Source organism: Panthera leo, chromosome D2 (assembly GCF_018350215.1).
Source record: "Panthera leo isolate Ple1 chromosome D2, P.leo_Ple1_pat1.1, whole genome shotgun sequence".
Taxonomy (NCBI): Eukaryota; Metazoa; Chordata; class Mammalia; order Carnivora; family Felidae; genus Panthera; species Panthera leo.
The window spans coordinates 74,238,313-74,310,401 of record NC_056689.1 but is presented as its reverse complement, the minus strand read 5'-3'; the positions used below and the strand labels follow the sequence as shown (position 1 = coordinate 74,310,401).

The following is a 72,089-nucleotide window of genomic DNA, read 5'->3' as shown; positions in this document are numbered from 1 at the left end:
TCAGGAACGTGTGTGGAGAAATATATTTAAGGAAAGGTGAACGGTGGAGTTTAACAGCATTTGGTAAGGTCTTATTTCTTAAACTAAGAGGACATCGCACAAATGTTTGCCACATTATTTTACAGTTTTTCTTGATATATGAAAAATTTCAAAATAAATTTGAAATAAAAATTATATCGCATTTTATTTATTTATTTATTCATTCATTCATTTATTTATTTCTTATTTGAGAGAGAGAGAGAGAGAGGGAGAGAGAGGGAGCGTGCACCTGAGTGGGAGAGGGGCAGAAGGAGAGAGAGAGAGGGAATCTTAAGCAGGCTCCATGTTCAGTGTGGGGCCCAACGCAGGGCTCGATCCCACGACCCCAGGATCATGACCTGAGCCAAAATCAAGAATTGGACGCTCAACCATCTAAGCCACCCCGGCACCCCGCAATTATATTACATTTTAAAAAGAATGCAAATCTTATCTTTCTCTTTGAAAGCTGAAAACTCTGGTGTCCTAATTATAAGTGGGTATGAGAATGTTTCTTATTTTACGCCTTAATTGTTATTTAGTTTGGAATAACTATTTTTAAAGTTTATTCATTTATTTTTGAGACACAGAGAGAAAGCAGGGGAGGGGCAGAGAGAGAAGGAAAGAGAGAATTCCAAGCAGGCTCCATGCTGTTAGCGCAGAGCCCGATGTGGGGCTTGATCTCATGAGCCGTGAGATCATGACCTGAGCTAAAATCAATAGTCAGACGCTTAACTGACTGAGCCACCGGGGCACCCCTAGTTTGGAATAGGTTTACTCTCCTGTGACTTCGAGTATCTTTTGTGACTTTGCTGATATTTGATATCTGAAGGTCTATGTTTCACACAGTTTGAGTCTCCATGTTATTATCCTTCTGTAGGAATCATCTTTTCTTGAATTTTTATTTTCTATCAGGTTCCAAAGATATTCCAAATATCTTTCTATCAGGTTCCAAAACTAATTTTGTAGGTTTATCTTTGATTTCTTTGTTGCACTTTCTAGCCTTGTCCATCTCATAAGAATTGTCAGCTCATTTACAACAAATTTGAACCATTTCAATTTTGTTTGGTCATTAAAAAAATCTGTGGCGGACATTAGGTTTACTTCTAAGACAGGGATTCTTAACTAAGATCCATGAAATATCTGAAATCAGATGCAAAATTAATGTTTGGGATTTTCTTTTTTCACCTGGGGAGAAAATCCATAGTTTTGTCAAATTTCTTAAAATGATCTATGACTGAAAAATATTTGATTCTAAGAACTACTCTGTTCTTTTTACACTGAAGAAAATTTGCCTCAAGTCATTTTTCTGTTAATTTCTACTCTCTCAAATTTTCGTTATTTATATTTAAAAATTTTCCTTATTGATAAGAATCTTGTTTTATTTTGCAGTTATCCTAACAAAGTATCACAGATCAATTTCCTTCATTTAGATTTTGATTAACATCCATATATTTTTGTTCTGCTGAGAAAAACAAGTAAGGGCTAAATTTTTTTTTAATGTTTATTTATTTTTGAGAGACAGAGAGAGAAAGAGAGAGACAGAGCACAAGAGACAGAGGGGCAGAGAGAGGAGGAGACACAGAATCCAAAGCAGGCTCCAGGCTCGAAGCCATCAGCACGGAACCCGATGCAGGGCTGAAACTCACAGACCGCGAGATCATGACCTGAGCTGAAGTCAGACGCTCAACTGACTGAGCCACCCAGGTGCCCCTCACATGCAAAAATCTTAATTCCTGACCATTGTCCTGCTCATTCTGTGAGTCAGGCTGGGATTTCAGGAGCTTGATAAGATACCAAATGTTCTTCATTCCTGTCACACAAAATATCATTAAAGGAACTATAGAAATATTTGTTTGAAAGGGAGAGGTTATTTCTAGGTGGCAGAATTTTGGAAGATGTGTTGGAGAAACTGACATTTGCCCTGAGACTGTAAATAGGTGAGATAGGAGAAAAAAATACTTTAGGATTAAAAAACAAACAAACAAACAAACAAACAAACAAACCAGAAAGGCAGCATAGCAAAGGCAAGGTGCCAGTGAAGTGTGCAAGTATGTTAATCCTTTCAAGGAACCAATTTTTGCTCTTTATTTTTTCCTTTTTTCTAATTAATTTGGGCTTATTTCACTCTTATCTATTAAAAAAATTTTTTTAATGTTTATCTATTTTTGAGAGAGAGAGACAGAGTACAAGCAGGGAGGAGCAGACAGAGAGGGAGACAGAGAATCTGAATCAGGCTCCAGGCTCTGAGCTGTCAGCACAGAGCCCGATGTGGGGCTCGAACCCACAAATCATGAGATCATGATCTGAGCTGAAGTCAGACGCTTAACTGGGCCACCCAGGCACCCCACTTAGCTCTTATTTTTATAGGCCAAAGTGTAGATCATTAATCTTATTTCATTCTTCTTTTCTAATAAAAGCATTTTAAGCTACAAATTTCCTTGTAAGCAATGCTTTAGCTACAACGCACAAATTTTGATATATTTTCACCATCATTTACTTTAAAATATTTTCTAATTCTTCTTATGTTTTCTTTTTTAATCTATGAGTTACATAGAATGTGTTGTTTAATTTTAAAATATCAGAAGGAAAGGATCTAGATGTATTTTTGATATTGAGTTCTAATTTAATTTCATTGTGGTTGGAGCACATACACTTCAATTTTTAAATATGTATTTGGACTTGTATGATCCGCATATGGTCAGCTTTGCTGAATTTTCTATATGTACTTGAAAAATTGTGTATTCTGCTGACATTGGGGATAGCATTCTATAACCATCAACTAGGTCCAGGTGGTTGGTAACGTTATTTAAATCACCTATATCTTCATTAATTTTTTTAGTCTAGCTTTTAAAAATCAATTATTGAGAAAAGAGAGTTAAAATTTCTAACAGTGATTGTGGATTTGTCTATTTTCCCCTTTAACTTGTTAATTTTTTAAAAAATGTATTTTGAAATTCTATTCTAAGACACACATATATTGACTATTTTTGTCTTCCTGATTTAATATATATGTAATCTATATTTGAATATATACACTCATATGTAATATATATGAAATCTAAAACCACATTTTAGAATATACCCATCTCCCCATGGCATTTGTCATGTATCTTACACATCTACATATACCAAATTTCCTCAGTGTTTTTCTATCTCATTGTGTCTTCCACATCTTCTAATTATATGTACATTAGATCATATTGTTCCATATGTTCTTGAGGCTCTGCTCATTTTTTTCCCAATATATTTTTTTCTAAATGTCCTCTACATAGGATTATTTCTATTGATCTTTCTTTGAGCTCTCTGAGTCTTCAGCCATCTCCATTTTTGCCAAGCTGATACAATGAAATTTATTTCAGATATTGTATCATTTGGCTTTTGAAGGTCCATTTGGTTCTTTATTATAGTTTGCCATTGAGATTTCATATTTGTTCATTCTTTACAAGTATATTTCCCTTTACATTCATAAGTACAGCTATAGTAGCTGATTTAAAATCCTTCTCTGCTCATTCCAGCCACCAACTTATCTCATTGCCAGTCTCCACTGATTGCCTTTTGTCTCACATTTTCTTTTTTCCTTCATGTGCTTAGTATTTTGGATGACATCCAAGAATGTGTGAATGATACGTTGTAGAGCTTCTGGAGTCTGTTGTGTTCCTCCAAAGAGTACTGATTTTTTTAAAAGGAGTCAGCTATCTTAGCTGAGCTCCCACTCTAAACTACCTCCCTTGTAGTTAGCAGCAACAGAAATCTCTACCTAGTTCCTTTAGCCTTAGTGGGGCTGCTTGCGTGCATGGTTGGGGTACCAGCAATGATTTGTGCAGAGTTTATACACAGAGCTCATTGCTTCCCCTCTTTGGCTCTATTCTTTGCATGGTGCTCCCTCACTTTCCAGTTACTATAATCACCTTGACTCTCTATGTCCTGGCTCTTCCTGCCCGTAAGACTACATGTTTTCTTTCCAAGTTTTAGTCACTCCTATTTGGCATGATTGAATGTTTCTTTCTGGTAAAAACCAGTACCAGTGGGAAACTTGCCCATTGTTGCTGCCTTCTTCCAAATGCAGACTCCACTCCTGTGTTTGCCTGCTTGGCTGCTCTCTAGTGCCTTTGGACAGCTGCTTTTTATATTTTGTCCAGATTTATAGCTGTTATGTGCAGGAGGATTACCAGAAGCCAGAAACCTGTTCCATTTCTTTGAGTTTGCTTGTATCTCATGGGTCATTTTTTCTTCTTTATTATTTATCACTTTCCCCCACCTGGGCCCCAGGGTAGCTCTTCAGGTGCCCAAAGTATCAGAGTCTTTTCTGAAATAGTTCCAACAGGCCTCATCTTTCTAGTTCCAGAGGCTCAAAGCAAATCCAGGGGGCCATAAGGGATAAGGATAAGCTATCAATGACCTTGTCTTAGACCACACTTTAGCATTTTCTTTAGAGCAGCATAATCTGTAGACCTGAAGCTGCTTATTGAACTCTGCAAATATTTACTGAGTGTCTATAAGGTGCCAGGCTCTGCTTTTGGCCTTTTGGATACATCGATAAACAAAACAGCCAAAGAATCCCTACCCTTGGGGGAGTAACATTACGAACAGGGACACAGACCATAGACATAGACATAATAAATAAGCAGGATGGTACGTTAGAAGGTGGTAATTGGCCACCCTAGTTCTCTCCCCCAAAGCAGTTTTGTCTTTTGGGAATCACAATCATTTCAACATCTTCATTTCCCTCGACTTTACCGCCTTTTTGAGTTGTTTTCCCAGAACTAAGAATCAGGCGGTGATCCCCGAGCACTCCTTTAGTCCCTGTAGTGACTCCATTTCACCACTGGGTGGGAAAAAAGGAAAGGAGCTCGAGAGTGATTGAGAAGGCACGGAAGGCAAAGGGAAGGCTGTTTGTTCAGGTGTTGCTAAATTCACCCTAATCTCACTCTCCATGTGACTGCCCTTTTGCCTTTAGTGCGAAGGTCACACAATCAGGTAGAGCAGTTTCATCACAACGTGGTTGTTTGGTGCCTAGAAACTGAGAAAGATTTTTTTTTTTTTTTGGCACAGGATTTTACATGTGTGTGTGTTTATGAATATATATTTTATTTTCATGAATACCGATTTTTTCATTTTTTTGCCCTATATTATATATGTGTGTGTATATGTGCATGCATATTCTCCTTGCATTAGTACCTATATATGTATCTTTTTCATATTTATTATGTGTTTAAATATGTGTTTCATATTTATTATATGTGTATTTATTATATATATATTATATATATAATACATATATTATATATGTATATATTATATATATAATATTATATATATTATATATGTGTATATTATATATGTATTTATTATATATATTATATGTGTATTTATTATATATATGTAGTATATATCTTATATAGAATATATAATGGTATTTGTAATATACAGTATATGTATTACATTATATTATGCTGTGAGCCTTCAATAAGCCAGTTAAAAAAATTTTTTTTTACTACGTTTCTTTATTTTTGAGAGGCAGAGAGAGACAGAGCATGAGCAGGGGAGGGGCAGAGAGAGAGAGAGGGAGACACAGAATCCGAAGCAGGCTCCAGGCTCTGAGCTGTCAGCCCAGAGCCCGACGCGGGGCTCGAACCCACAAACCGTGAGATCGTGACCTGAGCCGAAGTCGGACACTCAACCGACTGAGCCACCCAGGCACCCCAAGCCAGTTTTTAAATCTTTTTGAGGTATGGTGCTCTGTGGATGGTGATTTTGCCCATATATTCACCATCATCCTCATCATTGCTCATATTCAACTATCTTACCATGTTATAGGTTCTGTGCTAATACTTTGGGGTACGTAATACTCACAATAACCCTATGAAGTAGACACTACCATTCCTCCCATTTTCTAGATGAGGAAACTGAGGTGTAGAGAGGTTAACTTCCGTAAGTCGGAACTAGGATTTTTGTCAGTTTTGACTGACAAAGCCGTTATTTTTAACCAGAAGCAGCAAACGCTTTCTGAAAAGGGCCACATAGTAAATATTTTAGGCTCTGTGGGCCATATAATCTTGCAACTGCTCAACTCCGCTCTTGTTGTGTGAAAGCAGTTAGAGACGACGTACAAACAAATGGGTACCGCTCTCTTCTGATTAAACTTGGTGAAAGTAGCTGGTGGGCAGGATTTGGCCTCTGGGCCAGAGCTCACCTGTCCTTAATCTTAACCACCAGGCTCCACTGCCTTTCTGACGGCAAAGATTCGGTCGAAAAGTGAAGTTCTTCCTTTTTCCTGCATCACAACAGTATTCGTCAAAGGCATGTCACCTGACTCCTCTGGGCCTCAATTCCCTAGTTCCTTGTAGAAAAGCAAACTTTGGCAGACGGTGCAGCCCTGAAACCTATCATTCTGGGTTTTCAAGAATGGAGCTCAGCTACGAGGGGTGGATAGAGCCACCTGCAGCCGATGGGTGGATAAGTCAGCAATTCTGATGTTTAGGGCGCTCTGAAAGTTACTTTGCAGCAGGGGCAATGCTGGGCACTTGTCACAGCTTATTTCACGCACATTTCCTCTGTGCGGGTGCGTTGGTACTCTGGGGGTGGAGGAGAACTGCTGGATGCCAATACCCACATGGGGACAGGCGAGGGCCTTTCACGACAATACCTGATCTGGGAACCTGGCACGTCCAGAAACAAGATATCGTTAGTATGTCCAGCAATGATGAAGTCAGCTACTAAAGTAATCAGCCCTTTTCTCTGATGTATAGGCCAGAGTGTCAATTTATTAACTTATGTGGGAGTGCACACCCAACGGGGGAGGAAAGTTGGTTCGACAAGCATTTCTTGAACACCCAACATATGCTAAGGCCTGGGGAACAGAGAAAGGAAAGACAACATGGCCTTCGCCTAAAGGAACTTTCTGACTCGTCCCTGCATGCCTCTGAAGGATATGAGGAGTGCTGGCTAGAGATGGGTCAGGGGCCATCCGAGAGTGGATTGCACCCCAATAGGGACCTACCCTTGAGGAGCATTCATCTAGAGTCTACCTGTAGGATGGAAAGAAGGGCACTTAAACTGGCTACCCAGGCGACTGTCAGCCCTTGCTTGGCCCCAGCTCCTTTGGAGACCTTGGACAATAATAAGCACTCATATATACTGAACACTTACAATGCACCTGGTACTGTGAGCTAAGTACCTTTCACCCATGACCTCACAAACTGAATCTGAATTCCCAAGCGTGATGGTGTAGGCTTCCCATGATGCAGCCCCGACATAAGGTTCTGTTTTCTCTACTCTACACGCACCCTAATCTGAAGTCATAACGCATTTACTTTATATTGCTTTTATTTCCAGCTTTTACCTCACACAATCTTTTCCACCTGGATTGCCTTTTCCAACTGAGTCTGCCATGACGTTGGCCATCCTTCTGAGCCCAGCTTGCATTTTAACCCTTCCTTGAAAATTTTCCTTGGTGGGGACCCCTCTTATGAACACCAATGAAACTTTGTACCTCACTCAGTAACATTTAAATGATTACAAAAATAAGACATTGCTCATTGTAAACAACTTAAACAATAATGGCAAAATTTTTGCGAGCATGTTACAAATCCTCGTCTGATTTTAAGTTCCTTAGGGACAAGGACTATGTTTTAGTTATCTTTATATACCCTGACAATCTTTTGGAATGCCTACCGACCCCAGGCTTGATTCGTAATAAGAACTAAGTAAATATTTATTTGAATGATGACTCCTATGCTTCGGACTTTTATAGCTACACCGAGAGATGATTTTCCAAACTTAGGTGAGATTTATGGTCAATGGTGTTATTAACATGTCTTTACCCCTCATATTATAATACTTCTTCTTTAAAAATTTACTAATAAAATCGTTTTATCACTAGATTAATGAAATGCCTTGCTTTCTTGGAGCATGGGCCAAATCCATCTCTGATCATCTGTTATTGCTAGAAATTCTATTGCCTCTATCTTCAGACCACTTCAGAGATGAATTATTTAATTCAGGTTGTTCACCTTTCAAAAGTTCCTCAGGTATCTGCGAGGATTTGTGAGTGAAAATATTCTTGGGTTATAGGTCTTCGCTTCATTGAAAATTGACTGCACATTTTTATCATTAAATCATGAGCATCACAGATGACTTTCACATTTATGCTGAAGGCATGTTTCTCATTAGGCTAAAGCTTTTCAGTCTGTACAATTAATGGTTCATAGCACACTAGGGAACATTTATTAATTTTCATTTTACTTGATTTTTGAAGGTTATGGGGGTTAAGGGTCCTAACTTGGAGTTACTGAAATTTTAAAAGGCATAAATAGGTAAATATTACGGTTCCTAGAAAAGTGAGACTTTTTTTCTTTTAAGTATGTGATTAATATGACTAATAAAAATGTCATCAACCTTCCCTGCTAGGGTCACGCAGTTAGAAAGACATTTCGTATATATGCCCGTGGTTTGCTTTCCGTGTCGAAAAGGATATTTTAAGGGAAGGCTTAAGATAAGAAAATTGTTTTTAAAAGTAGATTCTTGATGCTTTGTTGGTCTTCTACAGTAATTCTAAATGAAATATAGCACCTCCCTATGCATTTACTAAAGATTTTTCTTGACTTCATTTGGTGGCTTATGTCAGTATCTGAGATGCCAGGATTCTTTCTCTCCTGTCAGGCGACTTGACATGGCTACTCTTCTTGTGGAAGGCTGCAGTTCTGTAAAGCAGCTCTCCTTCCTCCACTTCTGTGGATACATTACTTATTTTATATTTCAACTTAGTTTCATTCATAAGCCACTGTCCTGAGCAGTTATTTCCTCTTACTTATAGTTCGTGGTGTTGGTTATATGCAGTAAAATATTTAATTCTGGCATATGTCAAACAGTAGGTTTTAAACACTTCTAGTGAGATTTGATTTACACACCACACAGTCTGCCCATTTAAAATGCACCACCCGGGGGTTTTTAGTCAATTCACAGACTTGTGCAACCGTTACCACGGTCTAATTTTAAAACATTTTCATTACCCCCCAAAGAAATCCTGTGTTCACTGGCAGTCACTCCTTGTTTTCTCCACCCCATGTGAGCTCTAGGCAACCATTAATCTATTTTTTGTCTCCATAGATTATGTGGTGTTTTTTTAAATAATTAAAAAAAAATTTAATGTTTATTTTTGAGAGAGAGGGAGACAGAGTGGGAATGGGGGAGGGGCAGAGAGAGAGGGAGACACAGAACCCGAAGCAGGTTCCAGGCTGTGAGCTGTCAGCACAGAGCCCAACATGGGGCTTGAGCTCACGAACCATGAGATCATGACCTGAGCTGAAGTCAGACGCTTATCCAACTGAGCAACCCAGGCACCCCTGTGGTATTTTTTTTTTAAACAACTTCTAATTATCTAAAAATTTTGGTGATTTTTAAGACATTATTAAAGCCAATGCATTCAATACAATCCTCAGCTAATGGTATTTTTTCTTTATTTTCTTATCAATTTCATCTTTAAAACAAAGCATCTATCTGGTTTGCAATATTTCAGATCGGTTGGTAGTATTGTATTTACCTGTGCTGCCCTTCTTGGTTGGTACTACACAAGCTCTAGATCTATACCTACACCAGTGTAGGAATGCTAAGTTAGAAAAATGGTGAATACTGGGGCGCCTGGGTGGCTCAGTCGGTTACACGTCTGACTTCAGCTCAGGTCATGATCTCATAATTTGTGGGTTCGAGCCCCACGTCGGGCTCTGTGCTGATGGCTCAGAGCCTGGAGCCTGCTTCGGATTCTGTGTCTCCCTCTCTCTCTTTGCTCACACTCTGTCTCTCTCTTTCTCTCTCTCAAGAATAAATAAACATTAAAAAAATAAATGAAAAAAAAAAGAAAAATGACAAATACTTAAATGGTTAGCATGAAGCGCTCAGAGAAGAATATCTCAAACTACTGTATTTTTCTTCCTTTTCATTCTCCAGTTCCTTCTCAGCACACACACACACACACACACACACACACACACACACGGGTAGCCATGGTCACATGTGGTGGAAGATGCTAGTGACTGTATGCAGGGACAGCCACAAGTAGCAATGCACATCAAGTATTGATATATTCTTATGCATGCTATAAAAATACCAAGTGTTCTGTATGTTGATTACATATACATCTGGTTCATTTCTAAATCATAGTGGGAGTCACAGAACATTCTCTAGAGGTTAGAAGTGCTAATGCAGAAAGCAGAAACGCATAAAAGAGTATTCTAGGTCAAAGCCGGTTTCTACTGATTTTATTCATGGCATTATCAGAAAACCTAGAGGTCATTCATCTATTCGCTCATTCTTGCAACACCTATTTATGGATTAAAGACAATGTAAAGGGCAGAGTGCAAGGCCCAAAGTAATAACGAACACCTAAAATTCAGCTTTCTTGGGGAGCGTTGCCCAAACTCAGCACATGAAAGCGTGGGCCGTCTTCTCAGAAGGAGAGAGCTCAGTGAATCGTGCATCTTCTCCTTTTTTCTTGAAAAACCGCAGCCTTACGTTTGTCAGCAAAATTCAACATAATTGGGGTATACCCATCTTTTTAGGTGAATTAGGCCTTAACTGACAGATTGCCCATTTTGTTCTAAAATTCAACAAACTCTTGGAAAATCTCATTCCTATACAATCTTTGGATGTGTCATTTGCCATTTATATCTGACGGCCTGAAGCAAAAAAAAAAAAAAAAAGTTATAAAAAGGTATTAACACGAGTAGATAATAAAGCTGCATTCTATAAATCTATAGCAGCTTACAGTAATCATTAAAGCATGCAAAAGTCTCTCATCTGTACAAAAATATGCAGTGCACAGAATGTCTGCTAAGGTGCATGACAAGTCAGAGTTAAATATATATTAATAAATGAATTAGCTTCATAAATAATAGCCATAATGACATTTTAGGAGACAATAAGTCTGGGGATTGTCAGAAAACGGTTGATGTATGAGTTTCACGTCTCAGTGATTCTTCAAAATGAATAGGCTTTGCGAGATAGTTCAGACCCGCGACCAGCCTATTTCCTTGAATAATTTACTTGTTGTCAATTTGTACAGCCACATTACACATGCAAATTGTGCTGCCTGTGCAAACAGCACTTGGAGATGATAAAAACAAATTTACGAAGGCTATAGAAGAAGGATTTATTTCACTTTCTCACCCAGGTCAAGCAATACATGTATCTGACGATTGTGTGTACCCAATTTTGTTGTAATTATATCAGCAAATTATTCCTTATAATCTTATTATTTTTAGCAGTCTCCTTGTGCTTGGGATAATTAGCTTTCTTCACTCAGTGTAAAAACAATTCAACTTGCCAGCCAGGCAGGGCATAGCTCCATTATCTGTTTTGGGTTTAAATTTATTCCCTATATTCTTGGACACTTTGTGTAAATTAAAAATTTCATAGTCCCTAATACTGTACACGCTGTTCATTCAGTGATGAATTAAGGCCCCTAAACCTCTCCGTTTGCTATTAGATATCTCACCCACTTTATATGTTAATCTGTGCTAATGAATTCCACAACCCCTAGCCACAGCGAGATGACTAAAATTATTACCACTTACAGAGATATGCCTTTTTCATTTAAAGTTCAATTCAAATTGCTCCCATAAACAGTGTGCCACACAAAGATACCTCCTATAAAGGAGAGTTACTTACCTATAAGTAGAGTTCTCTGAAGGTAGTATTATCTTGGGATGCACATTCCTAGGTCACGTGCCCTCAGGTCTCCCGTGTGGGGGGAGAGAATTCATGGCTGATAGGTAAGACTTTCTTTCCTCGGGGCACTTCATTAGCTCTGTGGCCTATATTCCTGAGGGTTCTTTGTGCCACACCCCTTCACACAACCAATCCCTTCTTAGCGGAGCGTGCCCCAAGCCAAGTAGTAGGCCGCTGTAACTCCGGGAGGGAGTCGAAGGACTGGTTACCTACCGTGAACAGTGGCTGATGGTCAGGAAGCACGTTTTCTGTCCTCACGGATGAGACCTGTAAAACAATGTGCCTGGGAAGTGGGAAAACATCTCGTTTTTTTAAGCATATAATATGGAATTTTAAATCTATATTTTCTGTATTTCCGGTTTATATAAACAACATCTTTTTTTTTTTTTTTTTTTTTTTTTTTTTTGCAGAAATAACACATTTTTCATCAGGGAAGAATTAGAGAGTCTAAACCAGAGAGTAAAAATCACACACATGCCCGCCGATAGTCCCACCATCCAGGTACAGCCACAGCTAGTGCCTAGTGTTTGTTTTTCACAGACTTGAGGACTTCCATACCCTCTGGAGGGCAACAAAATCAGTAGTCTCATCCCATTCCTCTTCAACCCATTCCAACAGAGGTTCCGGGACAGGCGCCTGCCCCATTTGCCCTGGTCTCTGACTTAACCCATTTTAAGAATGTTATTTGCTGTCTTCCTGTAAAGTTGAGTCGTTCCCAGAATTTCAGGTTGCCGAACGCCCCGCTCCTTCCAGCCCTTTCTCCTCGACAGGACATTGAAGCAAGTTCTCATCCTGCTTTAGCTCTAAGGCGCTCTTGGTGATTTCCACCTTCCAAAATAACCTTTCCCGAGCAGTACCGCAAGGCCCAAGAGTGGCATCAGGCACAGTCTGAAGGCTGGGGCTTGTGTCAGACTGCACAGTGTGGCACTGCTGTGTGTACTTTGTATACTATGTAGAACTGTGTCCTGATTTGTAGGGCACCAGTAGTGTTCCATTGGTATGGGTGGCACTCCACGTTCATTGCTGCCTCCGCACTTGAGCCTTACAAGGAGGCAGGCAGAGCAGGTGCCTATTTCAGAGGTGAGAATGTCTAAGGTCTAACCGAGACGGTGAAGCAACCGAGATGATGAATCTAAGAAAATAATTAGTGCTCGGGTCCCTGTGACACCTAGAGCAGAGTGGTCCCCCCTTTTTTAAAAAAAATTTTTTGATGTATATATTTTTTGACAGAGAGAGAGACAGAGCATGAGCGGGGGAAGGGCAGAGAGAGAGGGAGACACAGAATCCGAAGCCGGCTCCAGGCTCTGAGCTGTTAGCACAGAGCCCGCCTTGGGGCTCGAACTCACGGACCGTGAGATCACGACCTGAGCCGAAGTTGGACGCTTAACCGGCTGAGCCACCCAGGCGCCCCGAACGTAATGCTTTCTGCGTGTAGTTGTGATCCTTTCATCCTCATCCAAAGGTAGATCTTGGGAAGTCTTTTTGGTTAGAAATTCAGAGCTTCATACGTTATTTTATTTTGAGGTGCCTTAATTATTTATTACCTTGAGAAGGCTATTTACTTAAAGCAAATACAGTGTTTTGCTTCAGGAGAGCGTATAAGAGTCTACTTTTTATAGTATCCTCTGCTTAAAAGTCAAAACCACTCCTTGAGAATGAGATGTTTCAGTCCACAGTTAGGAAAGTACTCACAGATTAACTTAATTCAATATCACACCCGGATGTAGCATGATCCGGACTCAATCCGAACCCTGCCTCACTCTGTTTGCTCTTCTCTTTTTGCCCGGGGTCACTCACAGCATTATACACCCAAGCAGGTAGGATGGCATAATCACCTGTGACATTCAGTGTGGGAGGAGCATCAACCTAGAGGAACAATTTAATGCGTCATTTAAAACTCTGAAATTGTCACGTGAATGATAGGTTGGGCAGCCCGTGGTTAACGTGAGTTAATATTTGGCAGAGCTGGATGTATAGCTCCTAACATCTAATCTCACACGAAGTGTAATATGTTCTTTTGTTAGTAAAAACCAAATGTACTTTAATTCAGCATCGTCTCTGGAACACGGGGTAGGCACCTAATTGTCTCATCTCATTTATGCATCACAAATATGAGTTTGGCTTTAGGGAGACCAAGCCCAGGAAAACGTGAAGGAGGCGAGTTTGGTGTCCTGTGCCTCAACCTTCCCAGGAGTGTCCCCTCACACCCTCCTCCCCTTGGCAATGCCCCTTCCTCCTGGGCGCCCTGTGGTCTGCTAGTCCTCCTTCTCCTGTTAAAGCCCCCTGTCCTGACACCAGCTGGTCCTTCAGTCACAAAACAGTGCTATTAACTAATAAAGCTTCCTGTGTTTTTATTCCCACGATTACCTTCATCTTGAGTGGGCATAAATTCCAGGCAAAAATATTTAGAGGTCAGGTCAATGTTCCCAGTGACTATCAAATACTGTGACTTAGATCCAAGTTCTTGGTTATTAGGGATACTTTACTTGTAGAATTGTTGGATGACCTGTGGAAGATCTGGTTCCTTTTCTGATCCATATGATGACTTATTCTCTCTCTCTCTCTCTCTCTTTCTCTCTCTCTCTTTGGAATAGTTTACTCATATACACAATGAGGGTAACAAAGAAATCTCTCTCGCAGGTTTGCTGTGATGATTCCGTTAGTTACTGTGTGTAAAAAGTAGTTGGAATGGTGCTGGCATTTAGCAAGTATGTTGTTAATTTTTAAGATATTCGTGTTCCCTTCCTCTTTCTCCTCCTCCTCTTCCTGGAGGAAGTAACCATGGCATAGAAGAAAATGCTCTAGGTGGGAAATCAGGTGATCCTGGGCTCGGATCTAGATTCTGCTATGTGGTGGTGGGCACCTAGCCTTTCTGGACTTTAATTTCCTTTAGTAGAAAATAGGGATAATCAAGTATCTCATCTTGTTATACTAAGTGAAAGAATGCATACATTGTGCTTAACAAGGTGTTTTGCATTAATGAATTATTGCTGTTGATGCTAATAAAGGCAAAAGACACACAAATATTTGAAGTCAATAGCACAGTTTTTAAAATATTAAATTACCTCTCACAGTCTCTCTCTTTTTTAAAGTTTATTTATTTATTTTTGAGAGAGAGAGAGAGAGAGAGAGAGAAGGAGGGAGAGAGAATACACATGGGAGAAGGGCAGAGAGGGAGGGAGAGAGAGAATCCCAGCAGGTCCCAGGCTGTCAGCACAGAACCCTACTGAGCCCTATGAGGGGCTTGATCTCACCAACTGTGAGATCATGATCTGAGCCAAAATCAAGAGTCAGATGCCCGATTGACTGAGCCACCCAGGCGCCCTGCCTCTTACAGTCTCTTAACATGATGTCAGCCTGTTTGCCCTTAACAGTTTCTAGGCTTATGGACCATAAATACCAACTCCTTTATGTGAATATTTCTCCACTGTCCAAAACAAACAAACAACAAAAAACCACAAGAGTGTCATTTGGGAAAAGCATTCCAATGAAGGACCAAGGAGGTGCTAGTGAGTAGGATGTTCCCATAAAGAAAACTTTACAATATGGGTAAGGATAAAGTATACGTTAATAAGACTCCAATGACCAAAAAAAGTAGAAACAAAGTATAGAAATTCTGTGTTTTAAGCAAAATTATGGAGAAAGCTCCTTGAGCTTCTTTTTAACTAAAAAATTTGAAAATGTTGAGTCCCATGGTCACTTCTAAGCTTCTGATACGACTTGCTAAAGCCCTGGCCAAGGAAACTCTTGCCACTTTTTCTGGGAGGGAAGTCCTGCCTTTTGTAACTTACCATGCAAGACTTTTCCTGCCTCTCAGGACACATTCTTCAACCAGTCAAAGGGATGCTGCAGCTACTATACTCAAAGGAAAAGCAATTTTAATTTTATACGACAGGTTTTCGCAAAGCTATATATAATTCCAGTACAAGGAGAAGAATACGAAAGTAGCGACAGGATTGGAATAAAACAGTGGAAAGGAATGAAGGGTCCCTCTCTTGAGCATCTAGTGTAAGTGAAAAGAGGGAAAAGTTCTGGAATGAAAATGACCAGTTTAGAACTGCGTGCTTTCATGGAAAAATCTATAAACCCCAAGTCTTCCCACTCCTACTGATTCCCACATACATAAGAATAATATTGGGACTAAAAATAAATAAGTAAGTAAGCAAGTAAATAAGTAAACAAACAAATAAATAAAATCTTGAGGGGAAAATTAGAAAACTCTGAAAATTGTTTTTTCTCTCAGCATCTTTAAAGCTCCATTACCATTTATGATTATATTAAAATATAATATGTCCGCTCATTGCCTTTATATAGGCAAAACAGAACCCATAGCATAAACCAAACTCACATTAACTGTCCTCTACAATCTGGTTCTAGCTGTTTCTATGAAACTCCCTGGGTTTCACTTCTTCCTTTCTTACCTAAAATCTGTGGCCAAATCCTGTATGTTTTTAACCTCTTTTTCTATTTTTCTGGAGTCTATAGCTGAAACAGAAAACACAGGTTTTTTTTTCGTTTGTTTGTTTGTTTTCGCATCTAGTGCTGTTGCAAGTACTTGTCACATAGGTCACTGTGCAGCCTGGTCACCCGCGTCCCTGCGCCAGCCTGCGCAGTTCCATCAACCCGTCTTTAAGGCCCTCCACGGTTTGACCGCCTAACTTTCCCATTTTTTTCTGATGATGAAACTGAGGTTCAGGTTTAGGAAGTTAGGAAGTTGAACATAGTCACGTGTATCCTTGTGACTGCAAAGTCCAAAGTCTTACAGTTAAACCATATTACTCTTTCCTAAGCGTGACCTAAATTTCCCAAATTTCCCTAAAATGAATTTCCCTACCAGATATACCTATTAAGTTCTTTATACCCTCCCAAGGCCAGCCTATAGCCTTCCTTTACCAAGAAACTGTCCTGCAGTCCCTATTTGATTTCGTTGCCTCCTACTTATTGTACTCAAAACACTTTGTTCTAATCTCAAAATAGCACTTACCATTGTCTGCTTCGTATTAAGGTTATTTACATCTGTCCGTCTCCCCACTAGCTTTGGGATTCTTGGATGGCAGGGACCATGTCTTATCTGTCTTATGCAATTATCCTTCCCTTTCATCCTAAAACAGTCAGTATTTCCCACAGTGCTTTGCATCTAACAGATATTAAATCAGTGTTGGATAAATTAAATTAAAACTCCAGTTTAAAATAGAAGAAAGTGGGGCTCTGTGTTTTTGAAAGAAATTTCACCATTTTTTTTCAGTTCCAAAGGCAATTTTCCAAAGGCAAATTGTAAAATAGCAATTATTAACTAAATGTTCCTGTGTGGAATAATTTTTCTCAACAAGAATATATTTTGTATACATTCTGAATGTATTCTGTATAGGTAAGGGAAAATGTATGCTATGTTTACTCATTATTCATCATTTAAATGTTTACGAAGGGCCCACTGTATACCACCTTAGGGCAATGCAGCTGTTGAGGCCGTGCCAAGTAAAAAGTATCAGCCCTTGATCTTAACGAGTATAACCTAAAATGAATAAAGTCTAACAACAGTAAGATTCCACGGAAAAACAAGGATGTTTAAGAACATATGTACCTATCTGAATTAGAAACGCTTCCACTCCCAGTCATAGACAAGCAAGCTCTGTCTGACCAATCTTTCCACTGATAATACCTCTAGACTCTGGAAGAAGCAAGATAACTTCTTGAAGGCCCTAGAGAGTGAATGAAAGCAGCCAGATACTGGAGAGGTTGGTTACTTGGCAGAAAAACATTTCAAGGGATGAGTTTAGCATTGTCTTACTGCTCTGATTCTGAGGAAAGGCCATAGTTAGCACAGTGTAGAAAAGGTAGATATTGGACAGAAATCTGGTCTTACTGGGGAAACGGTTTAGGTCAATCATAGCTGCTAGAAAACAAAAGGGAATCTTGAAAACAAGAGTGATAGAGAGGGTGAGCCTAAATTCTACATTTAAACTATGCCCAAATCTCTGGATGACCCTTGAACTGTTCAGGTGAAGGACAGACTCCAAGCAGCCCAACGCTAAAATAACTGAGCTTATATTTGGGCTTCCCCCTACCATGGGGAGACAGAGCTTGTACTCTGGGCTCATCCAATTAACTGCCTGCTTTAAGAAAACGGTGTTCTTTGGGGGCACAGAATAGGATCTGGAGTTTCTACAACATATCATTCACAATTTCCAGGATGAAATCCAAAATTTCTTATTATATAGAGAAACAGGAAAGCACGAGCCATTTCAAGAGAAAGGAAACTCAGTGGAAACTAATCCTGAGATGACCCATGTTGGAATAAAGAAATAAGAATTTTAAAATAGTTATACTTAAGGGCTGAAAGGAAAATACAGCAAATGAAAACCTGGGGATACATCAGTCAGGAGATACAGACTCTAAAAAAGCTAAATAAAAATTTTGGAACTGTAAAATAAAATACATAAAATAAAAATTTTGCTGCGTGGCTTAACAACAGCATGGATATGACTTAAAAGAACATCAGACAACCTAAAGATACACCATTAAAAATGATATAATCTGAAGAATAGAGGGAAAAAATTATAATAAATGATCAGAGCCTCAGGGTCCTGCAGAACAATAACAAAATGAGGAGTGGAATGAGAGGATGGGTGATAAAAAAGTATTTGAAGAAATAATGGCTAAAAACTCTCCAAATTTGATTAAAGACATGATTTTTCTAGTTCAAGAAGTTCAGCCAGCTCCAAGCAAAATATGCAAAATATAAACTGCACATTTAGAAACATTAATGTCAAACTGTTGAAAACTAAAGATAAAGAGGCAATCTTTCAAGCAGCTGAGAAAAGTGACACATTTCATCCTGGGGAACAATAATTTGATGGACCTCTAACATCTCATCAGAAACAACAGAAACTAAAGCAGCAGAGGCACAGCTTTAAAATGATGAAAGAAAAACTCTAGCAAGAAATATCCTTTAAAAATGAAAGTGGATTCTACTTCCACCCAGATTGTAGCAACTGGAAAGAACATCATTTCTACTCTAAAAAATAAGAAAGTGCTCCGAAGACTAAGTTTTCAGGCAAACAAGTAGCTGGAGGTCGAAGGAATGACAGAGCCATTAGGGAGACATGAAATGGAATCACGGGCTCGCCTGAAAAAAGAACAGAGAAAAGCACAGAAGGAACAAAGAAAATGTGGAACAAAGAGAACATAACTAGAAAGACAGCAGGTTTACATCTGACCATGTGACTATTACATTAAATGTAAACATTCCAATTATGATTAAAAGACAGAGATTGATAGGATAAAGAAGAAAGACCCAAGTATACATTGTCTATAAGAAACACACTTTAAATGTAAATGCATCAGTGTTTTAAGAATAAAATAATGGTAAAAGATGCCATGAGAATACTACTATAAAAAAAACTAGTGGCTATATAAATGTCAAGCAAAGTGGACTTCACGATGAAGAGTTTTGCTGAGAATAAAGATAGCTGTTACATAATGACAAAGAGGTCATAAAGAAGTCTTAAAAACTCAGATATATATGCACCTAAAACTAGCTTCAAATACCAGAAGCAAACTGGTATAAACGAAAGGAAAAATAGACATATCCACAATAACAGTTGGAGATTTCAGCTTTCCTCTTCAATAATTAATTGAACAAGTAGAAAATCAATAAGGAAGTAGAAAACGTAAACAGTATGCACCAACTTGATTTAATTGACACTTATGGGACACTTCACACAACAGAAAAATCCACATTCTTCTCAAGTGTGGGATCAAAATTAAAAAAAAAAATTGTTCTTAATGTTTATTTATTTTTAAGAGAGACAGAGAGTGACATAGAGTGTGAGTGGGGGAGGGACAGAGAGAGAGGGAGACAGAGAATCTGAAGTAGTCTCCGGGCTCTGAACTGTCAGCACAGAGCCTGACGCAGGACTTGAACTCATAAACTGTGAGATCATGACCTGAGCCCGAGTCAGACACTTACCTGACTAACCCACCCAGGCACCCTGCGTGATCAAAATTTTTAAACTGCATTTCTGTTTAATAGAAATGAACAGTTGGGAATTGAAATTGGAAACAGTCCCATGTACAATATAGCAGAAAAACCATGAAATACTTGGGCAAAATCTGTAATATGTACATGACTTACAGGCTGAAAACCACAAAATATTCATGAGAGAAGTTAAAGAAAACCTAAATAAATCAGGAGATAAATTGCTCACAGGTTCAAAGACTCAATAACATTAGGGAGTCCGTTCCCTCCAAACTGATCAATGGATTCAATGCATTCTCAATCAAATCCTCAGCAGTATATACATATATCTTATAGAAGTTAAAAAACTAATTCTAAAATTTGTATGAAAAAGTGAACAACTAGATAGCCCAAACAATTTTGGGGAAAAAAAAGAATATGGTTGGGAGACTTGCATTACCCAGTTTCAAAACTCACTGTAAAGCCACTGTTATTAAGACAGTGTGTTATTAGAGAAAGTATATATGTATAGACCAATGGGACAGAATTGAGTACAGTACATAAATACGATCAATTTGATTTTCAGAAAAAGTGCAGAGGCAATTCAGTGGATGAAATAGTTTCAACAAATTGCCAAAATATAAACCTTGACTTATATTTTGAACCATATGCATAATTAACTTAAACTGGATCACAGATCTAAAGTCTAAAACTGTCAACGTATCTAGAATAGAATAGAGGAAAAATATCTTTGCGACCTTGGGTAAGGCAAATATTTCTTAGACACAGCACAAAAAAAGCACAAGCTTTTTGTTTTTAAAGAAACGTAATTTCTTTATGTAATCAATGAAGTAAACTATATTAAAATTGAAAACTTTTGCTCTTTAAAAGACACTGTTAAGAAAATCAAAAGACAAGTCACAGACATCACTAGTCATTAGGAAAATTAAAATTAATACCGCAATGAGATATCACTATACACCTGTTAGAGTGGCTACATGTTTTTTTTGTCCCTGACAAGAATGTGGAGCAATTGTGACTTCCATACATTGCTGATGGGAATGAACAATGGCATAACCACTTTGGAAAACAATTGGCAGTTTCTTATGTAGTTAAACTTACCGTGCAACCCAGCAATCCCCCTCCTCAGTATGGGCTCAAGAAAAATGAAACCCTTTCTTCACACAGGAACCTACATGAGAGTATTTTTAGCATCTTTTTGTATAATTTATAATTGCTAAATACGGAAAATAATCAAAGAACCCCCAACGGGTGAATGAATAAACTGTTATAGCTCCTAAATGGAATACTACCCAACAATGAAAAGGAACAAACTGGGGGCGCCTAGGTGGCTCAGTCGGTTAAGCTCCTGACTCTTGATTTCAGCTCAGGTCATGATCTCATGGCTTGTGAGCTCGAGCCCTGCATTCGGCTCTGCCCTATCAGTGGGATATTTTCTCTCTCTCTCTCTCTCTCTCTCTCTCTCTCCCCGCCCCTCCCCCACTTGCGCAGACACACACACTCTCTCTCAGAATAAATAAGCAAACATTAAAAGCAAAAAGGAACAAACTGCTGATACATTCAAAATGAATGATCCTCAAATGCGTAATGGTATGTGAAATGGGCCATGCTCAAAGGGCTACATGCTATTTGATTTCACTTACGTGGCTTTGCTCTGGAAAAGGCAAAACTGTGAGGACAGAAAACATCTCAGTGTTTTTCAGGACTGCGAGTGGGAGGATGGTTCACTGCAAAGGGGCATAGAGGAACTTGGGTGAGGGCAATGTTCTGTATATTGACTGTGGCAGATTATATGCATCTTAGGTAATCTTGTATATTGTGCACCGCATGGGTGAATCTTATTGTAGGTAAATGCGACTTCAATGAACCTGACCTGGAAAAAAGAATGAAGGCAAAACAAAGTTATTTTCAGATAAAAGAAAACTAAGAAAATCCAGTGCCAGCAAAACTGTACTACAAGGCATATTGAAGGAAATTCTTTAGAATAAAGGCAAACGAAACCAGATTCAACTCAGGTCCACAGAATGAGATGAAGAGCACTGGAAATAGTAAATATGTGAAGACCATTTTTTTCCCCTCTTTACTCCCTTAAAATACATACATGCTTTAAAGCAAAACACAACACTGTATTTGGGATTTATAATATATATAGATTTAATGCATACGACAACATCAAAGATGGGTCAAGAACAGTATACGGGCCTGTATGGTTTCCAGGTTTCTACATGTTGTAAGAACTGTTAAAATATCAACTTGAAGTAGTCTGTGAAATATTAAAGAGATGCAAATGGTAATCCTCATAGTGATCACTAAAATATAAGACAAAGAGGTAAATGTAAAAAGCCAATATATAAATTAAAATGACATTCTAGAGGGGATGTAGGAAGTGAGCTTGGGGGGAGGGAAGACATTGCTCTAGGGACAGGCAAGGCTGGGAGGGCAGTGTGACAAGGTCTGTGTGGCTGAGTACTAGATGCCCTCGGATCCACTGAGAACATGTCTACAATTCAAGACCACAGAGTGGAATGTGCTTTTTTTAACTCAAATAAAATAGGTAACTTAGCCAAAGTTTAAAAATAGAACGCAACTCAAGACAATTTCCAAGACAGAACCTTGCAAGGGTAAGATTGTAAGGGGCAGATCATTCAGGATGTCCTCAGTTTAGCAAATACACTGTTTCAAGTGTTTACTTCCAAAGAGTTGCAGGAAATTCAGAATCATTTCACCGGAGACAGTATCCTAAATGCCGATTCGATTCCCAGGCCATAGAAGATAATGCCACATTGTGATAAAATAAGACAAAATAATTAAATAATAATACTGAATAAGAAATGACTCTCCCTGACTCTGATTGGTGGAAGCTTTGGAAGACATTCTAAAGACTTCTTCTGGACACATTCAGGTGAGATGCCAAGTTCTTTAATTAGTTATTTCACTTCAAAGTTAACAGCTTTCTGTTTCTTTGCAAGCACATCATCATCTTGTGCTTGGCAGTTGGGATTAGTGTGGTGGGTAGTGGTGTTTTATAGGTCACAAAAAAAGATGAGGGAAAACAAGACACCGAAGGTACTAGGCTAAAACTGGAAAGAGGTTTCTAGGTGGTGTACCTGTATCTGTGAGGAAGAGGTTAGCCGATGTGGAATTTCAATACTCTAAACCGTTCAGAATCAAAGGAGAAGCAGAGAGCACTTTTTATGTTCTTTCTGCACCAAGAGGAAAATGTGTTGGGTCATTCTGGAAGCAGGCCAGGAGTAGACTACCTATCACCAGCACTCTACTGGAAGAGCTTTGTTATTCTTTGGAGTCAATGGAGGATATGTGGCGCTGAAGGTGGAAAGGAGGTGAGGTGGTGTGACAGGCTACTTGTGTGTGTGTATGTGCGGGGGCGGGGGGTGGTATTTGAAAGACAGATTTAACTGACAATGTTTTATGGGAGTTCAGAGTTCATGGCAAAGGAAGCATCCCTGAAGGTTGGGTTGAATTTATAAAACTGGAATGCAAAATATGAATTGATGGAAGCAGGGAGCAAAAATAGGTCAAAGGCACGCAAGCAAGAATGAAAGGAAAAGAATGAATGAATGAGGAAAATATTAGACTTGCTGCTCGATTTGCCTCCATCCTCCATGACCGCTGCCTTTGTCCAGATGCTGACCACTCATGCCATCATGGTCTGCCAGCCATGTGCTTGTCATGTTGGCTCAACTACCTCCATATCCATCTTTCATATTCACAAGACTGTAACGTTCATCTCCCTTGAAAATCTGCATCATCGCTCCCTTGATCAGAATTCTCTAATTCCCTCACTGAGTCCAGGCGGAACTTGTCTATTTGCCTGAGGAAAGGATCCCATAGTCTGACCCAATGTTTTTGCTTACGTTTCAACCTAAACCACAGCATTCTTGCCTCTCTGCGATGGTTCACGTGATGTTCCTGTGTCACCTTCCCCTTTTCTCTTCATTCCATGCATTGACATCTTCTCTTTTGTCATTCATCCATTCTCTCCACAAACATTTGCTGGACACTATATGGCAAGGACTGTGCCTTCACATGGGTTCACAATCTATTGAGGTAGACTGACCTATGACAACGAATTGTTTCTCAACGGAATAAAGCCCTAGTTGTGCTATTTTTCAAGTATTATGAAGGCCTCGGACTATGGAGGCATGAACTGCATAAGTCAGAGAAGGTTTAACTTAGAAGGTAATATTTGATCTAGGTTTTGAAGGATGACAAGAAGGTCAGCAGGTATAAAAGAGAAAGGTATTTGAGGCAAAGGAAATAGCATGTGCCTAATTACACCTCACTTACTTTCCTGTTCTTAGAACTTCTGTAGTTTATACTTACATCATGGACCTCACAATTTCAGTACTTACGGTGTCAAATGATTAATTTTCAAAAAATTTCTTAATGTTTTTATTTATTTTGAGACAGACAGAGACAGAGCATGAGCAGGGGAGGGGCAGAGAGAGAGGGAGACACAGAATCCAAAGCAGACCCCAGGCTCCGAGCTGTCAGCACAGAGCCCGATGCGGGGCTCGAACTCACAGACCGTGAGATCATGACCTGAGCTGAAGTCGGATGCTTAACTGACTGAGCCACCCAGGCGCCCCTAAAATTATAAGCACATTAGCCACCTCAACAAACTTCTTGACAAGCCAGTTCATATGCTCCGTTTGTATTCTCCTTAAACCTTAGCAAAGCGCTGATCATTGGGCACATAGTTAGGACGACAGAGATGTTGACAGATTAATCCAATAATCTGTCAGCGTTTGTGTACTCATTTGTTCGTGCCTGTGTCCCAACAGAACTTTATTTAGGACACTAAAATTTGGATTTCATAAAATTTTCACAAGTAATGAATTATTGTTCTTCTTTTGATATTTCAAAGACTTAATATTTTAGAGCAGTTTTAGGTACACAGCAAAATCAAGGGGAAAGTACAGAGAATATTCCACATATTCATTGTCCCCACACATGCATAGCCTCCCCTACAATCCATTTTCCCCACTGAGTGGTACATTTGTTACAATTGATAAACCCACATTGACACATCATAATCACTTAAAGTCTGCATTTTACATTAGAGCTCACTCTTGGTGTTGTATACTCTGTGAGTTTGGGCAAATGTATAGTGACATGTGTCTATTATTATGGCGTCATATAGCATATTTTCATTGCCCTAAAAATCCCCTGTGTTCTGCCTGTCCAGTCCTCCTCCCTGCAACACACACACACACACACACACACACACACACACCCCTTAGTTTTTATGTATAAGGGAAGGAAACTAATGCTTACTGACCACTGACTGCATGCTAGGTTCTGTGTTAAAAGATTTACACGTGTTCCTTCTTGTGGAGAGATTAACCAGGCAGTGGGCTATTTTGGAGGATGAAGGACTTAGGAAAAGGGAGACTAATATAGACTTCAATGTAGCAAACCCAGAATGATCGAAGAAGATGCCTCTAATGGCATTTAATCAGTCACTGTGTACCAAGGGGAATGGAAAGAGAAGACACATTTCGCTCCTGAAGCCCCTCTTTTCATAAGCTCCCGTGAAAAGGATGGGAGCTTCCCATCCCACCTGGTAGCAGTGATGTCTATGATTTGCTACTGACAGTACTAAGCTGGAATTCTTCAGGGACTTCACCTTAAAAGGGGGAGTGTGTGACAATGAAGAAAGCATGAGCTTCAGAGTCCAGTGAAACCCTGGTTTTCCATGTTACTAGCTGTGTCACATTAAGGAAGTTTCTTAAACCCTTGAAGCCTTAATTTCCTTGTCTGTAAAATGGATTCAATAGGAACTACCTCATAAAATTGTATATTAATTGCATAATATCTAGCATACAGAAATGCTCTGTAAGCCTTCCTCTCCTGCCATCCCTCCCTTCCTATGTACAATCTATTGGAACTGAAGAGTTTGAAAGTACCAGACATGACCAATAAAGCAAAAGTGCTTTTCTTTGGCAACATTCTTTATTACAGACATTTTGCTCCCTCAAATGTCGACTCTTGCTGATGTCATGGTGTTAGCTGGTCGACATATTCTTGGAAGGCTAACCTTGTTTATGGATGCTTCAGTTTGCCAACAAATCCACACAGAGAAATTGTCACACATTTCCTAGAATTCAGAACTCCCTTGTTTCTATTTTTTTGCGTAAGTCACTAGACTACTTTTTCTTCGGTGCAGAAAATGAAGCATTTTGTACAGACGGAAATTAACTATTCTCTTTCTCAGTTTCAGCAAGAAGGACATTTATTCTGTGTTCAACAAAGTCATATTCAGTTTTCCAAACTGAGAAATATTTAAGGGATTTCATTATATTTGGGGAAATTTTCATCAATCAGAGATTTAACAGCTACCAAAAAAGACCTCCACAATTAATCTTTTATCACATGAGAGTGACTTGGAATCTCCACACTAAGAAAAAAAATAACTAAATATAGGGGAAGCCCTTCATAAACTATAATATTTCTTGGCAAAGAAAAACTGCTTTATGATTTTAAAGATATGTTTGAGAATTTAAATGAAACGTACATGTGTGAAATTAGTGCCAGATGCAGCCCAATTCAAGCCCAATTCACTGGCTGCATCACATCACTGTGATTTAGTAAAAGGTATTCAACGATTCTATGTTTCATAGAAATCTCACAAATACAAGTATTTCATTCACAAAATGCATGGCTTGGCAGGTTTCCAGGGCAGGAATTTGCTGGAGGCAAGGTAAATTTATTGATTAAAATAAATCAAATGACTGACATTTCCCCCAGAAAACTGGCAAAACAATGATATTCATAGACTGGAAGTCTTACAACCAGAGCCAGAAGAAAAGTCTGAGCTATTTACATTTATTATAGGAATCCAATAAGGTGATAAACAGATGATTGAGAATTCTCAAATTTTGAATTTTAAAATACATTTTTTTGGAGTAGGACTCTCTGAGTCTTTTTTTGTTTTCATGTTTATTTATTTTTGAGAGAGACAGAGAGACAGAGCACGAGTGGGGGAGGGGCAGAGAGGGAGACACACACAGAGAATCCAAAGCAGGCTCCAGGCTCTGAGCTGTCAGCACAGAGCCCGACGCGGGACTCAAAATCATGAGCCATGAGATCACGACGGGAACCAAAGTTGGATGCTTAACTGACTGAGCCACCCAGGCGCCCCAACTGTCTAAATATTTTCATATGAGGTCTGCTGTTTGTAGGCTTTTAGAATAATTATATTCTTCCTCTACCCTTTGCACACTTATATGCACTGAATAATGAGGACTCTTTGATGGAATATATATAGAAGCAATCCAGATAGTTCTTGAACAGGTCAACATCACTTGCCGCCTACCCTGTGTCTCAGTTCTTTGCCCTCTGTGCTTTCTTTCTCCATGCTGGTCACATTTCCACCAACAGCATTGGCTATGAACTGAATGTTTATGTACCTGCAAATTCCTGTGTTAAAACTCTAACCCCCAGTGTGGCTACGTTTGGACATGGGGCCCTCAAAGGAATTCAGGTTAGATGAGGTCATAAGGGCGAGACCCTGGTCCCCTAGGATTAGTGTCCTTGTAAGAAGACACACCAGATAGCTTTTACCTGCGCACACGTGTTCTTTCTCTCTACAAACACCAAACGAAGAGATACCTTGAGCACGCCACAAGATGGCCGCTGCCCACAAGCCAAGAGAAGAGGCTTCCAAATGAAATCTGCCTGCCGGCACCTTGATCGTAGACTTCCCAGCCCTTATGAGAAATTAATTTTTGTTGTTTAAGCCCCCCACCGCCTCGTGGTATTTTGTTATGGTAGCCTGAGCAGACCAAGACCCACCATTAAGAGGCTCAAACGCAACAGCTACAGCAACGTTTTCATACATATCAGTTCTTTGCCTGACTTGTTAAAGATTTGGATTGGGGGGAAATGCTATTGGGAAGCTGGGCACAATTGACCAGGAGGGTTTCACACAGATCCTGAAATCACTCAGACCTGCTTCCGTTCTAGATTCAGAGGTCAGCATGAGAAAGGACTTTAGGAACCTGAGCTTGTCCTTTCAGGTTTTACTATGATTCTGGGGTTACAGAAAACTCCATAAACCTGGCATATCCTTCTGGGACCTGAGGGTGAGGTAATGGGTAGCTAACTAATAAGCTAAAACATCTGTTTATACTAAATCATGATATATTAGAGTGCGATGAAAAATTCTTACACATTTTTAGAATGTTTCAAAGAAAAGTTTATTGATCACGTTACCAACAGTGACAACAGGTAGCTAAGACTTAATATTACTGTGGGCCAGGCAATGTGTTATGGACTATGCGTATTTTCTTTTATCATCCTCACCACACTGGAAAATAGGAAAATATTCTTAGTCTTATTACAGAACACTATTTCAAAAAATGGAAGCATTTCTAAAATAGCGCGCACTCCCATCACTATCACATTATACTGCTTTATATTCTTCATAGCGCTTTTTTGGGTTTCTTTTTTCTTAGTTTCTACGCTACCCCAAGCCCCTCCCTGGGGCCCGAACCAGTGGCGGTCACGGAAAAGGGGCTCAAGGTTTTAGCCAATGTCACACTTCTGGTCAGTGAAGCAGATGGTAAGCGCCAGGAGAGCAGGAGTCGGGACTGTTTTCCGCTAAACAAGGCTGACACGGTGCCTGCTCAATAAATACGTACAGAAGGGAAAAAAAAAAAAAAAAAAAAAAAAAAAAAAAGGAAGGGAGGGAAGAAAGCGGGAGCGAGGGGTAAAAGGAGGAATGAATGGAAACGTTCCCAGGAGAGCCTAGAGAGCACCTCCCTCCTTGGGGAATGAACTTAGTTCAAAGTCTAAGCCAATACTTTCCTCACCCCCAACACCAGTGAGCAGCAGGGAATGGGGAAGAAAAAAAAAAAACAAAGCCTTTAAAAACGTTTAGAAGAAAGGGGGGAAACGGTAAGAGAAAAGAAGTAGAAAGAGACGAATCCATTGCTGCAAATAGATTTCGAAACGGAGCTAAGCGCGGCCGGTTGCCATGACGACCCCGAGGCCAGAACGGCCCCAGCCCATTGGCCGAGATGCCGGAGCCAATGAGAAGGCGCGGTGTTGGCGGGGTCATAAGATGGCTGCCGGGCGGCCGGCTCCTGACGGGTGAGTACCGCTGATCCCCGGGTCGCCTCTCCGCCGGCCGGGGCTCCGACGAGACGGGTCCGGGAGGGCCGGGTGCGGGGAGCGGGCGAGCCAGTATGGGCGGCCTCACAGCCTCACGGCCGAGACAGCAAAGCCCCCGCCGGGGCCCACGGGAGCGTTGGTGGGGCTGGTCTCTGCTTTGCTCGGAAGGGGCGTCGCAGCGCCTTCCCGAGCTTGTTGGTGGCAGAGGGGTTCTCCGTCCCACCCCGAAGTGAGGGGGGGGGGGGGGGAAGAGGCTTTCCTTCGGGGAAGCAGGCTCCTGTTTACAACTGCTGTATCCCGGGGAAAGAGCTGCTGTTAGTGCCAGTGTCAGCAGGCTAGACGTCCTGCCCCCGATTGTGCGGCGCTTAGTTCTGTGCCCGGGATGGGATGCTTCCCGTTTGCGGATCCGAGCGTGGCCCTGCCGCCGGAGAGCCTGCCGAGCTCGGGGTGGTGCCGCCCTGCAGGAAGAGGTGTACCTTTCTAGAGCCACCCTCTTGCAGTAAGTATTCTCACGGCGGCATCCGACTGAAAAACGAGCCGCCAAATGTTATTGGTTAACGGTCAGTCTTTTCCATGCAGGGTCTTGGGACGTGTTTTCCAGGCCTGGATTAAACAAATACCGCCTCGCATTGAAACATACGCATACGTACAAAGTCCTGCTAAATAGTTTGGGTAATCGGATTGGGACCTTAAATTGGAAGTCAGGCCTCTGATTCAGTTGAACCTGAATGTTGATGCATACTTAAAAGTGTTGTTAAGTAACTAATTCCAAGTCACAGAAACGGATTATCGTGCAAATTGTTTTAACATTGATGGTGGATGGTGGTTTATGAGTGTTACACAAAAGTCAAGATTCGATTCAGATCAGACAAAATTCAGATTTCTGTGGTTATGTCTAATTGAATATAAAATACGGGAAATAAGACAGCTTCATACAGTGACAGTGGAATTGAAATTCCAGAATATCAGAGACGGGAGACCTTTACCCATTAAACTGCTCAGATTGGGTTTTGGTGACAGGCAATTGCCTGATCTTCCAGAAAATTTGACATTATTACCCACACCTCTGACTGTGAGTTTTATGTATACAAGTTAGTATAGCATCTGAGATAACTTTCTGCACTTAAAGAGTGAGAAAAATTTTTTTCTTGATCAAATGATAACAGAATTACAGGCTAAGGTCATTCTTCATATACACTCTCAAATCTTTGTCTCCAGGAATATATTACTGCTCAAACTCTGCCCTCCAAAAGCTTTTGAGTTGAAGCCATCCAGTTCTGTTTTTCTAAAACAAACAGGTCACAATGCATCAGGCAAGTCAGTTACTTCACCTTAAAAGGGATTTAGATAGTAATTCCTAGTGGAAGGTTGCTGTAAGGATTAACGGGAAAAGAGTTTCTGTCACATTGTTTATATGCCATATATAGCATTGACTTGATTTGTTTTTCTTTCTAGTTGTTTCTTGTGTTGTAACTGGAGTCCCTTTTGCTTTCTCCAGAGCATCTTTCCGGTGTTTTGTCTGACACGCAGTCTTACTGAAAGCTAGAAATCTTGGCTATGGTGGCTGGGTTGAAGAGAGAAACCTTATCTACTGGGGTATTGGGGTTTAATCAGTGTTGCCTCTGACTCGTATATCACGTCTCTTGAGAATGGCTGAGTAGTTTTCACATTGAAAGGGTAATTTGGAACGACTTGCTTTAAAATAAGGCACGGGGTGAGGGACGTTTCAAAGAACTAGAGAGTCACTTTTCGGAGCAGCCAAAACAGGGGTAACAGGAGGCCGAACGTAGTACAGTTGGAAGCGTGTGAATGACATATAGATGCTACGAATTTAAAGACTGTTTTCAAACGTGAACCCAGAGCAAGTCGCGAAGCAGCCCCTTCATATTGGCTGATTTACACTTCGGCTGCTGCCCACGTGGACAGCTCAACCTTGCAGGCTCCTCAGTGACTTATCTGTGCTTGTCGGTGGTCGTCGAGTTGCCTTTGTCTGTCCCTCTGTCTATTTTTTTTTTTTTTTTTTTTTTTTTTTTTTATGTTTTAAACAGTCACAGGAGAATGGCACAGACATTTGAACATCCCTTTAAAGATGTTCGGGAATCGAGTTCAGAAACGTGCGTTATTTGAATTTTGTCTTATTTTATGGATTTGGATGTCGAATCTGGTATTTAAAGTTTATTTTGATTTTTCTTTTTTTCTCTGTGGGCACACGCAAGGAATTATCACACCAGCCAGTGTCGTCCTGGAGACAACCCTTAATGCCACATCAACAGGCGCTAAAAACAGATGATTGTGAGGAAGTCTAAAAGTGATCAAAAAATGCTGGAGAGCCGGTGGGGAAAGGCCACTCCAGGGCAACTGACAGTGCTCCCCAGCGTGAGGCACGTTTGGATGCCCAAGGCGTAGACCCACCCTGTAGGGACGCCGAAGTAGTGCTCTAGTGGAAAAACTGCACCTGCCTTTCCTTAGCAGCCACAGCTGACGGCGTGGGCCAAGTCGTACTTGGCTGCTGACGGACAGAGGCTTGCTGTGTGTGTAGAGTGTCGGCTCCACGAGGTTAGGTATTTTTGCCCGTTTTGTACACTGCTGTCCCCATGTGTTAAAGAGTGCCCGGCACACAGTGGCCATGCACAAGACGCTGTGGACAGGGGAGAGAAACAGCGGCTTCAAACATAGAGCCCCAGTTGTGCTAAGAAAGCTAAATCTGAAATTTGTTACTGTCCTTCAGTTCTGAAATGGATAATGAGCCTAAAGGTATATTATAGGTCAGCGGCAAAGTCACGTTGGTGCTTTTTATCATTCCCCCTCCGTCTGCTCCTCAGAACGCTAGAAATATTTTTGTTGATAGCGTAACGTCCATTTTTCAATAGTGGCATATTTCACGTGATGTCTTTTGTGCTACCAAAGCATCTATTACCCATTCCAACTATGAAAACCCCCAGGTCAGGTTTAGGATGGATCCAGGCCTTACGGGGCTTGGAGCTTATGTAATTTTGGGTCTCCTCCTTAAGAAAAGGAATACAGATTCTAAATAGAAAATTAGGTATAATGCTTTGGAACGAACGACCTGTGCAAAAGAGGAGCCTTGAAACTTGGGCTCCATTATCTTCCTGCTTCTGGTTTTATTGTTCCATTCAGGAAACCAGACGCCAGTATTTTTTATAGAAATTTCTGTTAGATGGTGGAAATCCGGGAAGTAAATGACTTGTATCAATGCAGCGAATGCACCTCCACCTTAGAAACCTCAAAACTACCTACCTTGTGAATGTCGCCACCCACAATAGAAATTATAAAAATGTAATGTGTGGTCACAGGAATACTAATAGCAAGAAGAGCTTAGCATTGATCCAGCCCCTAGAACCTCCCAAACTGTGGTGAGTGTTTTCATAGCTTATCTCATTTAATTCTCAGAATAACCCTGTACCCAATATAATTATCCTCGTATCACAGAAGAAAAAAACTGCGGGTCAGAGGTGGTGAAAATGATTCGCTGGTGTGTGGTGGGGCGAGGATTACAATTGGAGCAGTTAGCTATCAGAGCCCTTCTTAAAAAGCCCAAAGAGTATTTTGGTGAGGCTATTTCAGAGGGCTAACAACTGATGAAGCTGCACCCAAACTGCCAGAAATAAGATCTGATTCTTCTGACCTGGGAGGAGGTCCTTAAAGGTTATCAAGAATCCGTTATTCAGATTAGTGCGAAATCCGTAATGCTTTTTTTTTTGTCTCAGAGACAATGGTGATGGTTTTCTCATTAGGTTGATCACAATAGGAGGCAGAAAACTCAGCAAAAAATATTTCGATCCTTGCATTTTATTTATTCCTTGAAGTTGATAGTAAATCATGAGCAGTACAACCAACTTCTCTTTTTTAAGGCATCTTTTGAACCAAGTGGTTTTGACTGAATATGTATGCTAGAATAGACTGTGCCAGGAGATTAGTAGTGAAAATGTACTCAATTATCGTAATTTTAGCAAATGCTTGTAACTCCAGTTTTTAAAAATCACTTTTGATGAACTTAACAGCGGTTAATATTCTCTCTACCAATGGGCCATAGAGCTAATGATAAATATTATCCTGAACTTTCACCCTAGTTTCCTAAATACAGTATTTTTATTCAAATAAGCTATATGTTTTTATTAAATGGTTAGGATTATACTCCATTTGGTATTATTTTAGCAAACAGTGTAAAAATAAAAACTAGGACATTCTTTTTACCACCATGCTTTCCTCAAACTACCTGCGCAGCCTAAAAATTTTCCTGTGAAAATTGTTCTTCTACTCCTTAGACAATAAGTCCCCTGAAAGTTCCAATTTCAAATACTGGTGAAAATCTGACTTTAGTTTCTTTCTTTAATTGTGTTAGCTTGAAATACAATATTATAAATCTTAAATTGTGTGAGTGTATGTTTTTAGACCCTTAACATTCTTGAACAATGAATGCTTTTACTGAATTTATTTTTTTTTTAGACAAAATTATCCATATATTAGAGATCCAGGTCCTATTTTCTTTAAGTCATTCATCTGTAGGTGTGTCTTATAACAGATTTAAACAAGACAAAAAAAAATTTATCCAAGCAAAGATTTCAATTATTTTAATACGGAAGGTACATCCCATCCCATTTTAGATTAAAAGAAGGAAAGCATATGTGGACTGTTCCCAAACCATTGGGATAATTGCTAGACTCTTGGGGTTTTAAATTTCTTTCCATTTCTACTTTGTATGTCTACGTTCATCTTTTTCCCTTTAGAAGAAAAGATGTGGAGTGGGCTGCTACCTCCTGGCCTAAATGAAAGTGATATTGAGTTGAATTCTGAAGATGAAGCCCCATTAAAGAACTCTGGACTTAACTTACAGGAAGATAACGAAGATGGGGCCATTACAAAAACAGAGATCTCCGATTTCCCTACAGATGGACCAAAACCCGACGTGGAGGCAAATGTAAATGCCTATGAAGAGTGCCCCTCTGGAGTTCCCTTAAATATGTGGAATGTAGGTTCTCTGTGATGTGTTCTTATTGAAGCCGGTGCCTGTGTGTTTGTGCATGCTCCTGTGTGTGTTTCTGCCGTGGTCAGAACGCCTGTGTTCTGGGGAGATGAGAGGTAGGGAAGATTGACTCAGAGTACTCTGTGGGTCTGTGGTCAACCTGTTGGCCACTCAGGTACTTGCTTTCATTTTTATTTTGTTTTTTATAAAAAGAGGAAGAAAAAAACTGGTAGGATTAGCTACTTTGCCTAACATAACACATGAGTTTCTATCCTAATTTGATCTCTTTGTCATCTGTATGAGTCATTGAATTTTACTCTCAGATAATCAGATTGACTTAGGTAGAAATAGATGAAGATAAAAACTCAGATTGTGAAGGAGTCTTAGAGAATAGAGTATCTCAAGAAGAACTGAACTCCTTTTGTTAAATTTGTATTTTTATAAATGCTAGAATATATTTTTAATCCGTAACATGTTTGTAATTTTTTGAATATGTGCCTTGCTTCAAAATGTATTTGTTTCTTGTTTTTCTTGTTTTAACTTTTATATAGAAATTTCAAGAATTGCATAAAAAACATTCTGAACAGAAAAGCTCAGCATCAGGATTCAGAAGAAGGAAAAGAAAACGCTCCAGGAAAGGTGCTTTGTTTTAATTCAAGTTAGTTGTCAGTAGTGCTAATGTTAAGTTGTGACTAATTGAGCTCAACAATTTTTAATAAACATAATTTTGAAATAACAAATGAATACTCAGGTATTGACACTTTGTGAATTCTTTTCAGGTAAATTGAAGAATGAAGAGGAGTCTCAAAGGTGGGTAGAATTTAAAATGTTCGCCTACTCTGGACAGTATTGTAAAACCTTTACCAATAGTTGAACTACTTACCTCTGAAACATAGGAACTAGTTTCTGTAGTTCGTAATTGTGGTGACCAATTAAAAACACTAAAAATGAGTTCTTGTCTCTTCTTTCAGTGCCCAGACCTCAAGTGAAGCCCAGTGGAAGGAGCTTACTCAGTACTTTGGAATCAATGATAGGTTTGACCCCCCCGTTAAAAAGAAAAAAATTGAAAAGGTAAGATATTTTTTTTATGGCCTCTTAGATTAGTCAGTAGAAAATGTTTGAAAATTGCAGTGCTTGTAATTTGAAAATGTTTGTAATGAATTCAGTGAAAAAGTTAAAACACTTCCTGTGTGCCAAACAAGATGCTAGGTAAACATGTAAATATGTAGTTATAAATAATTAAAAAAAAAAAAAAAGTCTGTTAAGAAGGAAGTAAACAGGATTGTTGTAAAGAAATTTAAAATGGATACCCCACTTTAGGTGGTCAGGGAGGGCCTTTCTTGGAAGATGCCATTCCATTGAGACCTGAAGGATAGGAAGGAACCATGTGTACACAGAATTCTCGTCAAGAGGTAATAACCTGCGTAAAGGTCCTGGGGAAGAAAGAGTCATCATGGGACATTTGAGTAACTGTAAGAAGGTCAGCCTGGCCGGAGTGGAGTGAGCGAGGAGGAGAGTGGCCCAGGATAGGATTGGAGAGGCAGGCAGCCAGGAACCAAAGCATGAAGCACCTTAAGGGCCCTGGTAAGGAATTGGGTTTTAGTTACAGTGCAGTTGAGGGTCATTCAAGGGTTTTAAGTTAAGAGAGTGATATGATCGAAGTTGTGTTTAAAAAGATTGCCCTTGCGTGGAGAATAGACTGTGGGTCAGCAAAAGTAGGCAAGAAGAGAACAGGTAAGAGTCTCTTCTAGGCACAAGAGGACGGTGGCTTGAACAAGAATGGTGCTACAGAAGATGGAGAAGAGTGGACAGATTTGAGGTCTACTGTAGAAGGAGAGTTGGCAGTATTTGTTATTTGCCTCTGATGCTTGTGAAGTGATAGAGAGGATTTGGGGCGTGAGGAGGGAAAGAGAGCCATTCAAGTGTTACCTTCAGCAGTGGTATGAATAGTGATGCTAGTTACGAACATGGGAAGGCTGGGGAGGGGAGAAGATTTGGGGTGGCCTCTGTCCAAAGTTCAGTTCAGGGCATGGGTGGTATGAGCAGGCAGGAATAGAGAGACGGTTGGTAAAATGAGGCAAGAACTCGGGACAGTCTGAGCTGGAGATACACAGTTGGACATCCTCAGTCTATAGATGATGTGAATCCTTAGTAGAGTCTTGAATGAGTGAGTAACTTATATATTCACATCCTGGACTCCAGGAGCATGAAAACTGAGCACTGAATGGTAGGGCTAGAGGCTCAGGGGCCTGCCTGGTTGAAGCCCAGGTATATTGTATCCTGCCTGTGTAGACAGATTCCTCCTTCGTGAATCATTTCTGTAGATCACTGTGTGTACACAGAGACCATTACCATTTACTGATTAATCAATATTTCTTGTGAAATAGACCTCAGACTGTAAACCCATCGTTGGGGGGTATTGCATCATTGAGGGCACGTGCGTTAAGGAACTGACAGCAGAACTTTGCATGTAAACCTTTTGATTCCAGCTTTGCTAAGAATTCTTGTCGTCAAGTTCTAGAGCACTGGGGACTTGAAACTAGGATCACTTTCTCCTACATCATTGCTGCTTCCGAGCAATCTCTTTTTCACAAATGTTCAAGTAGGTGCAGAAGTGCTTAAATGCCTACAAAAAAAGATCCCATGAAAACCCAGGCTTTATGACCCCATTCTCAGTCATCTGGCTTCACCGCAGAAGCGCTGGTCGGCACTTGAAAGTGCCGTCGTCCTGTTCTGGACCCCTGTGATTGTGGTGGGCTGGGAGGACTGGTTTTGTGAGAAGGATGCTCTCGACTGCATAAGCTTGTTCTACAGCACGAGGGAGGAGGGTCATGCTGTGGTGGTGGGCCGGGCTCTGGTCGACCTGCAGAGTCCCCACCGCTGGTTGTTCTTTCGAGGGAAGGGATGGTTCAGTGTTGCTTCTCATAGGAAATTGTTTTGAAGTTTTACTCCTGAATTAGGTGGTCTTTGATCTTCAATTAATTATAGCACTTGTTATGTTTTTTCATAACTGTTGACTTTAGAGTGTCTAAACGAGTTTCATAGTTGAAGTTAGGGCTCTGAAGTTAAATTTTAAATTAAAATTTTTAACTGTTCTGAAGAGCAGAAAATTTGAGAGATTTTTTTTTTTTAAAGTCTCTCCGTATCAGATTGTTATTATTACCTTATATACGAAATTGTCCCTTCTTGATATGGGCCAGATACGGCTGTCATTCATTGTCAAAAATTTGAGGTTTGTGTAGAGGAGCCTTATGAATACTAGGATTCCTTGTGCAAAATCTTTTAAACGACTCAGTTTTATGAACTAGTCTTCTCTTTCACATTATACGTTAGATGTGTTCTAGGAAAAGAAGTTTTAAGTCAAGCATCATTTTAAAAACAGTGATCTATTTTATGAGTTTGGGTTTTGTTAATGGTAGACATCCTCTATATGAGTGACATCTGACTAAGAAAGTTATGGCGTTTTTCTAAACAAGGAAACCGGTGCTGGCCAGACTTGCATCTGGCCAGGATTTTGCCGGCACTCAATATTCGATAAATAAATGTAAGCATAAAAGGAAAAGATTTAGTGAGGCCAGATTTCGTATTCTCTTGGCAGTTTAGCATCATTGCACGCCAGCAGGTTTGCACTTCGGTTTGGGATCCTGTTTCACTGTTTTACACGCACCCCTTTTGCTCATGCTAAAGTCTACTGTGAATCCAACAGAAGAAATAGACATCGAAGAATGTCCACGCTGGAGACACCAAGATAAAAGCTAAGAAGAAATGTAAGGCTAGAAATCTAGAGAGGCTCATGAAAATCTGTGATGCAGTTTGGAGAAAACTAGCATGAATTTCTAGTCCATTATTTTATTTCTCTGGAGCAGAGGCTGATCTTTTGCCATATGTGAGAGAGCCCTTTTATTCTGTATTCAGTCCATCCTCAAGAATGTAAAACAGAACAGACTTCTTAATCGTGTGTCTACTGTGCAATCCTTCTCCGCACCCGCCCCCCCCACAACCAACCCCCAGTTTTCTCTCTTTCTCCTCCTCCCTTCCTACCTTCTTTTTTCGAACACTGTCAAGCTAAAGCTGTGGCTCAACCGATTATATGTATTTATGACACTGCCATCACCTGTTTTCTTAACATTGCAGAAAGGGTTGTATTTTTAAAATGTAGTATTCCCAATATCCAAAGCTGTTTTAAAATGTAGTTTGTATTAAATGCAGCTATAATTGTGTTTCTGGAAGTAGTTCTGGGACTTACCATTCTGTAATCATAACGTAATTATTTTGAATCTATATAGAAATTTCTTTAGAACAAATTTCACTCATTAACTTCATTATAAAAATCTCAAATATTCCTTAGTTGAATCAGTTTGATGAGTCACCAGTCATTATTGAAGTAGTTTTATATGTATTTCACGGATACTTTTTGGCATGAAAAATCCGTTAAATTTTAATAATTTTAAGAATAATTGCACAACGTCTGATTTTTTTTTTTTAGTTGTTTAAGAGAGGAAACAGTTCCTGTATAGTGTATCTTTTTTCAAATTTATTTATTTATTTATTTATTTATAGCAGAATGCTTTTCCCAATCAGAATCTTACATGGAACTCCAATACACAAATCATATAAAAAGCCAGCTGCCCTGAGGGAGTGGGAGGGAGGGAGGAAGAAGGGTAGTGGTGCGGAGGGGGCAGAAGTGGTGGCAGTGGAGGGGAGAGGTGTAGAGGCGCCACGCGTGACTGTTCCACTGGCATTAATTACAGAGCATTATCTTTTGATCCCCGGCTGATCCCTGTGGGGGTGTGTAGGTGGGGCCGGTATTCTCATAATGTAGACTGACTAAAGCCTAGCATGATTTTCTGTAAGAAAACAAACAGCAAGTAAGAAGCGAAATGAGACTTTAACCAAAGTCATTTGGTCTCAAATCTAGATGTTTCCTAAGTAATAGTCCAACTTTGTTTTTATTTATCTGATTTAAATAATTTAAGTAGGTATGATTTATACATAAAGGTAATACCACTGATTCTTAGTTCTGCCCTCCCCCCCCACTTCTTTTTGGGGAGATCACCTATTTTTTTTCCCTTAGATATTTAGGTCTAATTAGAGTACAGCAAACTGTAGCAGACAATTCATTTATATTCGGCTGTAAAAACTGAATATATTATCTAAATAAATGAATATTTAACAGCAACATTTTTATAGAAATATATTGTGCAGTTTGACTGAAGGAGCCTTAATCACAAGTTAAAGAGATTGTGCATATGCACATGTGGAGGATTGGTCCTTAATGTTAAACCCAGAAGTTTCTTTGATGTTTGTCATCCTGCCTTCTTGGCATCTGCAGCAAAACTGTTAGTTAGAGGTTACTTATTGCCTCGTTGGGGACCTGTTAGATACCGGCCTTCGATGATTTTCCATCTGTGGCCAAATTGGCACCCTAACTGGTCTGTACTGAGGTATAGGTATCTTCAGCTCGATTCTGATTCCTGCCGGAAGGCGTCTTAGAAGCACACCTAGGCCCTGCTGAGTCATCAGTGCTTCTGTGCCTCCTCGCACCTTCTGTGGTGTGAGAGACATCATGGACGATTCCAGGAAAGGTACTCTCGGGTCCAACTTAAGACTGTAAAAGCCTCAATACTCAAATCTTACTTCATGAGACTACCTACTGACTCTACGTTGAATTCTTGGGTCTTATGCTCGGGGCTGAGCCCTTGATGATTTGTGATGAGGTCTGTAGCCATACAGAGCTAAGCCTTATCTTGGTTTTAATAATGGTACCCTGATTTAGATAAAATAATATGACCAGCTTCTTTATCGAATGATGCTACATTCTAAAATTTTTGCTAGGTATTTTACATATATTTTCTTTGACCCTTACCATAAACGTGTGGCGACTCCGGTATCACTTTTTTTGTGAGGGTGAGGTGACTGTAACCTGTAGAGATTTAGGAATCACCCAGAGTTTCTTGGCTGTAAGTAGAGGAGCTCAGATTTGAACTCTGGGTCTGACCTCACCAGCCATGTTCTTTGTAAACCATTATTAACTTACGGTCTTAACATAGTGGAAATATTTTACCTTAGGATGCTTTTCCACAAGTGAAGCATTTCGAGTGTATTTGGAATGTTAATGTCTTCTTATAGAAGCAGAAAGTTTGGGTGTGCATACAGAATCAGAGATTTTTCAGAGCCAAATGGCACTATTATATTTTATTAAAATAAACTGTCAAAAAGAAAAGAAAGAAAAAGGAAAAAAGAAAAGGGAGGAAAAAATCCCAGTTCTGTCTAGTGAAATATGTTGAATAAAAAAAAAAAACCAAAACTTAAAAGAGCTAAAAACAAAGTTGAACATGTAAGTGGAATTTTATTTCTAGGAGAGAATTTGGGTTATCAAGCCAGTCGTCTCTTTTTCTTTAAGGAAACCAAGGCTTTGCCCTTCCTTTAGGGAAATCTCATTTGCCCGGAGCCGTGGCCACCTCTCCTGGTTTCTGTTCCAGTCTCTGTCTACTGTATTACACCAGTGCCGGGAATGGCTGGGGAAATGGGAGTGGGTTGATGGCGAAGCAATAGATTTGTAATTTTAGCTGACTTATTTTTAAGTGAAAATTATACTTACAAGTTCAGCAGTTGATGTAAGTTTCTAGAGGAGGGGAATATCCTTGTTTTCTGCCCTTGTGATGTTAACTGGAAATGGTGGTTCTATAAAAACCAAAAGGACGTAAGTTAGCAAGTTGATGCAGCAAAATGACTTGACAAGTGGATCATTGGTTTATTCAAGGTATTGGTGGTAAGAAGTAGAATGGATTCCTTTTTATTCACGGATGTATGATTACTCAGGTTCTGGAGGAAAAGAGTGCAGCAGCCAGGTCTTACCTAATCTTAGGAAGCCTATGGAATTGGAGGGAAATACATAGAGCTAATAAGTGGAATAAGCCAGACAGGCCCAAGAATGGATGCTATTAGTGACCAGGTTGTTGAAATAAAAGGTTGAGATCACTGGCTCCCCCAGAATTTGTGGAACAGGGAAGACTGGAGTTTGCTGTTAGTATTTTCTTTTCTTACTTGTTTGAGGAGATACTTAATATTCTGTTCAGGAAGGAGTGCCCGTTAGGCCATTGTGTTAGCATTTCTTAAATAAAATGCTTTACTTATACTGTAAAAATAGTAAACAAAAAGGTCCAGAGGCAGGTACTGTGCTAAGTTCTGGGAGTCCAAGATGGAGAAGGTATTCTCCACGCCCTAAAGGAACGAATATTCTAGTAATGGAAAGATTTATATATAAATAAGTACCATAAAATATGACTCTTTTTTAAACCATTGGGGTATTAATACCCCAATATTACTGTTGTGGAATTTTCTTGTCCAAGTGGTGGATAAATGTTCCTCCCTTGGGTGGGCGTCCTTTCAGTATTGATGCAACCATGGATTATTGCACTGTGATCATTAACCCAGTAACATGTAAGAAGACCAGGCCGGGTGCTGGGACACACCACGCCAGTGACACACATGTCTGTCCTTAGCCTGGAACCCAGCTGGGGAGACAGACCCACAACTCACTGTAGTGTGTTGCACCCACAAGTGCTGAAGAGAGTGGCGAGAGCAGTGCGGAAGGCACTTAGGTACTGGGCACGGGGCAGAGTGAAGCAGGATCGGTGGGTGTGTACTGGTGAGGGAACCTGCAAAGGTGGAGACGATGACATTCGCCATGAGATGTACAAGGATAGTTAAGATTTTTCCAGTAGAAACACATCAGAGGCACAGGGGACATATAAGAATAGTAAATGTGACCAGAGATTGGGAAGTATAGCATTGCCCGAGATGGAGTTAAGAAAGCATTTGGGGACCCTATTGTGAAGGGATTTCAGTGCAATAAAAAGGAATAAAGAAGTGATCATGTTTTCAAGCTGACTAATGACATGGTATCTCTACTTTAGAAAAATAGAAGCCTAGATTGGAGAGGGTTCTCATCTTCCAAACAGGAGATGACGAGGCCCTGAAGAAGCCCAGGAAGGTGGCATGAGATACCCTACAAAAAGAGTTAAAATAAGCGAAGGATTGGAGGCACTGAAGATTACCGAGGATTCTATTAGGGGTGACTCAGTGGGTGGTCATCTCTAAGGGGGAAGCAGGGAAGGAAGTGATGAACTTGGTTTTAGGCATAACAAAAAGTTGGAGACCCTACCTTTGCAAGGCTTCAGTATGAAGGTAACTAGGAAGTAGCTGGAGGTGTAGATCTTGGTATAGCTGAGAGCTCAGATGGTTTGAGTTACACAGAGATACAGAGAGCAGCTTATAAGAAGTAATTGAAGCCCTGGCACTGAGTACGTTACTGAGAAGAGGGAAGAGTAAGATGAAAAGGGGGCCAATCACAGAACCTTGAGGACTGTTATAATTAGAGTTATAATTCAACAAGAGAAGATGAAGGGCCTCCAAGGAAATTGAAGGTCGGTATTTGGGGAGATATTTTAAGAATAAGGATATGGGGCGCCTGGGTGGCGCAGTCGGTTAAGCGTCCGACTTCAGCCAGGTCACGATCTCGCGGTCCGTGAGTTCGAGCCCCGCGTCAGGCTCTGGGCTGATGGCTCGGAGCCTGGAGCCTGTTTCCGATTCTGTGTCTCCCTCTCTCTCTGCCCCTCCCCCGTTCATGCTCTGTCTCTCTCTGTCCCAAAAATAAATAAAAAATGTTGAAAAAAAATTAAAAAAAAAAAAAAAGAATAAGGATATAGTTGACATAGTAGATGATCAAATAGGAGGAGGACAAAGTGTCATTTGTGACTGTAGAGGGAGCAAGTTTCAGGGAAGGATGTGGACCAGACGAATGGAGGATGGAATTTGGGGGGGGGGGGGGGGGGGTGGTGACATGAGGCAACTGATACATTGTTTTACAAGAGAGAAATGAAGTACCAGCCTAAGAAGAAATCAGTTTAAGGAAAGCAAGCTGTGTCATGCCGTCTACCCCCAGGTCCAGAATGGGGTGGACAGGTGTGTTTGTAGGGTGAGAAAGATGAAGAAAAGAGAGAGGAGAACATTTAAACACAGGCTTCTGAATGACAGGTAAGCAGGTAGGACTGTGATGAGCGCAGGTGGTGGGGTGAGTTTTGGAAAGAGATGATTCTTTCTCGGGGGCAGAGGGACAGTGCGGGTGAAGATTCACCTTGTGAGGTTGGATGATGGGAAGGTTGTAGAAAGGACACAGAACATCCAGTACCTTTGGTTCTTCTCTTCCCCTTCTCTCCTTGTCTCAGCCTCCCATGAAGTAGAGGGTGGGGTTGTAATCTGAGAAGGAAGGAGGTAGGGTTGAGGGGATTTGAAAAAATAAAGAAAGTAACAATTTCTTAGAGGAATGTGGGAACTCTCAAGGGCAGAATTCAGCGCCCACTCAGCTAAGTTTGAAAAACAACTTTTAGTAGAAGCCAGTGAATTGAGTTACTGGGTTTTCTCTGCCACTGCTGAGACACCTAGGTGTTAAAGTGGTAGAAACAAGTGATTGGGAATGGCCAAAACAAAGTAAGATGTTGGAGGAAATTAAAAATATTGCTTAGTTCGGTGATTCTCAAACTTGGGCCTAGTTAGCATCAGTGGACTTCTGGGTCCCGATCCCAGTTTCTGATTCAGAGCATTTGTATTTCTAACAGGTTCCTGGGTGATATTGATGCTGTTGGTCCAGACTTAGACTTTGACAACCGTTGGCTTAGAGTTTGAAAAGGTTAATCATGGGTTGTAGGTAAGAGAGGGAGGATAGGAGAATCCAGAAAGGGGCTGGAGGACGGCGGGAATAAATACAGTGGTGCCAGGACTGGGGTTACAAACGAAGACAAGGCAGGTTCACTGGCTGCAAAGACTTGGGATAAGTGGAAGGACAGAATCTTGAGTTCAGAGAGAATTCCAGATTGTAAAGCTTTGGAACTGGAGCTTTCAGGTGATGTGTAGTGCGTGGCCCAGAGCAAGCCTATTCAGAGTGTTGGTCTTCCAGGAGATACAGAGCTTGTGTCTGAATATAACCCCGTGTACTGCTTTCTTTTTTGAGAAAGTCCTGCTGTCCTCCTCCCTTACCCCTTTCCCCTAAAAAAAAAAAAAAAAAAAAAAAAAAAAAAAGTCAGAACTGTATAGGCATGTAGTTGATTTGCATCCTGGCACAAGCTCAGTTCATGGACTGGCACCATTCACAGACCTGAACTGGTGCACAGACCACACTTGAAGTGTCCCCGGCCTAGAGTATGGACTCTGGGGTGGGACATTAGTTAGAGGTCCCTGAGGATGAAGGACGTTGGAAAAGTGAGTCCAACATGTTTTTTGGACTATGAGGAGAAGGACTATGGGAGACTGTTTCTGCAGAAATACCAAAAAGAATAGCTGGCGACCGATCAGTGATCATAGGACCCGCATGGGAAAAGGACAGGAGAGCCACCTGGCCTGGGTTCAGGGACTAGGGCTATTGAATGATGGTCTCGGGCTGCAGTTGGGAGCAAGGAAGAGAAAAGGCTGTCATCCTCTCAGGCCCTTCCTTAGGTGGGATGAGGGATTGTGTGGAAGAACGATCCTCACTCAGCAGGGACACTGGTGACAACCTCCCGGGTCTGTGTTCTGTAATCTTTTTACGCAGATTATGTGTGGGCATTTTTAAGTCTTGTTTCAGCAGAGGCTGCACAGGAACAAAATTTCTCCTCGTTGATGGGTATAATCAAGCAGTTGGCTGACGGGAGGAGGCATTCCTGGGTCCCCTTTACGAGATGAGGGAGAAGTCGGGAACTGAAAACGTGGAAGACACATGCGCTAAGCCATTGTTAGGGCAAAACGTTCTTGTGAGAAACGTCTTAGACCATTTAAAATTTTTTTAATTTTCCGTAGTAACTGTTTCCACGAGCTAAAACTCAATTATGTAAGTCTAAGCGTCTTTCCATAAATGTGTGATGAATCCTACCTCGTCTGTTTGGTAATCCCATGAAAATTTTAATTATCGTTTCCTAAAGCATCTTCAGCTGGTAAATAAATACGTTTCCATAGGAAAGTAAAATCATTCTGGTATGTAACTTTCCTCCTGTATTTAATATCCAGCTTAATCCCTCTGGTCAGAGACTAGACGGGCTGTTGAAGGAGGGCCTTGGGCTACAGGAGGGGGCAGTAGAGAAAAGAGGCAGAGGAAAGGGGTGGTTGAGAACACAGGCTCTGGGCACACCCAGGTTCATGTGATGGCCTTACCACTTACAGACTCTGTGACCTTGGCCTACTTAGTCTGAGGCCTCTGTTTCCTCGTGTTCAAAACAGGATAGCAGTGTTGTTTTGTGGAGTTGTTATGAGGGTAAATGAGCTTTCTTATAGTACTAAGCCAGTAATAATAATAAGCATGCCGTCGATTTAACCATTATTGTCATTAGCATTGTATGGTTAGTAAGGGAAAGCGTAGTTCTTGAAGTCACAGAAGTCTGGATTGGCATCTCCTCTTTCTTAGTTCAAGAAGTTATCGGACCTCGAAAAAGCCATATGATCTCTCTGCGGGGCCTTCTCCTCAGTAAATGGGAGTGGTACAGACTGCCACAGGGCTCATTGTGAAAATTAAATGACCTAAGTATGCAACGTGTTCGGCGTAGTCCTGTGACATAGTCTTTGCTGGCAAATGTTTGCCTTTCATTCCTGCCTTTAAGTTTTAGGTTTCTTTACTTTCTAGTCCGGCCTTGAAAAGAGCATCGACCAGGCTGTGGAAGACTGGGACATCGAGAAGGCGGAGGAACTCAGCAACCAGCTGGCCACGCGAGAGGTGAGTCAAACTGGTATTTGCAGATTTTCTAAAATAAATGTACATTCTTTTTGTGATCATGAGTAAGTTCAGTATTCAAATATTTGATCTTAGATTTTCTTTTCCGCCCATTTTCTTCCCTCTTATTCTGCCACTTATGCTGAAATGCTGGGTTTTACTTTTGTCTTTAATGTTTTTAAATCATTCTGGTTTGAAACTTGTGGTGGAAATAATCCATGATTGATATTCAACCCTAGATTTCACCTAGGTTTCAGAGAGCTTTTTGCCAGTTATGATGAAAAGACTGGCTTTCTTTTTCCATTTGCATCTTTAATTCAGTTTAACTCTCCCTGAGGCCAGCTGTGCACCACATCTCTCAACGTTCCCCTGGCCCTCGCTCCCCCACACGCTTTCTTACTGCATATTCTGAACTTCTCCCTCAGCCCTAAATAATTTTCAGCTTTTTTTTTTTTTAATTTTTTTTTAACGTTTATTTATTTTTGAGACAGAGAGAGACAGAGCATGAACGGGGCAGGGTCACAGAGAGAGGGAGACACAGAATCTGAAACAGGCTCCAGGCTCTGAGCTGTCAGCACAGAGCCCGATGCGGGGCTTGAACCCACGGACCGTGAGATCATGACCTGAGCCGAAGTCGGACGCTTAACCGACCGAGCCACCCAGGTGCCCCAATAACTTTCAGCTTTTTAAAACTTATAGTCTATAGTATAAAACTATTAGATATATCGCATATTCTTTTTCCAAGTACACAAGGCTTCCAGAAGATTCTGGCCTGCACCTTTTGGGGGGAATATTTCTCCAATTGGGAATTGCTGTCAGGTGTCACTAAGCAAGAGCTGAGAGCTCATACTGGCGTATGTTTTATTGTTGCTAGTGTTGTTTTGTGGTTCTTTTTTGTCCTCTTTGGGGAAAAAAGATCGACCATAGCTTTCCCATTTTGGGTAAGCTGCCTACTTGCCTCACCTTATTCTTTTTTGTTTTTGTTTGTTTTTCTTTGCTTTTGCCTTTTTTTTTTTTTTTTTTAGGGTTTATTTTGAGAGAGCGAGCGCATGAGCAGGGGAGGGGAAGAGGGAGAGAGAGACTCTCAAGTAGGTTCGACGCTCAGCACAGAACCCGACTCAGGGCTCGATCAGACGAACCATGAGATCACGACCGAGCTGAAATCAAGAATTGGATACTTAGCTGACTGAGTTGCCCAGGCGTCCCAACTTCACCTTATTCTTAAACTCTACTCCCTGCTGTTTAATTGCATAGGCAGCATCATAGGTCATCTCTGTAAACTGTTGGCCACATGTGCTGTTCTTTCTTACTTGCCTGCAGGTGAACGTTTGTTCTACGCTGAGATTAACAATGGAATTACTATTTCGGTAAATTCTTCTATGGAAACACCATCTCACCCTTCTGTCTTCCAGTATCAGACAATCTGTTGATGGCTGTTTGCTGGTTTGTTTTCTGTTCTTGGCTACAGGCCATAAGTATCTTGGGTTTTTATGTAGGGAAATGAACAAGTTCAGAAGTGAGGCTTAGGGATTCAGAAGTTACCTTTTTTTCTCATAGGCCTTTAAAATCAGTTGTCACGTTAAATACTTCTGTTTATAATGTGTCTGTGTATTTATTTATTAACGGCTAATCTAAAGGAAATTATGAAGTTCTGAGCTTGAGTTTGGGACATAGGTAAGAAGCAGCATAAATGGCAGTTATGCAGCCTTTCAGAAAGTGACATTTTGGGGCATCTGGGTGGCTCAGTCGATTGAATGGCCAGCTTTGGCCCAGGTCCTGATCTCAAAAATAAACAAACATTAAAAAAAAAAGAAAGAAAGAAAGAAAGAAAGAAAGAAAGAAAGAAAGAAAGAAAGAAAGAAAGAAAGAAAGAAAGAAAAACTTTAGGGAAAAAAAAGCGACATTTAAAAAAAATCAGTTTCCTTTTTTTCTGTTCAAATTCATTCTTCCCTTCCCAGCTTATATTTCTTGTGCTGTAAGTTTGACATTTGCTCTCTTTCATCTTTAGAGTAGCCGTGTTTTGATTTTATTGATTATAGCCTTCATTGGATAGAATAGCATTTTATCACTCTGTTTTCAAATAGAAAGATCCAGGGATAACCTTTTAACGAAATGAATTTGATAGTGTGTTGAATGGTCCTGCAACCTCAGTTGGACTTAAGTGTTAGCTGGCAGTTAGTAGAGTGGCTTCTTCAATTTGATAGGTACTCGGCACTTATCTCTACAAATCAGCTGTGTGTCAAAAGACCGTCTTTAAAATTCTGTTCGACAGTCGAGCACTTAGTGTTTGTTGGTTCTGTTTTGGCACTTGGCACTTTGTTTTCCATAGAGCTATTGTTAGAGGTAGTAGGTAAGCGTCTTGGGTAGCCTGCAAATATACACAATGTAGCAAATTATATCAGTAGTTTATATCATCTCCAAATTTGGGGGAGTCCACCGTGAAATGTCAGAGGAGGGTGGGGAGGGACATGCTTATGGGGCTGGAAGAGAGTAAAGTCGATATGGCTGCAAGGGGAGGGAGGGGTGGACACAGTAGGACACATGATGGAGGTAGGGAGGAGTGGGTGAAGACATAAGTGGCAGAGACTTTCAGAGACTGAAGGTGTTTAGGGCGGCAACACCAATCACTGGTCTTGGTCACCTGTAAATAGGTAGGTGTGGAAGCTTTTGGCAGCTTTTTCTGAATCTCTCACTTGGGTCAGAAGCAAGGCTCCCTAGAGAACCGGTACTTAACATATACCACTAAAGTGCATTTTGTGACACGTGCTTCAGCACGTGTCTCTTGAAGCCCTTTAAAAATTGTGGGTGTTTGTTCCTGTTTGCTCTCCAGCGAATGCTATACCATCAGCGTGTGGCTGATCTCCGAGATGACTGTATAGTTGCAGTAAAGCTAAGGATAGAAGCCTAATAAAAACAAGCAGGGCCTTAGGGTGTGGCTTCCTGATTGTTTTCAGAAACACTGCAGACTTCTTTATCTTTACCTCTGTCCCAAAGATCATGGGACGGACTGGTGTACCCTGGTTGGTGCTTGTCCATTCTTCCTTTTGGAAGACCCAGGAGTTGTTTATTTTGTGATCTCTACCAAATAACAAGTTGGCTGTGACTCATCCAGTGGCCCCAGGTCAGTAGGTTTTCTCAGGTCCTTGCTTAGTAACAGAGGAAAGAATAATGCAAGGCCTCGTCTACAGCATTAAAATGTGGGCTCCACATGACCCATCCGTGGCTGGCTGTTTTTCTGGTTTTTGGGTTTTTCAGTTCATTAGCACCCCCACCTGAGGCAAGGGTGATTCGGAGAGAAGCATTTACTTTACTGCAGGCTCTATGTTTTCCATAGGTAAAGTTAGTCATGCTAAAATTTTAAGAGTTGAATACATTTGATTTTTTTTTTAAAAAAAAGTTTTATTTTGAAATAATTTTAGACTTTCAGAAAGTTGCGAAGTTTATGAAAAGATTTTCTATTTACCTTCACCCAGATACCCAAGATGTTAACGTTTAACATTTGCTTTGCCATTCATTCTAATTTATATACCTCATTTAGATTTGCCAAATGTCTCACAGATTTCCTTTATAGCTAAAAGAACAGTTTCTTTTTCCTGGTCTAGGACATTGCATTTTGTTGTCATGTCTCTTTATTCTTCTTTAATCTGGAAAGTTCCTCAGTCTGTATTTCTTAGGACATTAGCATTTTCGAGGAGTAGAGGCCAGTTATTTTCCAGGATGTCCTTCAATTTTGGTTTGTCTGATGTTTCCTCATGCATTTTTGGCAGGGGTGTTGCAGAAATGATTCTGTGTCCTTCTCAATGCAAGATATCAGGAGGCACATGATATCTGTCTGTCCCAATTTTTGATGTTACTTTGAGTTTTTGGTTAAGGTGGTGTCACCAGGTTTCTCCACATTATTGTAACGTGACTGTTGTCCTATATGTAATTAATACATATCTCATGGAGAGATGGGAGAGAATTTGAGACTATGTAAATATTCTGTTTCTCATTATACTTTACCCAGTAGGTTTAGCATCTACTGCGAATTCTTTTCATCTTTGGGACGGTTATTATTATGGTGGTTGCCAAACCAGATCTTTAAAACATTATTTGATTGTACTTTTCATCTTTACCTGGCGAACTAAACCCAAAATTTGTCTTGAATGAGATAGTGGATTATGTAATCTTCTATGTATACGTTAAATCTCACAGAAAAGCCTGGACAGTCGAGAATTGGATATAGTTTTTTTAAATGCTGCACTTGGGAGGGATGCCTTCCCCGCTAGCAGTGATCGCTTGTGAGCTTCCCTTTCTCTGCCGTTGGAAGGCGCATGTCAGAAAGCACGGAAGATGTGCCTTCCCAGCTGCAGAGACGTGTGTTTTCTTTGAGGATATTAGGTTTCTTTTTTTGTGCTTTGTTTTGTTATGCTGCTGTTTTAGAAATGGGAATTGCATGGCACTGACTAGGTATTTTCCATTTTAAGGGTGTGATTTCCTGTTACCTTTATGACAAGTGAGATTGCTTCAGAAATACAGGATATTTTCATCACTTGTAAGGATGAAATGTTTTCCTCAAGTGTTTTTTTTTTCTTTTCTTACTTCCATATAAATATAATGCCTTGTTTTAGTAAAATAAATTAAACTTATTTAGTGTGGTGTTACAGAATTCTGATTACAAGAAAAAATAAAATTCTCTTCTTTTCCTTGTATAAGTGAGTGGCAAAACATCTGGAAAGTGTTTGCTGTTCAGGCACAGACATTGGAAAGATACTGATGTCGTGTTAATTAAACACCCGTGAAGAATGACTAAAGTAATCAAGATGGAATTCTTGAATAAATAGTTTAGTTTGAGATTTAATTTTTCATATTTATCCCCTTGGTGCTAATCACCATGGATATGAGAGATGGGATTTTGAGAAATAAGTAATTGTGAGTTTGGGGCAGAAACCCTTTATGAATTAAACGTATACGTGCATGGTAGGTGTCCTTTTGGAAATCAGGTATATTGGTTTTTAATCAGTCCCGTTTTCTTTTTTCAAGAAGCAGTGACTGGGACCTACTGATAAAGCCTTTGCTCAGAGGCACAGACCCCAGAGTTCTTAAAGCCTTTTCCAACCATAATAAGTGAAACTAATTTTTGATGTTTAACATTTATAAGCCTGTGAAACTAATAGGGCAGCATGAGTATTGAAAAAAAAATGAAGCCCAAAGTAGAACCATGCCTGCGAATGGGCCTTGAACACAGGTCCTCCAACAACAAAACGGAACAACGGTCTGCCAGTTGTCCGTGCGCTGTCCTTGTGACAAAGCAAATGCATACTTTTCCCAGAATCACATTCCCTTAAATTTATGATGACATCAAAGATATATATTATCTGGTTTTAGGGGAAGGCTCAAATTCACATGTTTGAAGTCTTGACTGTGCTAATATCTTTGGTTTTGCCATGTTGTAATGTAGTTGCTTTGGGACTGTCCCTCCTGTTGATTAAATACTTGTTTTTCATTAACAATCTTGGAGGAGATAGAGAGGAGAAATATACTTGGGTTTGTGTCATACTGATGAAACTGTTCTAATTTGAAAAAAAAAAAGTTTTTTTACAAAAAGTATCATTTACACATACACACAAAGTATTTGAGCATATTTGTGACTTGTTAACCTCAGGCCTGAATTGGAAGTACATTCCATTCATTCATCGATAGTGATCCTGAACAAATTCCATCTTTTGGTACTGGTCTTTTCTGACACGTTCTCTTTTTTACAATCCAAATGATACCAAATTTTATAGAAATCAGTAGAAACAAACAGGCTAAGATTAAATGCTAAAGCCTCGGTTTACTTAAGTAGGCAGCGCTTAGGTTGGATGTCACATTTTGGAAAGGGGATTTTTCTCTAGGCATCTTCCTGTTAGCCTGACACGGATAAATAAAAGCCCCTTGGTTTGGCACCAGTGGGTTCCTACCAGGGAACGAATGACATCTGCGTGAACTGGATACAGAGCTCAGGTTGATTTCAGTTACAAGTGTGCAGTGTCCGAGTAGGAATGAATGGGGAGTAGAGGTTGCCTGTGAATTTCGTTTGAACTTTGTATAGCTTACGCCCTGAAAGAATACTTTTTCTGTAAATGACTCCCAATAGGATGGCCTTTGACAGCAAAACTAAACTCAATTCTTTGAAAGCGTCAGTGCTTCGTGTTGTAAGATTGTAATTATTTTGTGTGACCTAGAAAGGGTATTACATTGGCAGTATGAATTAAACTGAGAATTAAATTTTAACTTTGTTAAATTAAGGCTACTTAAAGTTTTGGATTCCGAAACATAGGTAAAGTTAATAATGCTGAAATATAGATAGTTTGTTAATATTTAAATAAAGGTAGGAATGGCCTTTTGAAAAACCTGATGTTTGAATTGGTGGGGTTGTGTTCTCTCCTAGCTAAATAAATGCTCTCTTAATTTGGGGAGATTATTAATTTGTCGCCTATGCTTTATTCCTAGAGCAATTTCCTCAAAACTCTGAAGGCATTCTCATTGAAGAAGGGTATATATACATTTGAGATAGTTTCTGCATTTTATGTTCACATCTAAGACGTCCTTTCTCAGAAATGCTCGGGTGCTACGGCACTTGCTCTGGCATTCAGAATTTTTCCGGTGCGCTTCATCGTTAGGCTTTGGTTTCTCTGAGGGGACTCTGGCTACAATTCAGTCTCTTCATTTTGGTTTTTAGTTTTCTGTTGACGTACATGCACTGTCATCTTAATGGAATAAGAGCTTCAGTGACCCCACCCTCCCCAGATAATACAATTTTGTCAGATTTACCTATCAGAATACCTGGAACATTATCTTATATAGAGTTCAGAATTGAAATATTTGTTTAAATTTTTGAAATAGAGATGCTGGCAAACTTGGGAAGCTTAAAGTTACTCTTCAGCAGTGGTGTTTTCAAAGCTAATGTGTTTGCATTACATACCAAAAAATAAATAAATAAAAGCTGAATTGAAAGACCTATTACAGTGAAGCAAATCTTGTTGTTCTAAGCTCGTTTATTTTATAATCTGGAGGGCAAAATTATTTTCTTTTCATTTTTGTGGATGCTTTTCTTGGGTAGAAATATCTTAACAACCATGTTTCCGAAGGTAAAACGGTTCCTTCGGATACGAGGCTGAATGTATTTTCCCTTTAGCTGTTACAAGAATCCGCCACTGGGATATGTGCCCCTAAGAAGGATGGCAGGTACTTTGTATTTTCTTAATTACTGTGATCTCTTGCCACTGAAGATCGGGTAAACAAAGTAAAGTGCATTGAATATTACAAATATATAGACTCTAAAATATCTTCATTTCAACATTTCATTTTTACAGCAGGGTTATTATTCTTGTTGCTAGGACCAGGAGGTGTGTACGAAGGATACGTTATCACATACAAGTCATCTAATGCCTGCGAACTCTCTGGCAAAGTGTATTTTATGTCTGTCTTTGAAATTTTACTGCTCTGCCTTCTGTCCCTTATTTTTTCTTCCTTCTCTTTTGTTTTTTTTTATTTTTATTTTTTATTTTTTCCTCTTTCCAGTCAGGAGAGGTTAGGACCGTTTTCTTTGTGGTATATTTCTCTGATTGGCAGTGGAAAGGAACCTAGGACACTGGGGAGGGAAGAGCCCTCCCAGGGCAGCCTACTGCTGTCACAGCGTGCTCAGCCACCTGGGGAGGTTGGGTGTTCTCTGCTGTGGGGGGGCGACGTGTGTCTGCTAAGGCTCATCTAGAACTGACTTACTTTCATTAACTTTGGTCATTTCTCAGTGGTTTTGTAATTTAAATGTTCTTCTGTGTGTCATTTTGTAGTCTGAACGTAGTCCAGGGGACTTTTAAATGGTGATTTTAATTCTTTGAAGCCTTGTTCTCCTCAGTCCTTAGAAGTAATTTCAGTAGTCTCATACAGATGAACAGTTAGCACAATGTATGGAAAATAAGCCCTGCCTGTCCAGGTAAGGGAAGGTCCAGCTCTTCGAATTCCTTTACATTGAGGCTAAAGATCTATTCATCCCCATAAAAATTGTGTATAGGCTTGAAGTCGGAGCATTTTAATATGGGAAAAATAAAAATGGTACTGAGTGATGGGTTCTTCTCTCCGGTTTTTAGGGGTGCTTACTCATATCTCCTTGCATTGAGGATATTTTCTTTTAACCTTTGGGGTATGATTGGGTGATCACCTAGAATGGTGTTCCTTATGCTCTCTTTTAATTATGTTTATCTGTGCTTTTAACAAACCTTAAGAAAAGATTTCAGATGTTACAAGTCTAATTAAAGAGACAGACAAAGCACAGTTTATACTGTAGATTTTTTCTGCAGTTCAATTAATCAGCATGTTTTCTCTTTTAATTAAAACCATTTTAGTAAATTAAAGCCCACAGCAAAACACATATATAATTTGTTTGTAATTAGCTCTTAATTGGTGGTAGTTGAAGCTTAGCACCCTTGGTTTCTTTCTTCATGATTGCCATTTTATTAGCAGCCAGTCATTAATTAATCTTTTTCTAATTAGCTTATAAAACTGTTGATGGCACATTATTGTAAATGTGATTTTAAGTTCAAAGCTTGTTAATAAGCTTTCTTACTTAGAAGAACAGAGATAAAGAAATTGCTGAAAACAGTACTACAGTTCTTTAAAAAAAAAACTGTCTTTCTTATGGGGACTGTGTAAAGCATCTAACAGCTTATGGTTAATTTTTTAATGCTTTTTTTCCCTTATGAATGGGATAAGTTGCTTGAATATAAATCATCTATATCCAGGAGTAATTTCAACAGTATAACGTCTTTTCACCCTCCTTTGGAATACAGTAATCTACATATAATTTGAAGCCTTAATAGTCATCATTAAAACAGGTGTTACATAAACTATTTCACTATGAAATCAAAGTTGAGTATATGAATCAAAGTATATCTTCTTACACTTTATAGACCGAATACATACTATTTTTATAAATTGCAGGGTGAATAATATATACGTATATATATGTATATGTATATACACACACATACGCGCGCGTGTGTATGTGTGTATATATATATGTGTGTGTGTATATATATATATATATACACATACACTTACGTGTTTTTTAAAACAGAACTTGTTGGGTTATGCTTTGAAAGTAAAAACTACTTGGCTTTAACTGATAGGCAGTCGTAGGTATAAAATGAATGATAGGTGCTTGTACCATTGTATATACACATAGATGTGTGTAGTACACAAATGTGTAAGTGTGTGCGTGTGCTTTTGGAGATGGCAGTGAGGTTAGGCCGTTGACCGTAACAGAGAGAGGACGACTGGAAGTCAGGTCGGAGTTTAAATGATTGGGCGGAGCCTAGCCTGTTTGCAGCCGTCACAGCCTTGGCATCTCAGGTGGGGCCGCGGAGAGGTACCGGTCCAAACGCAGACACCCCGAGTGTACTTTATATATAGCACACACCACACTGAATTGTGGTTTGAGTGAAACACATTAGCCACATCATACTCTTTATCGAAATATGCTACAGATTCCACGAAACTCCTGAACTGCAAGGTGTCCTGAGCTATTTATCCATATTAGTGCAAAGTTCTGAAAGTTGTAGAAAACACAAAGCATTATCAGTTCCTGGAAGAGCTTTTTCTTATTTGCTTTTTGAACTTCCCATGTTATTTCAACTTTGGCTATTTCTTTGCTTGTTTTTAAGAAGGCGTTTTATGATGCCGTGCAAGAGACACTAGAAGGGGATAGCTGACGAGGAAAAAATTAAAAATTGGATAAAAAGTAAATGAATAATGTCATATTACCAAAAAGATGAGAGGCTAATTTGTGCCGACTTTTTGCTAATTTTGTTCAAGCCTCAAAATGAGGAGCTGTCACCCGTTCTGTGTAGCACTGATGACAGTGCCAATGATCCATGAAATAAGCTGCCGCTGGCTTTGTTCTGATAAGAATGAACAAATCTGCACAATGTTCGGCTCCCAGAATCTCATTTTCATACTTGCATGCAGGCTAAAAGAAATAAGCTGTTTGCAGGCTTGATTAATCAGACATTGGAGGGGTTTTTGTCTCTTTGATCTCTTTCGTCTCCTAGGTAACTCGCTTGACATTAATGTTGAGCTTGAGTAAAGACAATCAGGAATTGTCGACCAAACTGATATAAAAATTAAAGACCTTAACACTTTAAGTACTCCAGTAATGGTTCCGCTTTACTTCAGAAAACATCTGTTTTCATTTAATTAAAGAACAAAAGAGAATGGCATAAATATTTTTCATAGAGACCTATTATTCCATAAAAAGTTAAAGTATGATAATTGGTATTTTTAAATAAGTGCCTTGAAAGTGTTCAAAAGGGAGGAAAACTTCATAAATCTGCTACAAGCTAGTAATTTTGAGATGAGTAAAATATTTTATGAAATGGATAAGAAGTTTACAGTTATGCTAGATTAAGCTGTTTGAATCAGATGCTTCAGATGATTATCAGCAAACTTCAGAATGGCAAAGGTTGAGCAAGAAAAACCAACTTTATTTTGAAAGTTTGTCTTTTAAAAATCTCTACTGTGTTACAAGATGCGCCATTATATCTCTTTTACAACCCAATATGATTTACACATGCGAAACCTGTAAAATTGAAAGGAATTAAAAAAATGTCGCCGTGCATTTGCTTGAGGTTATGCAGACGCTTTTACAAATCTTCCAAGTGGCTGTAAAGATGAATGCCCCAAGGGTCCAGCCAGGGCCCTGCTTTTCCAACCAGCTAAAGCCCTTATCTTAAATCCAAGCAAAGTACCATTAATCTTTTTGAAAGACCTTTTATGGCTTTTAATATATCCCAAATTAGAACATTTTACACCCTTGGTTCCTGAAATATGGTGATAAAAAGCCTTTAGAGCTTAATTTTCCTTACCGCTTGCTCTGACCAATTTGCAGTTCTTTGTGATAATGTTTAGACACCTTAATTAAAATGCAGCAAAATATTGGATGTTCTATATGGAAAATGCTGATACTTTGGCTACACATACAAGAGATTCTGTATATATTTTTATTCATTTAAAAATTTTTCTTGCCACATTGTGTTGCTATAGTTATCTGATGACCCAAAACATTTTTTTTTTTTTTTTAACATAAAAACCATCGGCCAAGCTTTTGTGATGTTTACTTTGGGCATGAGGATGCATTTTTCTTCTTACAGGAGTGAAAGGATTCTCGTTGGCCTGTGTTATTTGTAATACTGAAACATAGCACGATATTCTTTTATCTCCAGGAACTTGGCTTCGTCATCTTGCCTGGGAAAATGAGTTTCTTCTCAACTGTCTCTTCCATAGAAGATCTTATTATCCTTTCATATTTCCAAATACTTCCGTTCTTTTTTTCTTTCCCCACAGGAATAAGTGAGACACATTTTAAGCGTGTGAAGGACACAAAATTGATATGACTTTTCATCATCATTACAAGCTAAAAGATTCTTTCTGTAAATACATAGACCAGGCTTGTTGAATGTTTATCAGTCGAAGAACATTCCATTTAACCTAACCCAAGGCAAAATACAGTTAGAAAATACACTTTGTACCCGAAGAGGTCTGTTTGAAAGTATTGCCTACGTACCCAGTCATTTATTACATGTACTTAGTCCACAGAAATGCTGGAGCCCTCTCGTGTAAATACATGTTTCATGCGCTTTAATGAATTATTGTTAACAGATTCATACCATGTCTTGTGGAATGTATGCTCTAAATCCTTACTGTGGTGCTGAGTGCGCTGGCTTGGCCTGAACGTTGCCAGAAAATGAAAAGCGTTTACATTCTTAGAGCGCGTGACCGCGTTGAGATGAAGAGTCCCATTTAAGTCGAACACGCTGAGATACTCTTTGGTTTATCAGTCCCCAATCCAGAAAACCCACGTTGGAAAATCTCAGTAAGTTAGACATGTAAGCTACCTCTTAATTTACAACGGTTTTAGGAGATAATGTTTTCACGTGGTTGACGGTACATGGCGGATATGGTTCGGACCATTTTTGTTTTATCCTCCTTGCACAGGCTCGGTTTCAATAGGAGATGAACTAGGCGACCGGGACTTCTGTTGGGAGGTGGGCCTGGCAAAACTCTCCCATACCAAGTTGGCATTTGATACATAACACATAGGAATATGGTTAAGTAGAAAATGCAGAGTTCCACATTTTACCTTTTGGAGGGTGAGGGGCAGGGAAGATACTGAATGCTCTACGTGAGTGTGGAGAGACCTAGCACACGTATCAGCACAGGTAGCCAGCTGGGTTTTGCGACAGTAGGCCGTTCACTAGGTGCACTCGCTGCTCCCCTGCTCGCCCGCAGCACCCCACGTCCCCGGCTGCCCGGCTTCAGGGGGAACTGCGTGGGTAGTCGCGACCAGAGGACGGTGCGCAGAAATGACGTGTGTCACTTCCGTGCTAAAGCGTTTGAGAGCCAGTGTGAGACCCTCCAGCCGCCCCCTTCCTCTGCTGCCGCGAACCCGAAAGTCACACGCTGAGAGGCGGGCACCACGAGACGGAGGAGAGCCCAGCCATGCCACAGCCGACCAGAAGCGGAACAAAAAGTCCAAGGGCAGCCAGTGGGATTCGGGGATTTGTCTGATAAGTGTAGTTGCCGCTGGCCTCACGCGACAGGTGCCGACCTGATTTTCACGTTTATGGCAGATGGGAAGGTTTTCAGGGGAATCCGTCTTAACGATAAATTGGCCACACGGCGCCCTTCCCGTTTCATTTTCCCTGGAGATGATGATGCTGTAGCCCTTTGATTCTTAGCCCTTTCTTAGCTGACGTATCTGAACTTTTCTGTGATGAACACCCGGAAACCAAAAGACAACCAAGAGAAGGCCAGTTTTGAAGCAGCGCAACTGGCGACCCCTTCTTCCCAGCCCCCAGTGTGAAAAGAAGCCTGGTTTTGTTCAGTGCCGTGTCTCCGGTGCCTAGAACAGTGCCTGGCAAAGCCATGCGTTTGCGCCCTCCTGATATTTGTTGAGTTGAATACTGTCCTGTGAAAAAAGATAATGAAGTGCTGCTCACGTTGCTACGAATTTTGAGACTCTGAGGTTGGTCTGCTTCCCCAGGTGGGCCCTCGAGTCATCGGTGCCTGTGCTGTTGGTGTTGACCAGTTCAGCGCTCTGGCTTGATTGTTGGGTTGCTTCCATTCTTGGTGCGTATTCTTACCTGGACTGGAAACTCAAACCACTCCATGCTCTCATTTATAAGCCCCGAGCAGTGCTTGATCCCTACATGTTCGTTTCATCCTAAAGGAAACTCTTCTCCAAAACGAGCTGAAAGAAATGTCAAGCATGTGAAACCTCATTTTCCTAAATCAACTTCTCATGCGTGTGGTCTTAGCCACCCATGATGCCTCACCGTTGGCCAGCAGATCCCTAAAACTCGGGCTTTAACACATTGATTTGACAGCGGCTTCCAGGTCCTTTCTTCTCTTCCGCAAGTCTGTTGTCCGGTAACGTTCATTAGGGTGAGTCCAGGGAAAGAAAGGGAAAGAGACCCCAGAAGGAGATGTATATTTAGCCTTTGTTGTTCAACCTGGGTTCTTCACAGATAACTCTGAGCTATTCATATAGGCAGGTATTTTTAACATCAGAGCCGCCAGAACTGGAAGATGACCATCCTGTCCTGGAGATCCTCTCTGAGGAACAGTTCTGCAGCCAGAGAGCCGTGTGTAGGCCTGTGTGTGGTAACCGAAGACGATGGCGTAGAGGCTGAAGGGCTGGAGAAATACAGACACAGAGACTGTTTTAGGTTGGCTTAGAGAAAACTTAGGAGGTAGAGGTGGGCTGGGTAGGAGGCTTGGTTTTCATTGACCTTTCCGGCCCAGGGCAGATAGGCGTCAGGTGGAGCAGGAGTAGAGGGGCCTGCAGAGGAAGCACTTAGGTACTGTGGTCCGCGTGCCCAGCCTTTTCACCTCTTAGCACCCCTTATATTCTCTTCTCTCTCGGCGAATTAAATGCTGTTGCCCATCATGCAAAGTGCGTTTATGAAGCAGTAATTAGCTTTCCCATGTTTTATTAATCACATCTATGACTGCCAATCAGAGCTTCTGATCAGCAGGAGATAGCTGATGTGACCATACTGAGTTGCTGTAATTCTAGCCCAGAGCAAAGAAACTTGATGTCTCTGTCAGTCTGCGCAGCCTTATCAGGGGTAAATTCCTGTTTGGCCTACTGAAATGCTGGAATAGCTTGAAGATCTTCATCATATCCTTGTGGACCCTCGAGGGGCTCTGTTTGGGAAGGATTTCCATCCAGGAGACTGGCACAACCGGGGTCTAGGGCCTGTGGGAGGTGAGGGAAGTATGGGCCACACCGAGTGCATTTGTTTACTTTGCTTGTTCACGGGGGCCTGAGCATAAGAATTTCTGATTTGCGGGTATGGCTGGCTTAGCCGCAAGTTCTCAAGTGTTTGTATTACTGCAATTCTTGTATCAGCTGGAATATTTATTTTCACCTTTTTGTTTGTTTGGTTTTCTCCTTTGTAATTCTTAGCTTGGTGTGAAAATTGCTAAAGCGGTTGCCTGCCACAACTTTGTAAAAGCCAAAAGGGATGCTGAAAATTCACAGGTTGCTCGAAAAAAGAAGAAGCTTGCATGGGGGTGAGTTTAAGATTTTTACTGGTAATTCGAATAACTGCATAGGAATTACAGAAATCCTGGGATCCGCTGTGTGAATCCAGTTTGTGTGTGATTGTTCACTCATTTTAGTCCTTGTGTCTTTGCTGCACGTTTATCAGATTATAAACACGGGGGCATTTCTTCATCCCTTTTCATATTTAGTTTGTCATCAGTGGAGTATGTGAAAATGTTTCGGTTTATTTTACTTTGGCACTGAGTAAGCGTGTTTAGGAAAGTGTTTAGAAATAAATTGAGATTTTTATGTCTTCTATTTTAGGTTTGAAGCAAAGAAGAGATGGGAAACCAAGAGCAACATGGGATATATGTAGCTTGCCAGCATTCCTCAAGGCATTTGAGTCTTCACTTGGGCTTTTCTTTGAGTCTTCAGCTGCTCAGTTGACTGAGAAGATACTCCTGCCGATGTTAACTGTGTCAGGGAACTGCCAGAAGCCAGAAACATAAGCGTAAAATGTGGGGTTTGATTATTAAACCTTTTCAGTCTTTTTCTAGAGAGTTCATTCTGTTGACACGAATGAGGTGGCATTCTGTTATTTGTGCACGAAATCGAAGTATCCGTGCCAGGAAGAAAGATAGGATTTTGTTAATTATCTATTTATGTAACCCTCCAGCATAAAGTCAGTTTTACTTTTCGTCTGTTTGGTGTAGCATAGTCAGTGAGCTCCTCGGACTTCCTTATCTGTCCCCAGCGTACCTGTACTTCGTCTGCAGTTGTGTTTGTAAGATTGGCATTTGTTTACGAAGGATTAGTCTTAAGTGCGAGAACGTCTCAACCGATACTTTTACAGATGACTTGAATTATCTTAATATCATAAAAGTAATTATTGATTCTTTATTGGCGGGAATAGAGTTGATATTTCCCAATCAAATGATGAAAGCAATTGATTAATTTTTGTATACTTTGAGATAAAATACCATAATTTTACGAAGGGCAGAAAGTAGTATTTGGAGGAGGATTTAACTTTAGCTCGGCCTGGAAATGTCCTCCTAAATGTCTCTCTAAGCCTTGTTGTTCCTTAAATTGTGATACAGCTCTTAGGAGAGAAAATGGCACAACCATACTAGCCAGTTACAACTACCTCCAGACAGTATAACTTGGAACCTTCCAGGAACATAGTTTGATTATTTTTACTCTTCTTCCCCATTCCTTCTTAAAAGGTTCGATGTGTTAATGAGGGTGAGGTGGATCGGTGCCGGGGAAGTAGTTGTTCTTAGATGTGTGTTTCATAGGCCTTCCTAGAGGGGCTTTGAGAAATCCCGTAAGAAGCTGGCAAATAGGCCTGGACGTTGGCTGGTTTGGCCCCTCCCTGCCCAGCGCTTAGAAGAGGGAAGAATTGCCCATCGCAGCTTTTGGCCGTTCACCTGCCTTCCTCAGCCTCCGCCAGAGGGTTTCTAGCTGTCTGGCGTAAACTTCCTCGGGGTTGAGAATGTAAATTCAGGAACACAGAAAATGAGTCATGATGATCGTTTCATTATTATTACTTTGTTATTTTTAGACTTACAGTAGCAACAAAATTTTCATAACTCATGGTAGCGCGTTTAATGTTTTTTCTGTGTTCTGGAATAAGTCAATAACCAGTTGGTATTTAAGAGAATAAAAATCCTATCTTGCTTCCGCTTCGGTGAGAAAAGCCAGTATGGAAAAAGCAAGATTTTAGGAGGTTGTGTTTCTGCTTACAGAATTCATCACGAAAAGGTGTCCAGGCCAAATACTGGAAAATCTCATGTTTTATGATTTAATACCTCCCGTTGCGTTTACCCACGACATTACATTTCAAACTCCTAATAGGTGAATACAGACTGACGGTATGGGAATCTTTTCCCTAAAAAAAATCCATCGTGGGGGACGTGCCGTTACACGGTTCGGTGTTTTGTCTGAAACAGGAAGAAGCTGTTGTTGGGCAGGCGGGTGGGGTAGACGTTTGGGCACACCGGGCCCGGAGACAGCATCTCCCTGCAGCCTCTGCCTCATTTTCCTTCTCCTGTGTCCCCTTCTTGAGAGCATTTAGTGACCCTTGCAGGCATGTTTTTACCTCTGCTCATGCTGAGGCCTTGCCAGAGTGGCCTCTCTGGGGGCTGATCAGGGAGCCTGTGGCCTGAAGTCCAGCCATTGAAGCCCTTCTTCAGCCTGTCCCTTGCTGACAGTTGTGCTGCCCCGCCCTGCCCTGCCCTGCCCCAGGGCTCGGACACACACACGGAGCATTTGAACCCCGTGAAGGCGCCTTGGTGGAATCGGATGTAGCAGCGGACTCATTCGATGAGGGGAGCTGGATCTCATAAGTCTCCATTTTTGGGGGGACCTGGTTTGTGAAAAGCTCTCAAATACGGTACAGCAGGTGGAGTGGGGGTAAGAGAGGGGTTCGGGGGAGAGGAAAGGGCTGGTTGATTGACCCTGCTGACATGTCATTTGGGACCAGTTTTATTTTACCAGCTTTAATTTGAATTAGACATTTTGCTCAGTAAAGCAATAAAATGGGAACATTATTCTTAGAGCACCCATGTTGCCCAAAAAGCGTAGTCATTTGTCTTCTCCATCTGTCCACAGTGAAACGAGGATTCTTTTTGGATCAGTAATAACTTCAGTTCCTGAAGCTTCAGCATGTGCGTTTACTACTGCTCGAGTGCCTGAATTAGATGAGGGGTGTAAACGTCAGTTATTGTTAACTGAGATTAATATGTTTCAGGTCGTTGGTATGGCATTAACGTAACTATGATTTACTGTTTAAGTACTTCAGGCTAAAACAACTTACTAAGGAACAGTAATTTTGAGTTTTATAGCGCTGGTTCTGAGAAGTAAAGTTGGTTGGGAGCCCTCAGGATGTTTCTGATTTTCAGCAGAACATTCTATTTCTTTCACCAAAAGGAGAGTTTGGATGTATAATCTCAGGTTTGCTATAATTAGTTCTGATGACAGAGTTAAATACCTTGGCCCAAACTGTAAATCACTAGTTAAACAGGTTTCTGCAACTGATCATAAATCTCAAACTCCGTATTTTAAGCACACTTGTTTTTTTTTTTTTTTTTTTTAGAGAGACAGCTACGGGAGTGGCAGGCCAGGGGTGGGAATAAAATGTTATCTGAACTTTGAGTAACAGCCTAGAAGCTCACATTTAAAATCTGATTTCCCTGATACCTTTGGTCTAAAATGCTCTCTTTTCAGTATTTTAATAACGTAGCTTACTGTTTACGCTAAGACAAGTTTGAGTTTAATTCTTAAAATATGAAAGTTAATTATCAAAATGTCCAAATTTCTGTTTGTTAGGTAAAGATACCACTGTTTTAGAAATGTTATGTCCTGCTAACCTATAAAAAGTACCATATGAGGTTGATATTTGAGTAAGATGCCAATTGTGTGTGTTTTTTTATGAGATAAGGCTTGGGGGAAACAAGGTAATGTTATGTCAGACCTCATTTTGGAAAATTAGCTTCGTGAAACCCAGTAGTCAAATTCAGAACCAACTGAAACAATTCAAGTTTTTCCATGTTGGCAGAAGTTGCTTTTATTTTTAGTATCTGGCAGAGCAACAAATGCTTTGCATGTCAATTTAATATTTTTTCAAGCCAACTGTTTATTCATTGGCTTAAAATTTACACTCTACTAAAAGTCTTAGTCCTGACTTTCATGAAACAAATAGTAATATTTGGACAAAATATGTACACGAAAATCTTTTTCCAAAACCAAATGTAGATTGGTATTTGTGGCATCAGGGCCTTTTAACATGGTAATGGATCTGAAAGCACTTTGAAAGTCTAAAGCATTAGAAACCCAGGGCAATGAATTTCAAGGAATTAATTTTTATTATGAAGTAATCAGAGCATCTTTCTAGGTTTTCAGATTTAAATTAGTGAGAGGCTTTCTGCTAGAAAGTGGAATATATGTTAGAGTAAATTTCAACGAACTATCAAACGATTGCTTTATCAGCATGTATCTATTCATGACCTCTGTAGCATACTGAGACAATAAGACCCATTTTCCATTTTTGAGGTTGGGATGTTCTCTATAGATTTTGATAAAATGAGCAGAACTGCATTCTTTAGTCTTTATTATTTTATCCTCCTTCCATACTACTCACCTTGAAAGAAACACGCACACACGCGGGCACTCTCAGCGTTGAGCTGTCCTCCGCATCGAGACTCGGTGTGAAAGGGATTTGTGACTCCCGTCAAGAACGTGGCAGTCAGTATATAGCCAATCTAGACGGCCATGGAGAGACTGAGAAAGGAGCCCCCAACCCATTGTGCGCCAGCGTTAAAACGAAGCGTGTTGCTTCTTCAACAGTTTCTCCTTCTGAGTAGAAGGAGATAAGTGTTCGTTTTGCTAGCGTTTCTTCAAATACAGTGGTGCCATCAGAGTAGCTTCCCGCCACACCGGCCCCTGCGGTCTTGATCCCCGGAACACAGCTACAGGCCTTTGGGGAGACTCTCCGTTAAATGCCATGCAGTCTGCAGTGTTTTCAGACGTGCTTGTAAAATGAAGAATTAGCTGAGGGATACTTCTCTTTTTATTAGTGTTAGTAGCCGCTTTTTAGATTTGTTAGAAAAGGCATAAAAATGTTCCTTATTGAGATGACGTTTTTAAAACATTGAATTTAGGTACCTGCCTTTTATATCCAGAACAGGTTTCTTAAGGAGGTGCAGAATAAAAGGGGATGGAAGGAGAGCAGAGGGTAGTGCCCAAGAAAAACCTCGGCTCCTGGGTGCTCCTAGGCCCGGTTTGCGTTGTGCCTACTCCCTGGCATTGCTCTAGAAGCCCCGGCCCGAACCTCCTCCAGGGGCCATGGGCTGCCTCTTGTTGAATTGCTGCAGGGGGCCTGCTGTGTGACAGGTATGGAATGAGGTAATCTTTTCCCACCTCTAATTTCTGAAGGGTGTGTCTGTCCAGTTATTACTTGTTCATTGAACTTAAAGGTTTAGAAACCAACAGCTACAGTACAAGCTGTAATTATTGATGTCTGTTTCATATTCATCTGTAAGCTCTGGCATCTGATCAAGAAGTTAATATATCACTTCATCTTCAGGCTGAATGTGCCTCACTATAAACATTTTATGGTTTGACGGGTAGTGTATAATTATGACTGCCCAGAATACAAAGTTTTCATTTGTAGTGTGGTAATACTAGAAGAAGTAATTATGAATGTCACAGGAGTAGTGAAACAATGAAGCCTTCCATTGCTGTGAATTCCTCCCTACATAATATCTAAGAAGCGTTTACTGAATACCTACCGTATGCCAGATAGCACGCTACCTCTTGTGGCTGCAAAGAGTAATCAGCACAGTCTGATGGGAAGTATTTGTAACCCATGTTTTAGACAACTTGATTTTTACCTGTCTGTGGCTCTTTCTTTGCCAAATGCAAAGGAGTGATCTACATGTGATAAGTAACCTGAACTTAAAAGTTTGGTCCCGGGGCGCCTGGGTGGCGCAGTCGGTTAAGCGTCCGACTTCAGCCAGGTCACGATCTCACGGTCCGTGAGTTCGAGCCCCGCGTCAGGCTCTGGGCTGATGGCTCAGAGCCTGGAGCCTGTTTCCGATTCTGTGTCTCCCTCTCTCTCTGTCCCTCCCCCGTTCATGCTCTGTCTCTCTCTGTCCCAAAAATAAATAAACGTTGAAAAATTGTAAAAAAAAAAAAAAAAAAAGTTTGGTCCCATGGGTGGGCACGCTTTGTCTCTAGGAAGGAGTTTCCTGGAGGGCAGCTAGCTAAGGCTCTCTTGCCAGCCTAGTGACTGATCCACACGTGCCCACCTCACGGCAAGTGGTGTTGACCCCTGAGTTTCACTCTTTCCGAGACTCGCTACAAAGGTGAGGGTCATCGACGGAGTCAGGCTGGGGAACGCATGCAACTGTTTTTGCCCAGTACTTGGTAATTTTAAGCTTTATGTTTTTCTGAAATCGCATCAACACGTCCTTTACGTTAGAATGGCTGCGCCCTAGTGTCTGCCCGCGTTAGGGCGACGTCAACTACTGCAACGAATATGCCCCCCAAATAAGATGACTCAACACAGTAGAGGTTTATTTCTTGCTCGTGGGACAAAGGAGGCTTCTGCCCCACGTAGGCCTTGAGAGAGCCAGGCTGACGGCAGCTCTGCCCCCTTCTCGACCTAGTAACCCTGGTGTCCCCGTCTCAAGCTGGGAGGGAAACGAGCGCGGGAGAGCGAGCACTCGCGGGGAGTTTGGGGCCTGGCCTGGAAGCGGAACACGTCACTTCTCACTCTGCACCGGCTGCAGCTTCCTTAAGCCACCACGCCTAACTGCAAGGGAGGCTGTGACATGCAGACCGCCGTTTCTCAAGAAGAGGAAACCTCTTTTAGTAAATACTCAGCAGCGTCTGCCACGTTGCCTCAGTCACAAATGACCCCGACTTGGCGTGGTAACTAAGTTCCGCCCAGGCGTGACGTTGACTAGCACCAGCTGCTCTTTGTGATTCGATGTAGGCATTTTCACTTGGATGTGTTGACAGAGCTGATCAAAATAGCCAGTCAGTTACCAGGTGATGTGCGTGGCAGAGGTGCCACGGATGGGCCATGACGTAGAAGTGCTGCAGTAGAATTACGTGCTCAGCGAGGCTCACACGAGGATGTGGTGTTCACCTGCGGAGAGTCAGTCGAGGCTTCGTGGCCGAGGCGATGTGCGGCGGAAGTCGTAAAGGGTACCTGGGACCGTGCCCGGGAGACACCGTTGAAGCGTGAGCACCCCGGGCAGGAGGAGCCGCGAGGCACCCTGGAGGCTCCCCGGGGAGTTGAGCGAGGTGGGGGGGGGTGGGTAGCGTGGAGTTTGGAGGTCAAGCAGCTGTGTGACGACACTAGAGAGGGTGGCTGGAACGCGCTTGCCCAGCTTGTGAGACACGCTAGAAAGTTTGGACTGATGAGTCTCAGGAGCGAGGGGACATGCACACGTACTAAGCGAGCGAGAAAGAGGCCAACTCACCTGTGAGGAAATGGTGGGTTGGAAGGTCAAACAAGGTAGGCCGGTTAGGTGGTCTCTGTAGCCCGGGGAAGAGATGAGAACCTAACCCAGGGCTGTGGGAATGGACAGCGTGAATCCCGGAGGTGTTCGGGCAGCAGACTTGACAAGACAGGGTGACCACGTGGGGTGGGCGGGGCGTGGGGAGGGGTGGGTGCCTCTGGATGGCCGTGTGGCGTGAGGAAGTAATGTAGGCCATTTTTAGCAACGTACTCCCATTTAGTCTTGCCAAATCTGACATCTGGTAGTAAGCCACCTTCAGCGGTGTAGGTGGTGGAATTTCACTGTGTCGGGGTGCCTGTGGATACCTCTGAGCCATCAGCAAGGACCCAGTGCGGGGAGGGCTGATAGAGTCAACATCAGAGGGCCCCGGGTATCGTGGCCAAATCCAAGATCAAGGCATGGTCACAATAGACGGTGACTTTGTTCCAGTTTTCCTAGCAGTGATGTCTCCTATGTCTTATGGAAGTTCTTTTTAAAGGTGCGTGCTTCTGGAAAAAACCTGTAAGGGAGGGAGTGACATTGGCATGGAAGGGAAAGAGCCAGTAGAGCCTTGGCTCTGTGAACCGCCCCCACCCCGCCCTTGCAGCAAAGGAGCCGGCCTCTCCTGCCCTCATGTCGGTCAGTCAGGCTCTATGGGGCAGAGGGGCATTACTTCCCGGGGCAAGGTGGCCTCCCTCAGTGGTGGGCAATTCTCCAGAAAGGGGGACCTGTTAGCAGCCTAAACAGCAGCTGGGGACGGACACACTGACCCAGTAAAGGGGAGATACGAGGAACGTGAATATGTGTGTGGGTGTGTGCGCAGACCATCGTGGGCGGGGCTTTCGGCCCAGGTCTGTCCAAGGGAGACTCTTTGGACAAGCAGTGTGGGGTGTGGGACTTGAGGTCAGAGGATGTTAATAATCCACACCTTGCCCGGTGACCTGAGTAAATGAGAATTGATGGTGCTGATAGGACTGATAGGATTTCAAATCCAGCAGGCTTCCATGTAGCTCTGAGTGTTGGGAGTATTGATTCCAAGAATAAGTTAAACCCTTTAATAACCGTCTCTTGAGATACTCTGTAAATTAGTGAGCTGTTTAAAGATTAAAAAAAAAAACAAACAAAAACACCACCACCTCATGATCACCCACAACCGAGCATAGAGCAGAGGTTTGGACAGTGGAAGAGGAGTAAAAATGGAAACCACCTACTACTATATGTGCTTAAATGTGTAGATAAATCGATAACTACAGATAGATAAATAAATACAGATATAAACCGAGAGAGGAGTAACTTCCAAAACAAGTTCCTGGAACCTCAACCGATTAAAAAAACAGGTTTCTGTGGTCCAATAGGGGTTTCTGTGGTCAAATATGTTTGGGAAACATCGCATGCTGTCACTGTGACCTTGAAAGCGCCCATCATCAGCATATCAAAGGCTCTTATCACAATGCTTATTAAATTTGTTCTAAAATACGGATTTTTTTTTGTCAGTTACCATTTGTTAACAATTCACATATTTAGTTGCAACACTCTGGGAAACACAATCTAACTGTACAATAACTATGGAATAGTAACATTTGAGACCCACAGCTCTCTTGCTCTGAAAACTTTGGGAAGAGGCTGTATGTATTTTCCATTCTGTGTTTGTTTGTACTGAACTCCCGTCCCCATCTAGTAGGACCCATCCTTTGTTTGAGGCTCACCTTAAATTCTCATACTCCCAAGTTTTCCTTGACATCTCCCTCCAAGTCATGGAAATCACATCCTTGGAACCCTCGTGTAGATTTCTGAGTCCAGTCCAGACCTACCGAATGAGCGTGTGGTTTGGATCTTTTGTTTTAAAGCTCTCAGGTGATTCTCATGCAGCTAGCTGGGTACAGGACTACAGGCCAACATTTTATGTGGATGAAAGGATGGGTGGTTGGGTGAATATATACATACCTGGTCCTTCCAGTTGAACCATTCGAAATCCTGTCGTCTTAAATATTCATGACTGATTGAGAACATAAACCTTGGAACTGTTGTTCCAAGGAACTCATCTACTGACTGTTTTTAAAAACTCTTTGAGAATGCAGGGTTGTATTGCTCTGCCTTTAGAGAAATGCCTTAATCATATATCACAGGAAAGTCTAGCAGGTTGAGAAGCTAACATGTTCTCGTTACATACATTGCTGTTGGAAACCAAACACACATTATACTTGTGTTATAGACAAGGAAATTGAGATGCCGGGAGCTTTGAGAGAGAACACTAAAACCATACCCGCAGCATAAAGAAAAGGTCAGGATTAGACCCAGGCCAGGCCTTTGCTCTTTCTCCCTCTTCCAGTGTTTCTCAAAGTGTGAGCCATGCACCATCTGCAGGCAGAAGTATCGCTTGTTAAACATGCAAATTCCAAGGTCCCGCTCTGGGGTTGGGGCCTGGGATGCTGCATTTTAATAAGCTGCCTGTGATTAATGCCTACTAACACTGAAGGATCATCGTCTTGGAGTAGCACCTCCTTGCTCCACAGGGAAGCAGGAACGGGAAAGGAAAACAAGCCACTGAAACTTGCACACGCCTTATCACAAACCGTAGGGAGGGAGGTGTACTATGTAGTTTAAATACTGAGTCTAATTCCATTAATATAAGTGGCCATATCCCCCCACTTGGCTGGCTCTACTCAGTAAACCACTTTCATTTTCAAAAAAAAAAAAAAAAAAAAAAAAAAAGTACTGGAAGAAAAGGTTCCGTGTCAAAGAACTCAATTGGAATCCTTGCTTGGTACTTGCCTCCTTGCCAACAATGCTCAAAAATAAAAAAGAAAACGAAAATCCAAAGTCCCTGAACATAAAAGTTCCATTCCCCATGGTGGAGGGCTTAATTAAAGTCCTCAGATGTTTCTCTGCACCTTGGAAGGCATTTTTATGAAATCCACAAATTACCAGAAGTGGCTCCAACAATTCTTGAGGTCGAAAGCTGTGTAAATTGGGCAGCTCTATCAGGAACAAGCTGCCTTCATCTGGATTCAGTGTCCTGGTTCCTTACTTCTAGCCTCGTGGCTGTAAGGACCACTCAGGGCTGGTGGCACTAGAGTGTTCTCCAAAGTTAAGGGCATGTAACAGAACCTGGAAGAAATAGATCCCCCCCACCCCGACTTTCTTTCCCGATTCTTCCAATAAATATGTATTGAGGACTTGGGATGTTCCAGGCACTATCGTAAGCTCTGAGGCTATGGCCCTGAAACAAACAAACAAACAAACAATTCTGAACTTCATGGATCTCACATTCTAGTGGGGAGGGCAGATAGTAATTTAATTGTATAACATCACAATGGTCCCCAGAGTGGGGTCCCTGACCAGGAGCACCTGGGAAATGTAGAAATGGCAAGTTCTCAAATCCCAGGTCAGACCCGAGCCAGAAACTGTTTTAACAAACCCTCCAGCACACTCACATCTGAGAACCTCCGTGCTCTCAAATGGTGAGAAGCTATGGAGAAAAAGAGCGTCCAGAGAGGGTCACGCTGATCCCCGCAAATGTTCAAAGAGTGAAGGGGCCCTACACTGGACTCTGGAGCAACCCAGATTCACATTCCAGTTCTGCCACGATGAATTGTGTAACCTCAAGCGGGTTACTTAATCTCTCTGCATCTTGGGTTCTCCTTCTGAAAAATGGAGATAATAGTACCCATCTGATAGGGCAGCGAGGATTAAAGGAATTAATGAATATGAAAGTACCGAGATCCCGACACATGGCAGATCATATCCGTGTGGGGGGACAGTTCTCCAGGGTCTCTTGCATTTCTGCACATCTTGCAAGCAAGGCAGTGGGCTGCCCTTTGTTCCAAACTATCTTTGCAAGGGTGTTTGTATATAAACAGCCTTGTAAGATTGAGATAGTGCCTCCCTCTGGGGCAAAGAGCAGCCGTGTTTACTGTCCAGTATAATAAAGCAAACATCTCCCTCTGGAGCTAAGGCAGCCATGCTTACTCCCATTGTAAGAGAGTCAGTTGCCTGAGCTCAGAGTTCCTCTCCTCTAATGAGAGGCACGCGGCGAGCAGGTGGCATTTGGGCCTCTCAGTATCACATTGTGGAAATCGGGACAAACAATGCTGAGACCATGGCTGCTGCTCGTGAGAAACAAATTGTCCCTTTGTCTCTGAATCTAGCCACTTCTAATGTCCAGGAATGTAATGTCTCCCACCAGCAGCCACAAAACAGTGTCAGGCTAACTTGCTACCTTGAAGGAGGGTGAAATCTCTGCTCCCGCACAGTTCTTGATGATATTGTGTCCAGGCTTCTGTAAGCGTGTGTTGCTCTTACTGTTATTACTCCCCACTGTGTGCCAATTTTCTGGAAGAAATAGAGATGTGACTGGTGGCTCCAGACTTCAAAGAGTTTCCCAGTGACCCAAAGAGGTTAAATATTTACCTAGGGGCGCCTGGGTGGCTCAGTCGGTTGAGCGTCCGACTCCGGCTCAGGTCATGATTTCAGTTCGTGAGTTCGAGCCCCACGTCGGGCTCTGTGCTGACCGCTCGGAGCCTGCAGCCTGCTTTGGATTCCGTGCCTCCCACTCTCTGCCCCTTCCCCGCTCAGGCTGTGTCTCTCTCTGTCTCTAAAAGATGAATAAACCTTAAAAAAAATTTTTTTTAATTTAAATATTTACATAAAGTTGACCTGAAGGACAGTAAAGCTTGGGTTTGAATGTAGGCTCTGGATTCTGACTAGATATGGGAACTCTCTAAGCCTCGATATCTTATTTGGAAGGTGATGTTAATCAGAATGCTTACCTTGTGAAGCTGGGGACACTAAGATCATGCATGTAGAGAATTTAGCAGAAGGCCTGGCATGCAGTAAACACTTACCATTAGCTGGTGTTACTGTATTTATTTTGTGGATAGAATACGATCAGGGCATTTTCTGTGCTTTCCCTGGATCTTTAGGGAGAGAAGACCCCT

At 41.1% G+C, this 72,089-nt stretch overlaps 1 protein-coding gene and 1 long non-coding RNA gene across 7 annotated transcripts; one reads left to right on the top strand and one right to left on the bottom strand.

Annotated features, from left to right (window-relative positions):
- The first annotated feature begins 28,764 nt into the window (after positions 1–28,764).
- On the top strand, positions 28,765–60,698 carry FAM204A (family with sequence similarity 204 member A). Of its 6 annotated transcripts, XM_042907642.1 has the most exons (9): positions 28,818–28,837; positions 31,075–31,414; positions 33,607–33,848; positions 34,394–34,481; positions 34,622–34,652; positions 34,814–34,913; positions 45,493–45,582; positions 60,068–60,174; positions 60,470–60,698. In XM_042907642.1, exons 3-9 carry the CDS (start codon positions 33,615–33,617, stop codon positions 60,519–60,521), a joined length of 702 nt encoding a protein of 233 aa, XP_042763576.1. In that variant the 5' UTR covers positions 28,818–28,837; positions 31,075–31,414; positions 33,607–33,614; the 3' UTR covers positions 60,522–60,698. The 6 variants fall into 6 exon arrangements, with proteins under 6 accessions (XP_042763572.1, XP_042763576.1, XP_042763574.1 ...); XM_042907638.1 differs by lacking the exon at positions 31,075–31,414 and having other exon boundaries at positions 28,765–28,837; XM_042907640.1 differs by lacking the exons at positions 28,818–28,837; positions 31,075–31,414; positions 60,068–60,174; positions 60,470–60,698 and adding exons at positions 29,150–29,357; positions 46,900–46,946; positions 52,054–54,519.
- Positions 38,374–44,018, bottom strand: LOC122201726. The gene is made up of 3 exons (XR_006194314.1): positions 43,036–44,018; positions 40,444–40,526; positions 38,374–38,689 (listed from the first exon to the last, which is right to left on the bottom strand). It is a non-coding gene; the product is annotated as an uncharacterized LOC122201726 (long non-coding RNA).
- Positions 60,699–72,089: the final 11,391 nt, after the last annotated feature.

Excerpts from the sequence above, each read along its gene's own strand:
- FAM204A (XM_042907637.1), top strand. The coding sequence starts at position 29,246 with ATGCTTCCCGTTTGCGGATCCGAGCGTGGCCCTGCCGCCGGAGAGCCT. Across the intron at positions 34,653-34,813 it reads AATGAAGAGGAGTCTCAAAG|TGCCCAGACCTCAAGTGAAG; the intron begins GTGGGTAGAATT and ends CTCTTCTTTCAG. Across the intron at positions 34,914-45,492 it reads AAAAGAAAAAAATTGAAAAG|TCCGGCCTTGAAAAGAGCAT; the intron begins GTAAGATATTTT and ends TTTACTTTCTAG.